Here is a 72089-nt window from a genome sequence, read left to right on the forward strand (position 1 = left end):
AGCCGTATTATTTAGAACAAAACAGATTTATCAGAGAAAACTTTTTGGAGGAGGTGACTATGGGGCAGAGACTGAAAAGAGGTACTGAGAAGACACTCAGAGGAAGAATAGTGGCGAGGGAGTAAGTAAGGGTACCCAGGCTGTGCTGTGCGCAGGGCCCAAGGATCTCGTTGGATGGGCGGAGCCAAGAACCGTCAGGATGACAGGAGATTGACTGGGAAGAGACGGGGTGGGGGGGGTGGGGAACATGTCTCCCAGAGCAGCCATCCCGGACCAGAGGACCGGATGTCAGGCTGTGTGTCTGTGGAATAGGAAGTGCAGGGGCTGCCAGTGCCCCTCTCTTCCTGGGAAAAATGCAAATAGTGCCAGTTACTCCCCTAGCCCTGGGCCCCAGCTAGACTGCTTTCTGGGAGACATCCACCCTGAAGGAGGGAGGGGCAAGGTGGGGTGGGTAGAAGGTGGTGTGGGATTTCCTAGGACTTTCTATTATGTGGTGGGGTGGGGGAGTATATAAGTATCAGGATCTTAAAGTGTGCAACTCTGATTTTATGAGTGTTATGTGTGTATCTTTGTATCTGAAAAAGATGTTTTTGCAAATCTGGGTAAATGGGAGTGTGTGTGTGTGTGTGTGTGTGTGTGTGTGTGTGTGTGTACAAGTCCCAGGGCCACTCCTTACTGTTTTTATTAACACCCCTTTTGGTCATTCTCAGGCTTTCACTTTCATGGCCTGAGGCTCCATCTAGCCCTCCTGCTGAGCAGGCATGGGATCTGGGACCTTGGAAGTGGCTGAGCCCAATTGCATTATCCTGCTCTATAATGTCACATATGGGCTGCAGAGAGAACCAGCCCCTGAGGAGAAGACTTGCTTTCATCTCTGACAGGTTGTGGATAACTCAGCCTGAGGAAAGGAGGGACAGAAGGATGGGCAGTGGTTTAGGGATTGCTTCACCAAAGCTCATCCAACAGGCATTTTAAAAAACTTCTTTTGTGCTGGGCACCGTACGGAGAGTTGTGACATCTGAAGTTTCCCTGGCTTTTTTTCTGAATTTTTTTCCCTTTTCAGAGAAGCTCAGCAGCTGGCACTGGAATGGCCAGGTTTGCAGCTTACCACCCTTCTTGCCTTCCTTCTCTTCACATCCCTCCTTTTTCCTACTGCAGCAGCTCCGGTTGAGTGACGCAAAACAGGAGGGACCCTCAGGTCTCTTCAAGCATGAAGGAAAGGGGATGGATGGGTCAGCCCCACAGCAAGCTGGGCCCACAAACACCAGCATCCCGAGACACCTCTCTAACTATCAGAGAAGGCCTTGGTTACTTTCTGGATGAAAAGTAGTCTGGGCAAGAAACTTGTGGCCCTTGGCTTCCAGGTAGCCCTTGGTTCTCTGCAGGTAGTAGCCTCAGAAATCAGGGATCCCAGACCCAGGCTGTTGTCTTGAACTTTCTCCATCTATTCCCTTTGGAAGAGGAGAGCTGTGGCCCAGGGCAATGCGAACTGTGGGTTCTCATCAGCAAAGCCAGACAGGACTGGGGGATGGTCAGTGCACAGGAGTGGTGCTGGCTGGAGAAGCTGGGCTGGGTACTCACGTCTGCCCACAGCCTTTGCATTTGCCCCTGTCACTGTCTTATACTTCCTCCGCGGAAGAAGTGTTACCACCTTTACTTGCTATTTTTGGGTCCCTGTGTACGTGCCCTTCTCTCCACCTGTCCACTCTCCCAGACTGGACATTTCCTGAGGGCAGAGGCCATATCTCCCCAGCACAGAGCCTCTAAGGGCTACCTCCCTTTTCCTTATATCCTGCTTTCATAATGGGGTTGCACCTAATTTTGATTTGTCAGAAAACTTGCTTTCTGCTGGGAGTCCTGGGCTGACAGGAAGGAGAGGGGTGAGTATAGAACAACATCATCAAACAGCTTCTTCCTCCAAAAACCTCCAAAGAAACCACCATAACATTTTATGAAGATCTATATGTCCTCTTATGATGTCTGGGAAACCTGAGGACAAAATCACCATTTTCTTCTATCAGAGTCAAGCATTTTTAACCAGACACACAAATCTGGGAGTAACAAAGTCAGGGTTCAAATGTCTACTACACCTTTTGTCTCCAATCCTCAGCTTGTCCCCCACCCCCACTCCTATTTGGTGGGATTTTAGCAAGTTGGAAAAATAGCATCAAAAAGAGATACTGAAACAGCTCATCAAATGCTCATTGGTAGTTTTATACAGTCAGTTTTCATGCTCACACCTGCTAATAAATAATTCAGTCTGGCTGTATAGAGACAGGTCAGACAAGGAGCTACACGCATATAGAAAAGTGTCACTGGTCTGACTGAAAGCAAGTTTCCAAACATTGTAAAGGGAGATGAAGGAATCGAATAAAAGGAAAAGTGGTGAGTGAGGCTGAGTGGCAGACAGGGTGCGGTGTGGAAAGGTCTACAAGAATGATAGGTGTGCTACAGCCAGAAGAGCGGAGCCTAAGGATGGACAGAGTACTTCCTGTTGACCCCAGGAGCCAGATAATAAAGCAAATTAGCCACTCAGAGCAGCAGCCTGACAGAGGATCAAATAATTGCAAACAAGAGGGTCTGGAAAGAAGAATGGGGACTCTCCAAGGTGGAAACCAAAAGATTTTGCTGAATAGGGCAAGGAAGGCTGGTAGAGAAGGGGATCCAGGTGTCCTTGGTCACCCAGCCTCTAGCTTCTGAGCAGAGTGCAGAGGGGAGAAGTAAATCAATGCTTAAGAGAACTGGGAGGCGAGGTGGGGAAGAGACAGAGGCAGGCAGGAGACCTCTGGAAGCCTGGAAAGAGCAAAGGGAGTGCGCAAGCCAGGTACTGCACCCTTGTCTTCTGGGCAACGAGCCAAGTCCTGTGCACACTCAAACTGGCAAGGGGAGTCTGCTTTTCACTTCTGGCCCAACCGAGGATGATGGTGGGTGGCTTCTAAGAAGAAGAAGATGCATTTACTGATTATTTCAAAATGTTAACTGCTCCTTCCTACCCCCTCAAGTAATCACCTCATCTCGTTGTCACTTGTCTCCCCCAAACATTAACTTCACTTTGTCTTTCACTGGAATTCAGAATTGGGGAGGGGGGCGGGCAACAGTTGCCTGCACAAAAAAGAACTTGTTACATGTTCAGAATTCCTCTGGGAGGCTGGGTGTTCTTGAGCTGAAGCTATTGTTTAATCACATTCAAGTTTCAGCTCATTGTTGTTGGTATTTTTAAAATCCATGGCAATACATAAAAGCTTCATCCAAATCAAAGCATACGTCTGCAGGTGCTAAGAATTCATGTGGGAGAATTCATTCATCCATTAGCAGAAAATGAAGAGCAGGAAAGGGTCAGAGAGGAGGCCAGGGCCTGAGAGCAGATGCCAGGACCCAGGACAGGCATAGGGAGAGTCCCTTGGCCTCTTATCAGATGCCTGCCAAGTGGGGCCCTTGAAAATGCAGCCAGAGAAAAGTGAGAATTGGAAGGGCTAGGCATGGTCACATCCTTCATCCCTTATCTCAGCCCCGTTCAGGGCAGACGAAACACTCCTATTAACACTCAAGGACATCCAAAGGGGTGAGATCATCTGAATTAAAAGCCTAAATGGGGATGAGAGAACTGCAAGGGATGTTGCCGCCTTCCTTTCCCAGCATAGGGTGAGACGTGTAGCTCTCTGATTTGAAGCTAGCTGAGTGAAGCAAGGCTCCTACAATCGGAAATTTTATGAATCTTATTGCTATCAGTGATGTTGTGAATGATTAATAAGGCATTTAAATTGGAGCTATCGTCTCGTGGAGACAAGGAGAGAAGAAAGGAAGGAAGATTAATATTTATTGAGTACTGACATATATCAGGCTTTCTGCCTGAAGCTTGCACACACATTATCTGTGTAGTTTAACCTGGACAGTTGCAGTCTAAGATTAACTCCTTGCTTCCCACAGCTTCTCCCTGTTTACTTTTCCTCTATCTGAGCCTTTGGAACTTAGGTCAGCATTCCCTATGAATGTCTGTCCCCAGGGGCTGTTTTGGGGTCTCTGCATCAAGGGACTAGGTTATCAGGACCTCTTGGCAGGCACTGACTCAAGACTCCAAGCCAGGAATGGAGCAGTTAGCTGGAGACTTGTGGAACAGGCTTGGAGGAAGTGGAGGGGGAGAAGGGGCGGAAAGGGGAGGGAGGAGAGGTCTCAATCAGCACAGCGACCCTTGCAGGCCCTCTGGGAAGGTTGCTGGGCTGGAGTTACAACCTGTGCCCATTTTTCCTCTTCCAGCTGGGACCCTGGAATTAAAATTCAGCTCACTCCTCACTCACTTCTCCTGTCGAGGCTTCAGTTCCTCAGGAGCTGTTTGGCTTAGGCCAGTTCTGACCATCTGTAAAGAGCTGTGGAATGTAAGCTCCACGAGGCTGGGACTGTGCCTGTTTTGTACAAAGTTGTGCCTGGAACAGTGCCTGGTACACAGTAGACACTCGAGAAACAGTTGTTGAATGAGTCTCCTTTTATCCTTTGGAGAGACATCCTTCCCCAGGAAGCCCAGGTCTCCCTGCCCTTGGACTTGCTCCCAGAAGTGGCAGCAGTGTGGGGAGCAGTTGGAGAAGTGCAGGTCTGGCTGTCCTCACACGGCTTCCTCGGGGTCCTGGCTTCCATCAGGCCCTGGGGCCTGTCCCTTCTTCCTATGAGCAAACTCCAAACATGGCCACTGGAGGCTTGGTCTCACAGAATGCATGGTCATAGGAGGCAGGGGTGTGCTGAGAAGGCCTCATGCTGTGTGAAGAGAAGAGGTACAGAGGTGAGACAAGGCTGAAAGGTCTCAAGAAAAGCCTGTGTATCTAGTGGGGGTTTTAAGTTATCACAAACACAGGTTTTGCTTCAACCCCACAGATTCTTTAGAGATGGCTGGGCTGGGGTGTAGGAAATTTCTGTTCCTGAGGCTTAGTTACCAGTTGAGGAGTGACTACTGTTCCCTCATCCTCCCTGCCTAGGTCATGATTGTGAAGCACCTTGAACATCTAGGAGTCTAAGGATCCTCAGGCAGGAAGAGTCCTCCAGTGTCATCTAGGCCATCCCTCTGCTGCAGGTCCCCTGAGTGCCTCTTGATTTGTCAAGCTGGGCAGGGAAGGATCAGTCTCCTCTAGGGTCACTCAGTCTCCCTGTTTCCTTGGCAAAAAAATTCCCCTCCCAGCCCCATGTCTCCCCTTTCCAGCCAGGTCATGACCTGAGAAGGTTACAAGTCCATTCCCTGTGGAGGGGCAAGCACACTCGTGGACTGCTGGTGGCCATGCACTCTACTTTATTCAGAGGGAGTGCAGAAGCCTGGCCCCAGTTTTGTCATGGCATGGCCTGTGGGTCCCAGTGCCAGCACTATGGCAGAGGCCAGAGACTGAGCCAGAGCTCTCCCATCTGCAGATGGCAGGCTAGATTCTCCCCCACAGATAGAGAGTGAACCTTCCTGTAGCTGGAAAGGAAACATGACTGCCATCCTACATAGTCTCCTGGAATTACTGCCTGAGAAGAAAGATGGGTGTGGATTTGCTTCTCCCTTCACACCACCAATTTCATACTAAAATTCAGGGAACTGATTCTGGGTCCTGCAATTTCATGTTCATTATTAGCCTTTTCCACCCTGTATCCCAGGTCACCCAGTTAATTCAGCTCAGAGGAACTCCAAGTTGGGAAGCTCTCCCTAGGATCTGGGGGGCTGGATGCTTTCACCACATCAACCATCTGGTCTCTGGAGCAACCCCCCAAGGGGGCTACAAGCTGCTCTCTGCCTGTCTGGATCTTTGGTTGGGTGCTAGGAGGACAATCATGTCACTTTCATTAGCTTTGGCTCATTGCTGCCCATTAACCTGTTCCTTCTGAAGGGGTCCCTTTCCTTCTTCCTTCTTGTACCTCTCTTCTTGGTGATTAGCAGGGTCTGGAAGGATGTCCTGCCAACAGACGGCCAAAAGGCAGAGCAGGCAACCGTGGTAATGGCAGTAGCAATGCCAGCAAAAGGACAAGCAATTAAAACAAAGTGATTCATCTTGGGAATGAGTGCAAATTGCTCTCCATTTACAGGAATTGGGGCTGGGCTCCAAACGGCCTCTGTGGGCTTGTGGAGCAGATGGGAGTCTGAGCCATTGACCTGTAAGTAATGAGCTTTGCTGAGTGCTCCCTGCTGACTCTGTGGAGAGGGGATCTAACTGGCAACATGGGTGGGCGAACCAGGGCGTGAGCAGGGGAGACCTGGGGCTGCTCAGCTCCCTTTGGACAGGGGGAAAGCGGGGGAGGTGCTCCTGCAGGCAGTGAGCCTGAAGACCCAGAGCAGTCCTGGGTACCCGTATTATTGCAGACCTCCAGAAACAGGCTGGGGCCACCTAGCCCTTTGCTGTGCCTTTGCTGTGCCACCAGGGATCCACAAGGCTGTTTAAAGAGCATTTGCTGGGTTTACCAGGCATTGGGGAGTCAGAGATGACTAAGGCATTGGTCTTTCCTCAAGGGACTTATAGTGTAGATATCAGTGCTCAGCAGGTCAATAGAGGAGAGCAAAGGATAAAAGCACTGTGAGGGAGACAAAAAGAGGGCATTGTGGAGAGGACAGTCCTACTTGGTAGGGATGGAAAGTCCTACTTGTAGCCAGGAAAGACACCCAGGTGACTCTTGAGCTGCGTCCTGAAGATGACTAAACATTCTCCAGATGGCTTGAGAATGGAGCAGCAGGGTGAAGTGGGGGAATTAATGTAACCAGAGAGAAAAGCCTAAGGAAAGGACATGTGAAAAAGCCAGTTTGAAAACAGCCTATCATGGCTGAGTTGGAGAGGGGAATGTAAGAAGAGATGGGGCTGGTGTGCAGGGGGCCTGGAAATGCCAGACTATGGGGCTAGGACTGACCCTAGAGGCAATGTGGAGCCGCTGAAAGCCTTAAAGCAGGGACATGATGACATCATGTTTAAATTTTCAGGCAACTTCCAGCCACTCTGGGTTTTTCAATCGTATCCCACCTAGGAAAGCCTACTACGGGTATAGTCTAAAAATGAATCTGAAATATGTATGTCAAACTGTTAGTATCTATTTCAAAAAGGTAGTGAGTACGTAGGTGTATGTCATTTTATTATATGGACTTTTCTTTGAGTTTTAAAATTTCAAAACGAACAATGCATTTTCTTGTATCCAGACGATAGAATACTGTGCAGTGCTGAAGAATGGAGGTAAAATATGTATTCTGTCATGACAAAATGCCTGTGAGATATTTTTAAGTTGTAAGTCAGGATGTATAGTACAATACTATTTTTGTAAAAACAACAAATAAATCAATAAAATGAATCTGGAAGGAAACCACCAAACTATGAACAATAGTCAAGTTATTTTTGGACATTGGGATTTGGATGCAGAGAGAGAGAGAAGGCAGAATTTCCATTTCCTACTTTATGTCTTTTAGAATTGTTTGAATCTTTACAATGAATCTGTACTATTATAAAACAAAAAAACCTCCTTTTTTGGCTAACTCTTTATTCTGATGCACTTTCAAGCCCTTAGACAAGTTGCAAGAATAGTAGAGGAACTCCCATAAACTCTTTACCCAGACTCACCACTGGTTTATGTCTTGCCCCACAGAACATAACATTTTAAAAAACAATCATTCTGTAATACAGAATTGTGCACCAGAAATTTATGTAACTTTACTAAACCCCAATAAAATTTAATAAAAAAAATCACATGCTGATGACAAGAGATACACATTAAAGAAAAAAAAGATCATTCATTACCTCCACTTTGCAAACCCCAAGAGCCACTTTTCAGTCTTTACCTTTCTGGATGTCTCTCCTGCTTCTGTCCTTTCCTTCTTTCTGGAATTATCTGTCTCTTGGCCTGTGGCCCTAAAGCTCCTCTGGTTCTCCTTTGACTTCCCTGACTTTCTTTTTGCATTCTCCTTCTTAAAGTCCTCTTTTTAGCACCCGAAAAACACTGGTTTCTCAGAGTTCCAGTCTGGGCCCACTCTTGGCTATGTATGTTTTCTTTTTAGGAGAGCTCATCTACTTTTATTTACTAAAACTATGATTTACGTGCTGATAAAGCCCAAATCGTAACTCCAACCACCATCTCCCCTTTCAGTTTCAGATGCTCATATTCAAATGCCTGTTAGACACACATGACCTCAAGTGGTCTAAAAACATTCTAAACTCCACTGTCTCAAAAACGCTGTCATGTCCCCTCCTTTCTGCTAACTGTTCCCCTCCTGTGTCTTCCATCTCAGGGAAAGGCACCACTACCTTTCACTTTGACAACTGCAATCAACACCTAATTGTTCTCCCATACTACAAGTCTTCCTCCAGATAATCCCCTTCTCACACTAGAGTCAAAGTGACAACCCTAAAATGCAAATCGTATGTTGTCATTCCCGGAGAAAACCTGTCAATGGCTCCGATCACCTGCAGGTCCAAGCTCCTTAGCCCCGCTCACTCCATCTCCCTGCCTGCCACATCAGCTGGCTGATGCCTCCTTGTCTCTGCTCAAGCTGTTTCTCTGGCAGGGACCTCCTTTCCCCTTTCTGTCTTTAGCTAACTCAGCCTTCAACACTGAGCTCAGTGGCTAGAGGTGCCCCTTGATTGTGTTCACACTGCATCCTTTTCTATGTACCTACACATCTACCAAACAATTTTTAAAATCTCGGTTTTTTCGTGTGTATCCCTCACTGCTCTGTAAACCCTAGGATAAGGTTTTGCATATCTTTACATACAATTATATATCTTTATACCCTTAGTGCCTTAGCACAGTGCCTAGCACAGAGTAGGCACTAATAAATATTTGCTCAACTGAGGTAGGCGTTCACTGTTGACTTACTCACCTCTCTCGGTCCTCTTCTCCGGGCTGCAGCGAGATGGTGGCATACCTCCTCTTTCCCTATCAGTATTTATGTTCCAGCCGTCGGCTGCAGCCCCTGTTTTACCTTCCCGCTCTCTGTCCCTGTCCCTGTCCCTGGCTTTGCTCCCATGTGCTCTTCTCCCGCTGCTTTCTTCCCTCAGTTTCTCTTTTGCTTCTTCCTTCATTTTAAGCAGCTCTTGCTACCTTTTCATATCTTTCTAGTTGCTGCTCTCCTACATTTCTCCCCTGTGGGGGTCACTCAGGGTAGTCCCAGCCCACTCCTAGCCCAGATGTCTGCAACAGGACTTTATGTAATTACCTTCACAATGGGGCCTGAAGACTGTAAAGCATTTTCATCTTAACCCACACAATTCTGGATTTACAGCTACTAAGACCTCATGGTTACAGTTGGATGCACACCCCACCAGGTCCCTCTCTGGAGTATGTTTTGGAATATAGACCTTCACAGTCCTTTAGGGAAGAGGGTCACTTGCGAACAGGCTTTCCCCTCTAATACCTGTAAGCATAAGAACCTAACTTCATTTCTTAGTTCTCCTCGGACCCATTGCCATAGTAAGGATCCCATTCATCACACACTCAGCCAGGCATTAACAAGTTATGAGGTGATCTCCTACCATGTTAGGCGACTTGAGGATGCACGTATTCATTCAGTCATTCACTCACAAACATACTGAGGTGCCATGAATGCCATCCACTGGGGTGGGGACAGGGGATGCAGACAAGAGGTCATGAATGATTGTACCCTCCTCTACGATCAAGGGAACTCATGGTCTGGAGAGGAAGACAAAAATTATAATTTTAATAAAATAAGAAGACCTTGGTAGAGGTAGATACTGGGTGATATGGGAACACAGGGGGAGCACCTGAGCATGCCTAGGGTGGAGGAAGGTTTTACAGGGGTGACATTTGACGAATGAATGGGACTTGAGGCAGTAGACAAGGGGGACAGTGAGGTGCACGTTTGTTATGTGTGTGATTGCCCAGTATCTGAGCACCCTTTCTACTCCACATGCTGAAGGGGCTGGGTTTTTTGTCTCTCTGCCACCGCCCACCCCTTCATCCAAAGCAAAGGTGGAGTAAGAGTGGGCCTTGGAACCTGAGCTCAGCCAATCTGATGTCTCCACTGGGACTTTGGAACTCAAGCGAGTGAAAGGAAGGGCAGGGACAGTTGTCAAATCATTTACAGCAATGGGTCTGGACTAGAGTCTCAGCAGCAAGTATCTAGTCAGGGGTAGAGGGGTGGGCAGAGAGAATAGAACCAGCAGCAGTGTCTTAACCAGAGGCCCTGTCAGTGCACTCTGTCATCTAGCCTCCCTTGCTTCCTGCCTGTGATGGGACTGCTGCTCCAGCCTGCCATCAACTCTTGAGCCACCAGAATTTTGCTTTCCAGAATATTTATCTGCTTAAGTCGGGAGAGCCAGTTTCTGTTGTTTGAAACCAAGTTCCTTGTCTGGTCTAGGCTGCGAAGAGCCTTGAGGAAGCTGGGAAGTACAGAGTACAGAGTTTGGGGAAAGGTAAATAGGGTGATGCGTTTAGAGTACAACAGGATGTAAAGTAAAGGAGTTAACAAGAGTGAGAAGAGGGACGGGGCCTTGTCAACCAGACTAAGGAATTTGCAGTTTTCCCCATAGGAGATGAGCAGCTGCTTAAGATAAGTCGGCGGGGGGGGGGGGGGGGCGGGGGGGGGGCGCGGGGGGGGGGGGGGGGGGGGTCGGGGGGGGTCACTCTGAGACTTGCACTTCAGGAAGATCATGGGAGATCAATGAGGGGATGGATTAGTGCTGGGCCACTGCTGCTACTGAGGGAGATTTAACAAAAGACACCTCCTCCAGGCAGCCTCTATCCTGTAGGATGTACTGCTTGATGAGTGGAAGGTGACTAGATTTCAGCCACAATTCTTTCAGTCTGTGGGGTACTCTGTGCGGAACACAGGCGGTTCTCAGGGACCTGAATCTTAGCGCACAGCACTATCCCCGATCCTAAGGAGCTTACAGTATTGCCTGACTCTGCTTTCTTCTCCTAACATCAACCTCCCTCCTTCTCTCCTTGTCAGAGAGACTGCCTGTCTCTGTCCCTGATCTTTGAGAAAACAAAGCCACTTTTGTAGCTCATTCTCAAAACACTACCCTTCACCTCAGGAAGAAACTGGCTTTCTGGACAAGGCCTCTACCCCCAGCTGATTGTGGTTCTGTAATTCCTACACCTAGAAGTCTTCCATTGGGTTTTTCCTTAAGTATCTGCTCTTCAATCTACTCAAGCCCTCCAGGAAAACAATGGCCAGGCCGCCTGGCTGATCAGTGGGAAGGTCGGCTGTAACCAGTGAGTGCCAGTGGATGGAAGGAAGGGTTGGTCCATTTGCCCACAACCCCAAGGCCCTCTCACACTGGCAGGGCCTGTTGCGTGCAGATGCTGTGCCATGGACGCTGGACTCTTCCTGCCAACAGAACCTCAGAGGTCATTTGGCCTAAGCTCCTACTCAAAGTAGGAGTTTCCTTTATAGAAGCCCTGTCAATAAGCATCCAGCCTCTGCCTGAATATCTCCAGTGATAGAGAACTCACCGCTCAGTGCAGCAGCTTGTGCTTTGGCTGGACAGCTCAAATCACTGGAAAACTTCTTTTATGGTGACTTTGCTTTTAGTTCTGGCGTTTTGGAGTTATAGAAAGCTATAACATGGTAACTTTACAACAAGCTGCCTTTCACCAGGCTTCTTGGCTGATGTCCCTGCCGGGCAGTATCTTGGTTCACTTTTGGAACATCTGGAGAAACTGAGGCCAGGGTTCCCTTTCACAGAGGGCGATGTATTTAGGTGACGTTCTCAAGGTCATGCATCACTCTGATCCCTGTTGTGGAACTGATGGGTCATTCCCACATATCCCTTTCTCTGCTTGGTGCCTCTTCCTGTTTCCTAGGACTCACCCCTTCAGATAGCCTCTGGACTTACCATACCTGTGGTGGGAAGGGGCTTTTGGAGGGGGTGGGCTGCTTGGGGCCTCAGAGGAGAGGAGGATGGAGCCATTTGGTGCGCGTGGTGCTATTGGGGGCAGGTAAGATGGATTTTTTTCCCTGTTTGTTTTTCATCTTTTCTCCTCCCATTAGGTTCCACTGGGCGATTAGACCTGTGGGTTTGTGTGGGTGGTACAAGCCTGTGTGTGTGTGTGTGTGTGTGTGTGTGTGCGCGCGCGCGCGTGCGCGCGCGCACGCACACAGCTGTGTGGGAGGGCATCAGTATAGGAGGCTTCCAGACGGAACAGCCACTCCTTGCCAACCAGCTCAGCTCTGACAGTGCTCTCATTGAATTGGCCTCAGAAAGTTTCCTGGATTTGACAGGAACAAAATAGAAGCTACAGATAGGCTGTGTGGTTTCCTTGGCAACCCTAAAATGCAGATGGGGGAGGGGACAGTGGTAACCAGAGAGAAAGGGGTGGTTGGCTCCATCCCCAGTTTTATCCCTGCACTTTCCCCTTCAACATAGCTTAGGATAAAAGGTTGAGTGGTCCCAGAGCTCTCCTGGCACAGGGAAGAAAGCATAAGCAGCTGTGAGGGAACAGAGGTGCCTGTCAGGTAAGGGAACAAGAACCGGGCTTCGGAATGGCCTTCTGTCGGAATCTGGTACCCGCTGGTTCTCCTTTCTTACAAAGGTGACTTACCTTCCTCTACCATCCGCTTCCCTCACTTTCTTATTCTGGCAGCTTTAAGGACCCTCTGCCCCCTCCCAAACTAACCCAAGGAAAACCAGAGCCCCTACTTCCTGGTTCTCTGCCCCAGAGGAAGAAGACTGGCTGGGAGGCAAAGAGTGGGTGTCTTTCCTGGCCCCCTCCCACTGAATTTAGGGATTGCTCCTTTCCTAGAAAGCAGGAGACTGAACCAAGTCGGAGGTGGAAAACTGAGACTGTTCATTAAGAAGAAAAGACGCTTTTTAGTAGTTAGTAAAACTGTCTCCCCTACCACAAGTTCCCCTCCCAAGTGAATGTGCTAACAGATCCTGCTCTCTGGCACTCCAGTAAGATGCTCACCAGCAATTCTCAACAGCCCTCGGGCCTTTCCTAAACTGTAGGCTTCTGGATCTAACCAGCCCTATCCTTGATCCCTGATCCCTTTACTTCAGAATCGTGGAGATTCTGAAGACATTTTCAAAATCAAGGAACCTGATGCTGCCGGAGTCCTGAAATTAAACTCTAACTGGGGCCGCCCAGGCTGCCCTTGGCACAGGCCAGACACCAGGGAGGAGCTCCTGCCGGACTCTTGGGGCAACCCTTCCTTGTGAAGATGTTAGATGTATTTAGGGAGCAGGTGGAAGGCAGGAGAAGACAGCCAATCGGCTGTAGAGTCCCTGGGCTCTGTGCTCACCGTCTCCCCTGATGAGTCAGTCTGGGGCTGATGTAGAGGAGGGGGCGCTGGGCTGGGACTAACTGAGGCCAGGATTCCAGCTAGGGCTGGAACCGACCAGCTGGGGGTGGGAGGAAGTCAGCCAAGCTCTGGTGGCCATGGTCCCAAATCAAACATTGGGACACAGTCTGAAAAACACTTGTGGGGTGGGCGGGGACAATGAAGCAGATTTGCAATGGAGCAGATGGCTGCCATGACCATGATCCCTTCCCTTCCTGAGTCTGGCCTTTCCCTTCCCGCTCCATGCCTGCCTGGCCCGTCCCTCCCAGGATGTGTTTTCCAAGATTTGCTTGGCTTTCTGTCTCCAGGTAATCAAAAGTTCCAGGGCATGGTTCTCCTGCTTCCTCCCTTTAGCTGCCTCTTCAGTCTCAGCTCCCTCTACAGCGCAGCCTCGAGGCCCAGGGCCCCCATCTCCTCATCCCTGCCCAAGCCTGGGGGAGGGAGGACAGCTGTCCACCTTTTTCTGGCTCCCCAGGGGGCAACAGAGCTAGGGGCCCACCCAGGAGTACAGACTGAGTCCTGAGATTGCCAATACCCCACAGCTCTGAGGATGGGCAAGGCAGCTTCTAGAATATGATAAGTTTAAGATGCTCCAGTAGGTGGCTAAGAACTGCTTATGAGGAGGGCAAAGTGTTTAAGACGAAGGAATAGAGTATTTAGGAGGAGGGAAAGCGAATCAGAAGGCTCAGGCTTGTTCCTAAGTGGTAGTGTAACTATGTAGGCTGCCATTAGAGGGGTCCCAGCACTGGGACCTTTGTCTGGAATTCTTCCCAAGCATCACATATGCACACACACCCAATTTAAAGGAAATGTTCTTCCCCAGGTTTTTTTAATGTGAGGAACTGGGGACAATGAATAAAAGAGTAACTTTTCCCCATGGGTACCATGTTTTGGGGGTTTTCTGGAGGTGGGGAATCCCTATTTTGAGCATTAAGATCTTGGTTTCTATAGGTTTTGACTTCCCTTAACCTTATACCTGCTGGCTCCCTGCTTTCTCAGGCCAGAGAGACCATTGGGTATTGGCAGACCTGGTTGAGAATGAGACTGGGTTCCTGGAGGTCAAAGAGGTGAGGGATCTATGTTGGACAGTTACTTTCTGGCCTCACTCTCATACTAAGCCTCTGAGAAATCTGTCTTGGGGAGGACTGAGTAAATGAAGCCGAAAGATGTGAGCACATGTGGTGGCACAGAGAGGAGGTGGGCAATCCCTAGGCTTGGCCTGGAGCCCACTCTGAGTGGTGCAGAGAGCAGTTCAAATTGGGGTTTGTATATGCCTGGGATGGGCATGAGAGAGTAGAAATTGGGGGAGAGTAATGAATCTCTAACTTCTGAAGATGATCTACTGAGAGACCCTGCAGACACGAGAGTTCAGGCCATTAAAGTGGATAATAGTCTGGGAACTTTGGGCGACTTGGGGTTTCCAGGGGGAACCGTTCTGCCCAACTCCCTTGTGTTAGTTTCCTGGGACTGACGACATAATTTCCAACAAACACATAGCTTAAAACAACAGAGATATGCTGTCTCACAGTTGTGGAGGCCAGAAATCTGAAATCAAGGTGTTGGCAGCATTGGTTCCTTCTAGAGGCTGTGAGGGAGAATCTGTCCCAGGTCTCCCTCCTAGTCTCTGGTGGCTGCTGGCAACCCTTGGTGTTCCTTGGCTTGTAGACACATCACTCCAAGCTCTGCTTCCATCTTCACGTGACATCCTCCCTATATGCCTTCTCTTCTTCTAAGAGTACCAGTCATTGGATGTGGGCCCACCCCTAAATCCAGGATGACCCCATCTGGCAATCCTTACTAATTACATCTGCAAAGATCTTATTTCCCAATAAAGTCACAGCCTGAGGCTCTGGGTGGACAGGAATTTTGTGTAGACACTCCTCAACACACTACATCCCCTAATTCCCCCCTTACACCAGAGCTCGAGAGAGGGTGAAAGCACTTTCACAAGTTTGTTCATCACCCTGATTGTGGGAGTGTCACAAGGTCAGGGTGATCCGAGGATACATCAGAACCTAACCCCCACATCCCCCACCTCCTTGTTATTCTGAGCTTCCTAGAAAATAGCAAATCAAAAACTATTAACCCTTATCCCCATCTTGGGCAGGGATGTTCCTCCTTTATCACAAAGAGAGGCAGATGTCCAGGATGTTTTCTTGGAAAATAAATTGCACTGTGAACTGCTTCTTGTTAGGCTAGACTCGTGCCTTTCTTAAGCTTCCCTTAATCCCCTTTGCAGCAGCTCAACCCTGTTTCCCCCTGCTCTGTCCTTGAGGTACATGTGGAATAGACTCCTCCGAATGTAGCGTTCCCCTTATCTCAGGCAGCAGTAATCATGGTGCCTTTCCCTGTTTCATTGGGGAAGGGTTTTGTCTGGAGAGGGTATGTCAGAGGCATTCAGATGAAACAATACACCTAAATGCACAGAGTTTGAATTTTCTCTGGGAGCCATCTCAGTTGACTATTTTGTACCCCTCCCACTGCCCCTCCGACCCTTGGTTTGGTGACAAGCTGAGCTGTGACTCTTTCCTGGCCTCAAAGCCCTTAGCCATCCCCACCCACCACTGCTCTGCATACTTGCTCTCTAGTGAAAGAGAACACTGGGAAGACAAGCTGCAAGTAGCATGGCCATCAGTCACCATGATAATCCAGAATCAGCAATGATTACTGTGATGAATTGCGTTGGAGTTCCCATCACAAGGGGAGCCATGCAGAAGGGCAAAGTCAGATTTCCATACCAGCCCCACTACGGTCATCTCCCTTGGGTATGTTAAGGAGAAAAGGTCCAGCACTAGAGTACTAGGTGTTTTTCCTTAGCATATGAGGGCGGCCAGTGGTCCAGGGGAAGGGGACCCTGTAATTCGAGGGTTGAGTAGCTCTCATCAGTTGTAATCGATAAGATTGCCAAGGTTACAGAGCTTGGGGTTCTGGTGGTAAGAGCATATCCTGCTCGGGCAGAGCCCAGTGGTGGGTGAAAACAGGGCAGACTAGAGCAGAGCCTGGGGAGAAGGAAATAAAGAGTGAGAGGCCAAGTGTTGCATCGTAGATCAGTATCTAAACTAGAATGAGGATCCAGATCATGGCTGCTGTGTGTCTCTTTTAGAGCCATCAATTTCACCAATAAACAAACTGCCATGGTTTTGTGCTTTATACGTTATCTAATTTAATCCTTATGACACCCTCTGTGAAGTGTAATTATGCATATTTTATTAATTGGGAAAGGAAGCTCAGAGAAGTTAAGTAATTTGTTAAGGTCACACAGTAAGTTCTTGGAGTCTGGATTTGGACTCAGGTTTGTCTCATCTTTAAGTTGTTAAGTACTTACAAGCACTTTGCAGTATAAGCTCCTTTTATCCTCATTTAAGAGCCAGGCTGAAAAAGTCTGGAGTTGTGAGGTGAAAGAAGGACAGACTGTACAGGTGGGGAGCAGGAACCACCGAGTTAGGGCAGTAGGCAGGTATGCTGATGAAGAGGAGGCTTCCAGTGGCTGGTCCTGTATGCCTGTGTGATGAGGCAGGGAGTCTGGTTGAGTCACTGGAATCAGAAATCGGCAGACTTTGGAAACGAGGTTGGTAAGGAAATATTCGGGAGTTTTTGACTGAGTCAGGGTCCTTCTCATTCATGGAGCTCTCTGCCCAACCTTCTCCCCAAACAGAAGGACCCCTTACTTCACTTAATTAATTTTATTTTTGCCCCTTGGATACACACAGCTAATTATTTTCCTTAAGTCATTGGCCTGTGTTTTATTCTGTCATTATTTTTACACCCACTCTCCTCTTAGTCCCTTCATTGTAGACACTCACTTTATTGCATTAAATATATATCCTTTCAGTCGACCTTCCATATGCTGATTGAGATCTATGTGTATTCTTTTTTTTATTTTTATTTTTATTTTTTAAATTTATTGGGGTGACAATTGTTAGTCAAATTACATAGATTTTAGGTGTGCAATTCTGTGTCACATCATCTATAAATCTATGTGTAATCTTGAAAAAAGATCTGTGATACAATTGTGTGTGCCTGTGTCCGTAATTTACATCATTGGTTTTATGCTCTAAATCCCATTCTATATCTTTGTTCACTCAGTGGTAGTTATTTAAGGCCTATGCATGTTGCATAGCATTCCATCATATGCATGTACCACATTTACTATCTCTTCAAGGTTGCCTCCAGCTCCCAGGTCCTGGAAACAGTACTGCAATGAGCATCTCATACATGTCTTCTTCTGGACCTGTGGGAGTGTTTCTCTGGAATAGGGATGCTAGACCATAGGGTGTATAGACTGGGGAGACTCCCTAACCTCTCCTGGCACTTACTCTCTATAACCTATGTTCATGATTATGTCCTCGTTTTTAATTGCTAGTTATATCTTCACTTGTACATGTCTTATCTCTCCTGCTAGATCTCACGCTCTTGAGGTCAGAGACCATGCTTTACTCATTTTCATATTCTTCACGGGTCTTAATATATATCTTATGCATCGTTGGTGCTTAATAAAACATTTCTTAATAGAATGAATTAACATCTCCTTTCCCACTGAGATGTTACCTTCTTGAGAGCAAGATTAACTGTGTTTCATTCATCTGAATCATGTTCAGAATTTGACCCTCTATAAACTATTTATCCTAGATATCACTGTAGGGCCTTCCGTGGATATGATGCATGACCTTGTCAGACATGGGAAGATAGCAAAGTTAAGAGTGAACTGGATTGGGAGTTAGCAAACTTGAGTGCCATAGGACTACTTTTCTGACCTCGGACTAGGTAAATTTCTCCTCTGCACCTCAGTTCCCCTCTATGTACAATGGGAGAGGCTTAGTGGCTTCTTACTCCTAGCCTGTATTCAAAAACATGCTGTGTAGCTTGATGATGTGTGTTATCTGTCGATCTCCCACTTGAGAAGCCTGCCAGAGGAGAAGATAGAGCAAGGGGAAGGAAGATGGGGCCAGGAACACAGCTGGGTGAGGTGCCGTTCCTCCCCTTTTGGCTCTCTCCTTTATCCCCATCACCCCATGCAATTTGGCTTTACACATGTCTACAGTATTCATCACTGAAGACATAAGGTCCCACAGAGGGATTAGGGCTTTCTTGGGAAAATCCAGGATATGAATCAATAGAGAAAGAGAAGACAATGGCTGAAGGAAGATTAAAGGCCTGCAGTAGTAGTTGGGGCCACAACTGGAATTCAAGGGATGCCTCACTCATGGTCAACTAGTTGAAGGACAGAAGAAATGGGACAAACTTGTAGCCTATTGTCACCTCCGAAATATGGGCACCAGGACTGATCCAGGGGATCCTGCCATGGTCTTCCTGGAGATACCTGTTCAAGGAGGGGTTAAGGTTGTTGTGGAGGAAAACCATATGGATTCAGGCTACACTAGGAATGTTCAAATGGGACACCAGGGGTGAGTGCAGGATTGGATGTGTTCCCAATCAGGCTGCAAGAAAATCACTACTGGGAGATGTTTGGAAAATAAAACCTACCTTAGCAGAAAAGGTCAGTAGTTCTGGGAAACTGGGAGATGGGGGCTGGGGGAGAGTACCCCAATGCTGAGGTAACCTATATAGGTTCAACTGAGAGACGCTGGGGTCTCAGGTGATCGGGGTTGAAGGTAGACCTTCTCAGGGCTCCAGGAGACCAAGCAGGAAGCCCCCATTCTCCTTAATGCTTCGGCCGTATTCTATTGGCCAACACAATCCAGCTCAAATGCAAGGGGAGTAGCAGTAGATCCCATTTCTCATGGGCAGAGTATTAAAGAATTCTTGGTCACGTTTATTCTTTCACATGTGCGATAATAAGGTTCTCCTGCTCAGCCCTTCCCTTCCCATTCCCTGATTGCCTGCTCCTAACCTGAGTCTTCTGATTCCTTGTATCTGCCCCCTCCCTCTGGTCTCTGTCTCTGAGCTCTCTGTCGCAGTACAATCATTACCATCCTCCAGGGCCCATCCCTTTTCCATGCTCCCTCCACCTCGACCCCTCTATTAGCCCCTTTTACAGGGCCTTTTGGAACCTCTTCTATGTGGATTTCATCTTGGATAATACCTCTTCTTTCTCTCTCCACGTGGAATGAAACTTTTCCTTTGACAGAACCACATCTTTACTGGCACTTTCCAGTGGCAGCTTCCTCTTTGCTTCCTGTCACGACTCCCAGACTCTGCACGAAATAGACATAATTGAAGTTAAATTATTTCATTAGTCTCTCATACTAAGTGGAGGCTGAGGATAGAGATATAATTAATTAGTTAGTAAATATTTATTGACGGGAATGCCCAGTGCAGTGGGGACCCAACTGCACAACAGATAGTCAGTGGGGGGTGTGTGACCAGCAGATGTGAACTAATTAGTAGGTTGCACCAGACAGCACACTGCTTGAGGTCAGGGACCAAGTCTTATTTATTTGCGTCATTTGAGCTCAGAACCGTGCCCAACAAATGTTAAGTGCATGAGTGCATAAATGAATGAATGGTAGCCCATTTATCACAGGTATAACACTACTTCTAGAAAGCCAACTTCTCTTAGATTAAGTGGAGTTTACATGAGGTACAAAGTCTCTGGACAGCACTTGGGATTAAGAATTAAGATTCTTCTTTAAAAATCTATCTGGCCGTTGTTTATCCTGGCTTTTCCCCATCCTGGTTGAAGGCTCAAAATCCTAGGACTTTCTAAAAGACCTCAGCACCTGACTCACAGTCCTCTACCACACCAGGCATACACTGCTCTCACTCTTGGTAATTCAATCTCTACCTGTAGTTGTTTCCTTTCTAGGCCCCTGATCTAACATTCCTTGACCTTAGCCTGCTTTTTTTGTGTGCTCTTGTTAGCTCAGCTTTCCAGCCTTACCTATCAAGATGACTTTTTACACCCTATACTATCAAACTAGGTACCTCTCTTCTCCAACACAGTTGTTCAAATTGAGTGAGCACCATCCCTATGAACCCACATCCCACATACACTTCACAGTTCAGCTCAAATGCTACCCTCTTCGTAAGACTTGTGCTGATTCACCCATCCAGATGTGACTTCTTCTTGCCTGAACATCGTAGAGAATCTCAGGTGTCCTTCTCTTATGGTACTTGTCATAATCTGCTGTCTTGGTCCAATCAGGCTGCTATAACAAAAAAATCCCATAGACCGGGTGGTTTAAACAACAAATATTTATTTCTCACAGGTCTGGAGGCTGGGGAGTCCAAAATCAAGGTACCAGCAGATTTGGTGTTTGGCGAGGGCTTACTTCCTGGTTTCTGGATGGTGCTTTCTAGTTATAACTTCACAGGGCAGAAGGGGGCAAGGGGACATTTAGGAGACTCTTTTATCAGGGCACTAATCCATTCATGAGAGCCCCACCCTCAAGACCTAGTCACCTTCCAAAGACCCCTCTTCTTAGTATCATCATATTGGGGGTTAGGATTTTAACATGAATTTTAGGGGGACACAATATTCAGTCCCTAACATCTGCCTTCTAGACATGATATGTGTGTGTTTGCTCACCTTCTCTACTTTGACATCAGTGCTCATGGAGAGGAGGCTCTCCCTCACTCCTCTGCATGTCACATACCTCACCATACCAGCACCTAGCACAGAACAGTTGACATATGTTATTTTGTCTTCACAAAATAACACCCCATCTTTTAAAGACTCCTTCTTCTACTTCTACATGATCCAAGCAGAGCTGGTAACCACGGTGCCCCACAAAGCCAGACTGCAGATGTAGGCTAGCCAATGAAAACCCTCCATCCCGGCCTCCAAGGTGGTACACGTCCCAAGCAGAACCAAACAGAGTCTGCCTTGAGAGTCACTATATGTACACATAAAGACCAGAAGCTGGGGGGCTGATGTAAATTGGGGTTCTGGAGCTACATAGAGGAAGCTATCTACAACAGGAGAAAATGAGGCCTACCTCAAAAGAAGCAGAGGTAGAAACAGTCATAGCTGGCATGTTGGGTGCTGACTTTGTGCCAGACCCTATTCCAAGCACACTGTGGATGATATCATTTACAACTCATGAGAACCTACAAGGCAGATGCTATTACATCCACTTTACAGTTGAGGGAACAAGGGCACTGAGAAGTTAAGCAACTTGTTTAAAGTTACCAGCTAGTTCAGTGGTAGAGCCAGGATTTGAACCCTGCCTGTGGGACCGCAGAGCTATCATGTTATGCTCCCTTAGATATGAATCAAGATGAACACAGATGAGAGAGATGGCTTTATTCATTTATGAGCAGAAGCAAAAGAGATCTGATGGCATCATTTGAGCTCCTGGATTTAGCTGTGCTGGAGCCAGCTGACTCATGTGCTTTTTAGTTAAATAAGCCAGTGCATTCCACTTTTTGCTTAAAATAGTTTGTGTTATCAGTTACTTGCACCCTTCTGGGTTCATTGAGGGGCGATGTGTCTTGGAGATAGAACACTCCTTCTGGGTTTGCATCCTGACACTACCCTTCACTTGCCACCTAAACTTGGACAAATTACTTGCCTTTTCAGGGCCTTGGAGGTAAATAACCTGGCCTCTCCAACTGAGCGGACTGTGACTGAAGATGAGATTACATGTAAATGCATTTAACACTCTGCTAACACAATTTAAGTACTCAGTAATTGTTGGAACTCATCTCTTCCCCTTTCCCTTATGAGGAGTAGCTGTTCAATAAGCATTTATTGAATTGAATTAAATTCTCCAGAGGCTGCAGGATGTTTCCTGAGCTTGAAAGCAGCTGGAGTTGTGGAGTCTCCAATCAGGGGAAGTTCCTCAGCCCAAGGAGTTGCCTAACAGCTCTATTTGGACATTAAAAGGAAGATTCTGCCCTACTCCCATCTCTCTGGCTTCCAGATCTTTCCTACCCAGACAACAATGTGTGTCTGCAGTAACCTCAGAGGTGGGCCATGTCTCTTTTCCCACCTCCTTATACTTTCCCTCCATATCCACCTGCTAACCAGGTCCTACGTACTGATTAACCTAGATCTTTCTCAGATCTGCTCTCTCCTCCTAATCCCCACTGACCATGCCCTGGCTTAGGGCTTCACCACCTTTCTGATGTTTGCCTCAACCTCCTCATTGGCCTCCCTCCCTCCAGCTTGCCAGCCCCATGATGCAGCCAGGAACACCCATGTTCAAGGTGAACAAACCATCTTCACCTTAAAACGGCCATTGTCTACAGGGTAAGGGCAAACTTTTAGCAGACACACAGGCTCTCCTAAGCCTGGCCCCCACCTGGATCTCTAGGCCTATCTTCTCCTGCCTTCTATGTCGTATGCCTCTATGCCATCCTCACACTGTCTACTATGCCAGAATACCCTGTACCGCCCCCTCCTGCAGCCCCCTCCCTCTGCTCTTACTCATCCTTTAAGAAGACTCTGATTAATTTTTTGTTGTCGTTTTTTTCTCCTGCAACATTTCCTGAGCTCCTAACCACTCCCACAGCATCTGTACATAATTCTGTCTTCTCATGTATCAATTTATAGTGATTGATCACTGTCTGCATCTGTTTTGAGAAATTTGAGGCCAAGGGCGAGGTCTTATTCATGTTTGTAACCTTTGCACCCAGCGTGGTATCTGGCATCCAGTGAGTTCTCACCTGCAGACACCATGGATGTAGATGCAGAAAAGGAGCCATTATACTTCCTGCAGACTACTCCTGATTTGAATTTGTTCCCTGTTTGATTTCCTTGATCCCTAATTGGAGCCTGCGCTTCTCTTAATGGCAACTGCTACAGCTCTAGGGTTTAATTGTTGGGGGGAGGGAGACAGTTTCTCACCTTCTACAGTGGGGAAGGGGCACAAGCTATCTTCACTAGTGGTAGAAAAGGATCCTGTGTGGTTGTAGGATTGTTTGGGTAACGGTGTAATTCTCCATACAGCTTTGCACGCAGGTACAGAGTAGGGAAATTTTGGCTACCTTAAAATAGGCCCCATCTCAGTTTTTAAAAGGATAAAGTTACTTCATTATAGCTAAATATAGGCAAAGAGTCTGTCCTGATGCATAACTTAAGCAAATACATGCAAATTGCTTATAGACAGGGGACCTGGTGAGGCCATCACTGCAGTTACATCTCAGCCCCCAGGGCTTTTTCCTCCTTCTGCTGCTGACCTTGAGGCATTACATAATCTCTCAGAATCTGAGGATTCTCCTTGACCTAGTGAGCTAGTGATTCCAGTCAGCCTACCTCACTGCTTCGCGGGGTTGGTGAGAGGATGGGATGGAATGAACGAGAGGGCTGTGCTGGTGAAGGTGCAGCCTGAGCAGCGGGAGGAGACCTGGGAGGAGCGATGGGCAGGGCCCTTCATGGGAGGCCATGCCAGACAGGCCTCTAGCTGCTCTACGCGATTTCTGGGGTTGCATTCCTTTGTAATTCTCATTTTTTCCCCTCTCAAATCTGTTTTCCATTAAAAAAGAAATGTGTTCTCCTCTTTCCCTTTCTCCCTGAGCCATGCCTGGCGCAGCTCTCAGAACAAAGCTGCATCTGCTCTTGCTTAAGACACCCACTAATTCAAACCAAAGAAGCCAGTGGCAGACTGCACGTAGGGCCACCCCTTTTTTTGTCTCCCCTAGCTTGCCCTCACTCCTTCCTTTCTCCCCGGATGGAAAATTTGGCCTCAGCCTGCCCTTGTGACTGGAAAAAGCAGGGTCAGTTCATCAAAGCAGAACAGCTTTCTGCTTTCGGAGGATTATTAAGAAGGTGTGGCTTGGGAAGTGTGTGACCCAGCCTTGGCCAGCTCTAGCCAGAAAGGTGAGGGTGTGCTTCAGCAGGCAGGAAGGCCTGCCAGGAGCAGGGAGAACTGTATTAGGAGGTGGTGAGAGATAGGGGGAGGGGAGTGGCTGTGGAAGGGAAATGTATGGTGGTGAAATGGTCGCTGTCTCAGTTGGGCCAGGCCAGGAGGGAAGACCAAAGGGAAGTGACTTGTTCTATGTCAACTGTCGGTCCAATTGTCTCTTGGAAGATACTGGGCCAAGCCCACTACTCCCTCCTCCCTTCTCTACTGCTCTCTGGGTCCAGAGAGGAAGGAAGCTGTGCAGCTATGAGGAGGAGAGCCCTGCCTCTGTGGGGGCCAGCTGCTGGGGAGTTCAGTTTTGGTGTCTGAGTAACTGCAGGAGGCTGTCTCTTTCCAATGGACAGTTTCAATACCACCATAGGAACATCTGGGGTGCCATTTTGAATTCCTGGGTTATCCAGTACTATGGTAGGGCTGGGGGTATGGCCTGGAAGTGAACACATGGGTTGGGAATAGAAAAGAGGCTGGACAGAAGTCAGCTGAATTGAGGGACCACAGAGGCACCCTGTAGTTGGGGATGGGGGCAAGGAAGGAGGCACATGTCAAAGCTCAAAGAGCATGGTGGGAGGGGTTTATAACATCCCAGTGATCTTGTCCCTGGTTACCTGCCCCAAACTCCCCCACATTTCTGTGCTATGTTTAGAGGTCTGAGAGTTTTGGGGGCTATCTCTAGGAAATTCTTGCTCCGTGTGCAGGGAAACAGCAGAAACAACAACACAACCCGGCATGATCATGGTCCCTAAACACATATCCATCCCTTCTTCCTTTAGTAATAAAACTCAGAATTCTGTGAGGCAGCTGGCTCCTCAGCTTAAGACTACATCCCCCAGCTTTCCTTGCTACGGTCTTGGGATGAAGTTTAGCCAATGGGATGTGAGTGGAAGGGAATGTGTGTCACCTCTGCGTAGTACCATAAAGGGAAAGGCCTATGCTTCTCTTCCCTTTTCCCCCTTCTCCCTGACCAGAATATTGAAATGACGGCAAGAACTGGAGCAGTCATATTAGATCTCAAGATGGAAGCCACCTATTGAGGATGGCAGAGTGATAAGACAGGATGAGTCTGGGTTTCCTGAGTGATGAAACTGCCAAATTAAGCCTTGCGCTGCTTATACTAAGACTGTAACTGAGAGAGAAATATACCCCTCTCTTGGTTAAGCCACTATTATTATAATCTTTGTTACAGCAATTGAGCTTTATCTTAACTATACAAATAACACAACTGAGATCTTACTATGTGTCTGTCACCGTTTTGAGTGTTTTGTATGTACCATTTAATTTGATCTCCACCACAAGCCTATGAGTTGGTGAGCCACATGTGATCCTGACTCTAAACACTCCAGATCCATCTCCTCTCAACTTGTTCTCCTCAACCCAGGCAAGGTTAGGTTGCTGGGGACAAGTCCAGGTACCTATGCTCAACACCCTCAATGTATGTGCCACATACCAGACAATGCATAATGCACACATAAAGGACCCACTTGGACTGACATAGCTCCACCCACCCCAATTTCACAGGGAAGTAAGCAGGAGTGGGAGTGGCAGTCACTTCTGGATGGCTGCAGTAGCAGGTTGTTTGCAATGATCTGCATACCGGGTCTACCTGTGCCCTTCCTTCCCACTCAGGAAAGGCTACTGTGATGCAAGAAAGTCAAAGTGACATTACTGAGAATGTGGTCTTGAATTTGCTCTAATTAATTTTTTAAAAGGTGAATTCCTCCAAAGTGTTTTGACCATTAACAGTAACAAATCTTTTTTCACCCTCACACCTGGCTGTGGTGGGCCTGGCTGTCATGACACCCCTGTGGAGAACCACCAGCCTGAGGGACTGCTTAGTTATTGGTTAAGCTGGCTGCTGGCCACATTTCCCTGCATGGTCCGTAGCACCACAGGGCAAGGACGATGAAGTGCCAGCTCTTCTGTGTGGACAGAACACAGATGTCATTGGAATGGACATTCTTCTGGTTTGCCTCCCAAGCATCCCTTCTGCCTTTTTCTGCTCTTGGCATCTTGCTTTCCCTTAGGGAAGTGCCCATTGCTCATTCCATGTGATCAATGTCTGTCTTCTCCACAGATTAGGCACGGGACCCAAACCCGACTAAAGCATCTCTCATGGGAACCCAATGTTGTGTCTCAGGCAACAAGATGGATGGCAGTTAGGACTGACTTGTCTTGATCCATGAGTTCCTACCACTCAGAATATTGACCAGGGTTTACGTAATTAATTAGAGTAAACTCAAGGTTATCCTTAAATGCTGTCTCTCTTGCACTTCAATACACATTCTTGAAGAGGTGAGAGAATGACACTAGAGTGAACAGGTAGGTAACTCTATGTAAGCTGCATGATGGTGTGTGGCCCCAGGTCCTGTCCTTCCCAGGAGCGTTGTCTAAATCCCCCTTTCATTCTGTGAGCTTCCCCACAGTCAGAGCAGCCACACTGCAAAATTCAGGGGGTACCATTCATATGCTGTCTCTGGAGTTGTGCAAAGAGGTGGCCTTGCCTACAAGCCCTCCAATACATTCCCTGTTGTTGCTTAAGTTAACCCACGTCCATGTCTGAGGGTTACAACCCAAGAACCTAAACTACAAAAGCCATCCCCCAACCCCTAAATAGCATTGCTCTTAAACTACCCAGCAACCAGTCCTGCCTCCCCTTTCCTTGACGTGACCCAGGAATAGGTTGTCAGATTTGTAAATACAAATATAAATAAATAAATAAATAAATAAATAAATAAATAAATAAATAAATAAAAATCAATCAATCAATAGAAATTAAAATACAGGTCACCAAGTTAAATTCAAATAAACATAGATGAATTATTTTTTTAGTGTAAATATATCCCATGCAATATTTGGGCACCCTGTATTGTATCTGACAACCCAACCCAGGGAAGAAAAATGATGTTAGATCTTTTGGGGTTGATCTAAAGTCACTCACCTTCCTTTACCTTATTCTGCAGCCCCTTACTTACCCTGACATACGAATGGTTCTTTAGAAGTAGGCATATTATTTACAAGATAATTGGCTTAGGGGTAGGCAGCTGGTTCATTTTGTAATGAACCAAAGTGGCTCCCCAGGATTCTCAAACAGGAAGAAAGAATCAAGTGCTCTCGGGTGTTGGAGTTTCGAAAACACTAAACTCAGGGACTGATGGCAGATTTCATACACATGGATAGGACTGGTCCCTGGAGAGAATGTGTTGGATGGCAGAAGCAGAGGGAGAGAGGGAGACAGTTCTGACAGTGTTGAAATTCCTGGTTCTGGTTGTTCCTGAGGCCTCCCTGATTTTGCCATGTTTTGATTTTTGATCTTTCTTAGATTCTATGATTAAGTCTTTTTTTGCCAAAGAGCTGAAACTAAATTAATACAAGTTGCAATCCTTATTTCATTGTATTAGAGTAAGGTGGTAAATTTCTGTCTTTCCAAGATGTGAGGAAGAACCATGTCTTACTCATATTGGCCTCCCCAGCATCTAACCCAGCACCTGGCATAGAGTAGGAAAACAATCACGTTTCAAATAAATTGATGAATGACTCCATGGGCTCAGAGATCAGCAGTTTAGTGCACATTCGCTAGATCTCAATTATTTATTTATTTATTTAAGATTTTATTGGGGAAGGGGAACAGGACTTTATTGGGGAGCAGTGTGTACTTCCAGGACTTGTTTCCAAGTCAAGTTGTTGTCCTTTCAGTCTTAGTTGTGGAGGGTGTCGTTCAGCTTCAAGTTGTTGTCCTTTCAGTCTTAGCTGTGGCGGGCGCAGCTCAGCTCCAGGTCCAGTTGCCGTTTCTAGTTGCAGGGAGCGCAGCCCACCATCCCTTGCGGGAATCGAACCGGCAACCTTGTGGTTGAGAGGATGCGCTCCAACCAACTGAGCCATTCGGGAGCTCAGCGGCAGCTCAGCTCAGGTGCCGTGTTCAACCTCAGTTGCAGGGGGCGCTGCCCACTCTCCCGTGCGGGACTCGAGCTGTTGAACTGGCAACCTTGTGGTTGAGAGCCCACTGGCCCATGTGGGAATCGAACCGGCAACCTTCGGAGTTAGGAGCATGGAGCTCTAACCGCCTGAGCCACCAGACTGGCCCAGATCTCATTTATTGACAGTAAGACACTGATACCAGGAACCTTTCTCAGCAGCTCACTGAAAAGTCCTAAAACTTAGAGCATCCACCACGCAGAGCTGGTCTATATGGGGGGTGGGCAAGATTATGTGCTGTTGTCCAGGGAGGAGAGTAGTGAGCATTTTTGATAAGGATCATGGCTACTGAAACAAACAGGCTTTAAAAGCTAGCCTTTTTGCATTCTGCATTTGTTTCTATTATTTTCTAGACAAATGAGAACAGAACAAGAGCAAGTCCTACAGAGACCCTGGAAAGGTAGTCCTGGCTCTCCTGGTCCATGCCCCAGATGGCAGGGAAGGCATGCCAGATGGTGCCATCAGGAACGGTCATGTGGAACTCAGCGCTCAGGCATACACACTGTTACCGCATGTCCTGCCTGGGCTCTAGCCCTTCAAGCCCCATTACCCTGGTTTAGTACCCTCAAAAGTCTGGAATTTAGTTGCCAGGGTTCTAAGGTCTTAGGTTACGCCAGAGGCAGGGGCACCTGAGAGCAAACCCCTCGCCTCTTCCTACAAGACTTTCAGGAAAGAGGAGTCAGCTTTCAGCTCTAGTGCCAAGCTGTCTGGAAGGAGGGATCAGTGAGTGCCTTGCCTTCCCTAGAGAGCCGTGGCCCAAACTATGCAAGTAGACAGTTCTTTCTCTTTGCCAGTGGAAAAATGATCTTTTGTCCCCCTCTGCACTCGAGGAATTCTGTCACCCCTAAATTATTTGTGTCAACTGTTTAGATTTTGTAATGGCAGCTCAGAGACCCTAAACTTTCTGGAAGCAGGAGGCAGGTTTGAGGCAGCTATGTTTGGTTTAATAAGCAAATAGAACAGAAAAGGTCTATATGCAAGTAGGACTGGGAGAGGGACAGACAAGTTGCCAGTTCCCATCCTTTCTGAAGCCCAGTTGTGTTTCCTGTTGTTCGTTTTATGAAAGCCCCCCCCCCATCCTTTTTGCTAAGTTTGAGTGAATTTTATTTCTTTCAATCAAATGACTATTTACTACAGTGCTTCCAAAATTTTTTCACTGCAGATGGGAACAGTGATATCTGCATGACACAACCTTGGACTGTGGTACAAGCACATTCATGGCACCACATCTGTGGGACTTGGATTTGTTAAGACATAAAATAATATAAGGAAGAGGGTTTGTAATCAGTGGACTGACAGTGAACTATGGAATGGGCTATGGAGCTGAGGTGGGATATGGATTCATGCTGAGATGGGATGGGAGTGTGAACACCCTCCCTTTCCAGGACAGGTGACCAGTAGCCTCTGGTACTGTCACCCTCAGGCTCTTAGAACTTTGACATGGTCTGGCTCACTAAGGTCAAACCTCTGGGGGACTGCACAACTGCAAAACTCTGGACTAACGGATTATGCTCGCTCTTTCTTACAGCCTTGCTTAGAGCAGGGCAAGAAAGGGACAAACTCCAGTCTATATTTTCCAGGGCAATTGTGTAATACCTTTGTGGGAGGCCCTTTCTGCTCTGCCAGTGTCAGGAGCTCTGATTCGGCTAGGGGCCGTGTCAAGAGATTATTAGTTCCCCTTGCCAAACTGTAACAGGTGAATTCTCTGCCCTGCCCATTCTGAGGCTCATGTTAAATGCTTTGATTAGAAAAGAGAGGAATCCTCATCATTGGAAGTTGGCATAACTCAGATGTAGGGAACCTGGACCCCTCTAGAGAGCTTCTCAGTGTGCCCTGGAAAGAAATATCGTGATGCACTGGACCTTAAAAGGCATTCTTGGGGCAGCTGGATGGCTCAGTTGGTTAAAGCGCGAGCTCTCAATGACAAGGTTGCCAGTTCAATTCCCACATGGGATGGTGGGCTGCGACCCCTGCAACGAAAGGTTGAAAATGGCGACTGGACTTGGAGCTGAGCTGCGCCCTCCACAACTAGATTGTAGGACAACTACTTGGAGTTGATGGGCCCTGGAGAAACACACTGTCCCCTAATATTCCCCAATAAAATTTATATATATAAAAAAACATTCTTTGACTGAGACAAGTGTATAATGAGATCTGGGTGTCAAACTTGAGAGCAAACACTGAGTTTGAAACACAAACCATTTTTTCCTCCTGAAGTAGAATAAATAAGCAACAAAAGGGAGAGTTAGATGTAGCCCAAGTTTTTGCTGAGAAATAGAGTCCCTGCAGATGTAGTTACCCCAGACCAACTGCAATGCTGTTTCTAACCCACCTAGCAGGCCAACCATTTAAGAAGCAGACTGACCCAACACATTTTGGTCACTGGTGTAATCACCAATAGAATTCCTTAAAACAGACAGACAACCCCAGGTTTTGATGGAAAAACACACTTTTGTGCTTATTGCAAATGAACATGGCAGAGAGACTCTGCCAACAGCTGCAGCACCCTGAAAGTGGAATGCTAGATAGCCTGGAAGCAAAGCATCAATATTTTTGTTTACAATGCAAAATACAATGCCAGACATTAAAGCTTATGTGAGGGGAAAATGTGCAAGAAGAACCAAGAAATAGTTAAAGAGAAAAATAATGACAGAAGATCTCAAAACACACCACAAAGCCTTCGTATGGTATTAGCATACAAATAAATAAATGCAATAGAATAAATAGTTCAGAAATTCTATATAAGTGGGAATTTATAAATGATCATGGTGGCATTTCAAATCATTGGGGATGAGGTATTGATATTATTAAATATTAATTTGAAAATAAAATTAGATTTACACCTCACACCGTATACAAAAATAAGATTCCCTGTGAATTAAGGATCTAAATTTAAGGAGGAAAAAAACCCCAAATTATAAAAGTAGTACAAGAAAATAACATGGTAATAGGGAAAGTTTTTTTTTTAAGTAAGCCATAAATACCAGAAGCCATAAAAGAAAAGATGATTGGATTTGACAGTATAGAAACGTTGAAACTTTTTTTTGAAGAAAGACATCATAAGCAAAATCAAAAGACAAGAAGCAGACCAGAAGAAACTATGTGCCACATGTGGAACAGAGAATACTTACTATCCATTATACATAAAAGGTTCTGCAAATTAATGAGACAAGCAACCCAATTATTTAAAAGAGTAATTTATAAAATAATACAAAACTTAGAAACTCATCTAGGCAGCAAACTAAAATCAGACTGATTTACTGTTTTTTACCCATCACATTGGCTAAAGTTGAAAGGCAAAATAGTATTAATTAATGCTTTTTGCAAATGGGTAATCACATATATCATTGGTGGGAGTGGAAATCTAAATTTAGACCAAGTTTTTAGAAGGTCATGTGTAGTCTTTATTATATTATAATTCAATTTCTAGGAATTCATCCTATAGAATACTTATCCATGTATAATCATAAATAATAGATGGGTACAAGGATATTTCCTTAGCAGTTTATAAGAGTAAAACCAAAACAGAACCGGGCCATTCCTTACTACATAGTCTTTCTTTGAATAGGGTACAATTGATTAAGTTTACCCTCAACAAATTACAATTTTATCTTTCTGAAATTACACCCAATTTATTTTGATTGAAATCTAGGGCATTTCCAAACTCTTCAGTCACACTTTCCAGACAACATCTCAGTTCATTCCCATATTCACTGTATGAGTTTTACTGTTTTAACTCTCAGAGGGCAATCTTATTTTCTAGCACCCATATGTGAGCAATGATAAAACTGAAAAAATGTGTTATGAATTCAATATATTATTAACTTTCCTTTCTCACTTTTGAGACAAGAGGGCTGTTGCTCTAACGGACTCATTATCACAGTGCTGAAGCCAAGGAATCCTGGCTGAAAGGTATAGAGGTAGGGGATGCAGAGGAGATTGGAACCATAATGTAATAAGTTGCTAGTAAATGTCCGGAACCATAAAATGCAGTGAGTCTCAACTATGGGTGATTTTACTCTGCAGGAGAAATTTGGCCATGTCTGGGGACATTTTTGGTTGTCACAACTAGGAGGCTGTTACTGGCATTTAGTAAGAAGAGGCCGGGGATAACATCCTATAATGTCCAGGACAGCCCCTGACAAGAGGATTATCCAGCCCATAGTGTCAATAGGCCTGAGAGAGCCCTGACCCAGGGAGACTGGGAAGTGTGTGTGATTTTGGCTGCGCTAGGAGAGAAGAGACTCCTCCACCCCCAGCCACCACCTTTTCTGGCCTGCGGGAAGAGGGCGACGCGCGGCTGGGCTGGGAGAGTGAAGACCCCTCCATCCCCAGCCCCCACCCTTCCTGGCTTGCCTAGGGCGGGGTGGGTGCAGCTGCAGAGACACACCCGGAGATCAGCAGTGAGGCAGGCACAGCTCTGGGCTTTCAGCAGATCAGAAATCTCCCGCCTGTACTCACACACACACACTGAAGAAGTGCCTTAAGTCTCAAGAGTACTGGACATGGATCTGGTGGTGCCACTCTCAGTGTGCATATGTGCAGGCAAGGGCAGAAACTGCACTGACATTGTAAAAACTATCATCCAGACCCCTCAGGCCAACGCATTTAAGTCTGCAGTCCCAAAGTCTCTCTGGGCACCAGGTGACTGGCTCTGCCTGCGCAATAAGCAGGGGGCTCTTTGGTACAGCAGAGAACAACCTGGACATTGCTTGGTGGGCTTAGACCGAGACTGTCGCTGCTTTTTGTATTGCTTTGTTTTGTTTTGTTTTGCTTTGTCTTTATATCTTTGATATCTTTGCCTCTGTCGAGTGGGGGTTATCAGGTGGTTTTGCATGTGAACGTATTTGATATTTTTCTTTGTTGTTGTTGTTGCTGTTGTGCTTGGTGATTTGCTTTGTTCTGAAACTGCCCTGCCGGGGCCCAGCTTGTGAGGCACGGTCAGCAGATCAGAAATCTCCCACCTGCACCCATACACACACACTGAAGAAGTGCCCTAGGACTCTGGAGTTCTGGACAAGGGGCTGGTGGTGCTACTCTCAGTGTGCATATGTGCAGGCAAGGGCAGAAACTGCACTGACTTTGTAAAAACTATCATCCAGACCCCTCAGGCCCACGCATTTAAGTCTGCAGTCCCAAAGTCTCTCTGGGCACCAGGTGACTGGCTCTGCCTGCGCAATAAGCAGAGGGCTCTTTGGTACAGCAGAGGACAACCTGGTCATTGCTTGGTGGGCTCAGGCCGAGACGGTCGCTGCTTTTTGTTTTGCTTTGTTTTGCTTTGCTTTGTTTCATTTTGCTTTGTCTTTATATCTTTGATATCTTTGCCTGTGTCGAGCGGGGGTTATCGGCTGTTTTTTTTTGCATGTGAATGTACTCGATTTTTTTCTTTGCTGTTGTCGTTGCTGTTGTGCTTGGTGATTTGCTTTGTTCTGAAACTGCCCTGCTGGGGCCCAGCTTGAGAGGCACGGGACTCAGCATATCCAGGGGCCAACTCCAGACCAAATCGGAGTGCAGCCGGGTTTGACCTGCAGGTCACACACCTAGAGGGGGTTCTTTGCAGGCACTGGAGCCCATAGAGGCCAAATCACATTAGGGTGGTCAACCCTCACGCAGCAGAGCGCCCTGCAGGGGGCAGAGCCAAGTCTCACAACGGGTCAGCCCAGGAGTTAACCCCACCTACTCACTAGCAAAAAGCAATTAAAGATCTTCTTGAACGGGACAGTGTACACAACACAAGACTCACCTTTGGAGCACACGCAGAGGAGGACGACGTGGTGCGAGTCAAATATAAAGGACACATACTACATAAGATAACCTAGCAAGAACTAAGAACTCTAGGGGATCTACCTAATATATCAAAATAAACACAGTCAGCCAGAATGGGGAAACAAAGATACACGTCCCAAATAAAAGAAAAGAAGAAGCCTCCACAACTGGAACCAAACGAAGCAGACGTAACCAACCTCTCAGAGACAGAGTTCAGAACACTGGTGATAAGAATGTTTAAGGAGCTTAGAGAAGACATAAAGAAGGATGTAGAAATCATAACGAAAAACCAGTTAGAACTAAAGAACACAATTACCGAAATTAAGAACTCACTTGAAGGAATTACCAGCAGGCTAGATGAAGCAGAGGATCGAATCAGCGACTTAGAAGACAAGGTAGCAGAGATCACCCAAACGGAACAACAGAAAGAAAAAAGAATAAAAAACAATGAGGATGGCCTAAGAGACCTCTGGGATAACATCAAGCGCAACAACATGTGCATCATAGGAATACCAGAAGGTGAAGAGAGTAAGCAAGGGATTGAAAACATATTTGAAGTAATAATGTCTGAAAACTTCCCCAACCTGATGAAGGAAACCAACCTACAAGTCCAGGAAGTGCAGAGAGTTCCAACCAGGATTAACCCAAACAGGTTTACACCAAGACACATTATAGTTAAAATGGCAAAGCTTAAAGACAAAGAGAGAATCCTAAAAGCAGCAAGAGAAAGACAGCAGGTTACATACAAGGGAACTCCCATAAGACTATCAAATGATTTTTCTACAGAAACATTGAAGGCCAGGAGAGAGTGGCAGGAGATACTCAAAGTGATGGAAAACAAAGGCCTACAACCCAGATTGCTTTATCCAGCAAGGCTATCATTTAAAGTTGATGGAGAGATAGATAAAGAGCTTTCCAGAAAAAAATAAGCTAAAGGAATTTATTACCACCAAGCCAGCATTGCAAGAAATACTAAAAGGACTTCTGTAAATAGAAGAAAGATCAAAACAACCTAACTACAAATTTAAAAATGGCAATATCTATGTACCTATCAATAATCACTTTAAATGTAAATGGATTAAATGCTCCAATCAAGAGACATAGGGTGGCTGACTGGATAAGAAAGCAAGACCCTTGTATATTCTGTATACAAGAGACTCACCTCAGAACAAAAGACACACACAGGCTGAAAGTGAAGGGTTGGAGTAAGATATTTCATGCAAATGGAAACGAGAAAAAAGCTGGAGTTGCAATACTTATATCTGACAAAATAGACTTTAAAATGAAGAACATACTAAAAGATAAAGATGGGCACTATATAATAATAAAGGGATCGATCTGACAAGAGGACATAACCCTAGTAAACATCTATGCACCCAACATAGGAGCACCTAAATATATAAAACAGGTACTGACTGACATAAAGACAGAGATCAACAGTAACACTATTATAGTCGGGGACTTCAACACACCTGTGACAACAAGGGACAGGTCTTCCAGGCAGAAAATCAATATGGAAACAACAGCCTTAAATGATACATTGGACCACTTGGATTTAATCGATATTTTCAGAGCATTTCACCCCAATGCTGCAAAATACACCTTTTTCTCAAGCGCACATGGAACATTTTCCAAGATAGATCATATGTTAGGCCACAAAACAAGTCTTGATAAATTTAAGAAAATTGAAATCATACCAATTGTCTTCTCTGATCACAATGCTATGAAATTAGAAATGAACTACAGGAAAAAAACTGGAAGACACACCAATTCATGGAGGCTGAATAACTTATTACTAAATAATGAATGGGTCAAGCAGGAGATCAAGGAAGAAATCAAAAGATATCTCGAGACAAACGAAAATGAAAACACGACGACCCAAAATCTATGGGATGCCGCAAAAGCAGTCCTAAGAGGGAAATTCATAGCTTTGCAGGCCTACCTAAAGAAACAAGAAACATCACTAATCAACAGTTTATCTTCACATTTAAGGGATTTGGAAAAAGAACAGCAAAATAAGCCCAAAGGGAACACAAGGAAGGAGATAATAAAGATCAGAGCAGAAATAAATGAAATAGAAACCAGAAAAACAATACAAAAGATCAATGAATCCAAGAGTTGGTTCTTAGAGAAGATAAACAAAATCGACAAACCTTTAGCCAGACTCATTAAAAAGAAGAGAGAGAGGACCCAAATTAATAAAATCAGAAACGAAAGAGGAGAAGTGACAACGGACACTGCAGAAATACAAAGAGTTTTAAGAAGTTACTATGAGCAACTATATGCCAACAAATTTGACAATTTGGAAGAAATGGACAATTTTCTAGAGGCGTACAACCTTCCAAGGCTAACTCAAGAAGAAACAGAAAACCTGAATAGACTGATTACCACCACGGAAATTGAATCAGTAATCAACAGTCTCCCAACAAACAAAAGCCCTGGACCAGATGGCTTTACAGGTGAATTTTACAAAGCGTTCAAAAAAGAATTATCACCTATTCTCCTCAAGCTCTTCCAAAAAATCCAGAAGGAGGGAAGACTCCCAAACACTTTTTACGAAGCCACTATCACCCTGATCCCAAAATCAGACAAAGACACCACAAAAAAAGAAAACTACAGGCCGATATCTCTAATGAACATAGATGCAAAAATCCTCAACAAAATATTAGCGAACAGAATTCAGCAATACATTAAAAAGATCATTCACCATGATCAAGTGTGATTCATTCCTGGTATGCAAGGGTGGTTCAACATCCGCAAATCTATTAATGTGATACACCACATTAACAAAATGAAAAATAAAAATCACATGATCATATCAATAGATGCAGAAAAAGCATTTGATAAAATCCAACAGCCATTTATGATAAAAACCCTTAAGAAAGTGGGAATAGAGGGATCATATCTCAACATAATAAAGGCCATATATGACAAACCCACAGCTAACATCATACTCAATGGGGAAAAGCTAAAACCATTCCCCCTAAGATCAGGAACAAGGCAAGGTTGCCCACTATCTCCACTTCTATTCAACATAGTGCTGGAAGTTCTTGCCACAGCAATCAGACAAGAAAAAGAAATAAAAGGCATCCAAATTGGTAAGGAGGAAGTAAAGTTATCATTGTATGCAGATGATATGATACCATATATAGAGAACCCTAAAGACTCCACCAAGAAGCTATTAGAGCTGATAGATGAATTTAGTAAAGTAGCAGGATACAAAATTAATATTCAGAAATCAGTTGCATTTGTATATACCAATAATAAAACATCAGAAGGAGAAATTAAAAAAAACAATCCCATTTACAATCGCTCCAAAGACTATAAAATACCTGGGAATAAATTTAACCAAAGAAGTAAAAGATGTATACTCAGAAAATTATAAGACACTGAAGAAAGGAATGAAGGAAGATATAAATAGATGGAAACACATATCATGTTCATGGATAGGAAGAATTAATATAGTTAAAATGTGCATACTGCCTAAGGCAATATACATATTCAATGCAATTCCTATCAAACTGCCAATGTCGTTTTTCACAGAAATAGGACATATAATCCTAAAATTTATATGGGACCATAAAAGACCCCGAATAGCAAAGGCAATCTTGAGAAATAAGAACAAAGTGGGAGGTATAACAATACCTGACTTCAAATTATACTACAAGGCTACAGTAATCAAAACAGCATGGTACTGGCATAAAAACAGACACATAGATCAATGGAACAGAATAGAGAGTCCAGAAATAAATCCACGCCTATATGGCCATTTAATCTACGACAATGGAAGCAAGAATGTACGATGGAGTAATGACAGTCTATTCAATAAATGGTGCTGGGAAACCTGGACAGACACATGCAAAAAAATGAAGCTGGACCACCTCCTTACACCATATACAAAAATAAATTCAAAATGGCTTAAAGACTTAAATGTAAGATCTGAAACCATGAAATACCTAGAAGAAACATAGGAAGAAACTTCTCAGACATTACCCGGAGTAAGATTTTTACTGATATATACCCTCGCTCGAGGGAAGTAAGAGAAAAAATAAACATGTGGGATTATATCAAACTAAAAAGTTTTTTCACAGCAAAGGAAACCATCAATAAAACAAGAAGGGATCCTACTGAATGGGAAAAGATATTTGCCAATGATATATCTGATAAGGGATTAATATCACAAATCTATGAAAAACTCACTCAACTCAATTCCAAAAAAACAAACGATCCAATTAAAAAATGGGCAGAGGACTTGAAGAGACATTTTTCTAAAAAGGACATACAGATGGCAAACAGACATATGAAGAAATGCTCAACCTCACTAACCATCAGAGAAATGCAAATAAAAACCACAATGAGATACCACCTCACCCCAGTCAAAATGGCTATCATCAATAAATCAACAAACAACAAGTGCTGGCGCGGATGTGGAGAAAAGGGAACGCTTGTGCACTGTTGGTGGGATTGCAGATTGGTGCAGCCAATATGGAAAACAGTATGGAGGTATCTCAAAAATCTGAAAATGGAACTACCCTATGATCCAGTAATTCCACTCCTAGGTATCTATCCGGAGAAACCCAAAACTTTAATTCAAAAATCTTTATGCACTCCTATGTTTATTGCAGCACTATACACAATAGCTAAGACATGGAAACAACCAAAATGCCCATCGGTAGATGACTGGATTAAGAAACTGTGGTACATTTATACAATGGAGTATTACGCAGCCATAAAGAAGAAAGAAATCTTACCATTTGCAACAACATGGATGGACCTAGAGAACATTATGTTAAGCGAAATAAGTCAGACAGAGAAAGATAAGTACCATATGATCTCACTTACTTGCGGATTCTAAAGAAAAAAATAAGTGAATGAACTAATCAGAAACAGTTTTGGAGACAAAGAGGAAAAACTGAGGGTTGCTAGATGGGCGGGAGGGGTGGGGGGTGGGGGGGAGGGTGAGAGGATTGGAGGGCAGTCGGTGACCACAGGATGGCCACGGGTTTGAAAATTAATCTGAGGAACGTAATTTGGTGGTTACCAGAGGGTAAGGGGGTTGGGGGGTGGGGGATGAGGGTGAGGGGGATCAAATGTATGGTGATGGAAGGGGAGCTGACTCTGGGTGGTGAACACACAGTGTGATTTATGGATGATGTGATACAGAATTGCACACCTGAAATCTATGTAATTTTACTAACAATTGTCACCCCAATAAATTAAAAAAAAATTAATAGAATTAAAAGAAAAAATGATGAATTAAAAAAAAAATAGGCCTGAGATTGACTATTGATAGAAAGTGATATAAAGCATCTTACATGAGAAGAATCCAAGATGGCAGAGTAGATAGATACTGTGCTTGCCTCCTCCCATGACCACATTGGAATTATAACTAAATTATAGAACAATCAACCTGGAGAACCATCTGAAATCTAACTGAACAGAAGTTTTATAACTAAGGATATAAAGACGGAGCCATGTCAAGACTAGTAGGAGGCGCAGAGACACTGTATTGGCCAGCCCCACACCTGCATGTGGCAGTTGAGAATCCAGAGGGATATCTCAGCAGCAGAGCTTCCCCCTGGAGGTATGAGGGACCCCACTCCCACACCAGGCTACCTAGCCTAGAATACTGTTGCTGGGAAGAGAACCCCCCCACACACAACATCTGGCTTTGAAAAACAGTGGGGATTTTGACTGTCCAGGTGAGACAGGACAGCTGCAGATGGGATGGCTGCAGAAGACCCAGAGGCCTTCTTAACGGTTCCATGCACAGATTCACTTACTTGCAGGCACTCACTCTGGGCTCTGGCAAAGGGACTGCAGCTTGGGAGGCCTCAGAGACATGCAGAGAGAGACTGAGTTGTGTGACTTCAGGAAGATGACGGAGGGACAGTCACCATTTTCCCTGTATAGAGTTCTTCTCCTGTGCAGCTGGCAGATGGGCGGCATCTTTCCTGTGTTGAACCCTCCTGCACATGGCCAAATCTAAATCTGCATTGGCCTGGTGAACTCTACTTGCTCCACCCTTGTGACTCCCTGGGACCCTACCCCACCAAAATTACGCAATGACAAGCAACCAGCCCTGGCCGTGTTGCACTCTTTCTTGGAAAACTCTCCAGGGTCTGTGGGCTCCAGGCAATTGGCAGCTGATCTCAATGTCCCCTGAGACTTTTGCTGAGTAGCTCCAGTCTCAGCACTGGCACCAAACCAGAATCTACATTAATCTGGTGAACACCATTCATCCCTGGTGACTCCCTGAGACCCACCTCACCCAACATGCATACTGCCCGAGGCTCTAATCACTGGCTGAGCCTTACAGAAGCTGATAGGCATAAGCAGATCTTGGGGTGTCCTGGGCTTTCTGTGAACCTACTCCAGGCCTGGTACTGGTGGCAGCTGACCTCAGTTTGCAGTGTGCCCACTGCCATGCGCCTCCAGGTCCAGCACAGGGAACGACTAACTACAGATCACTTTGTAGCTCCCACCAGGGAGTCCCCAGCTGATCACAGGCAGTGGCTGGCATGGGCCTGCACCAGAACCCCTCCTATGAGGTCCCAGAAACAACATTCCTGGAGGTCAGCTTCAGACCACAGCAGAGCACCACCTAGTTAGCCCCACAAGCAACACATCCAAAGGGCAGTCTCAGCAGGGACCAGAGCCCAATGGGAAGAATCCTGCTTTGCAGGGTAAGCCCCTCACACAACAACCTGATAGCTATGGACTTGGCCAAACCTTATACCCAGTCAGACCAGAAGTCAACCCCACCCACTGCCATGCCAAGAGCAATCAAGGTTCAACTATAACAGGAGAAAACTCCAGAAAAAGAACTAAACAAAATGAAGAAAAGCAACCTACCAGATACAGAGTTCAAAACAATAGTTATAAGGATGCTCAAGAAACTTAGTGAGAACTTCAACAGAGATTGCAAGCATAAAAAAGGACATAAAAACCACAAAAAAGAACAAGTCAGAAGTGAAGAATACAGTAACTGAAATAAGCAATGCATTAGAAGAAATCATCATCAGACCAGATGAAGCAGAGGATCGAATCAGTGATTTGGAAGACAGGATAGCAGAAAATACCTGGAGAGCAGAAAATCAGAAAAGACAAAAAAAGGGATAGTTTATAAAGACCTCTGGGACAATATCAACCATAACATTTGCATCATAGGGTTACCAGAAGGAGAAGAGAGAAAAAGATTGAGACTATTTAAAGAAATAATGACTGAAAATTTTTCTAACCTGGTGAAGGAAATAGACATACAAATTCAGGAAGCACAGACAGTCCCCAAAAAGATGAGCTCAAACAGGCCCACACCAAGACACATTATAATTAAAATAGCAAAGGTTGGGGGCCGGCCTGGTGGCTCAGGCAGTTGGAGCTCCGTGCTCCTAACTCTGAAGGCTGCCAGTTCGATTCCCACGTGGGCCTGTGGGCTCTCAATCACAAGGTTGCCAGTTCAACTCCTCAAGTCCCGCAAGGGATGGTGGGCAGCGCCCCTTGCAACTAAGATTGAACACGGCACCTTGAGCTGAGCTGCCTCCCGGATGGCTCAGTTGGTTGGAGCGCATCCTCTCAACCACAAGGTTGCCAGTTCAACTCCTGCAAGGCTGCGCCCCCTGCAACTAGCAACGGCAACTGGACCTGGAGCTGAGCTGCACCCCCCACAACTAAGACTGAAAGGACAACAACTCGACTTGGAAAAAAGTACACACTGTTCCCCAATAAAGTCCTGTTCCCCTTCCCCAATAAAATCTTTAAAAACACACACAATAAAATCTTTAAAAAAAAAATAGCAAAGGGTGAAGACAATGAGACAATCCTAAAAGCAGCAAGAAAAAGACAACTAGTTACTTACAAGAAAGCTTTCATAAGATTGTCAGGTGATTTCTCAACAGAAACCTGCATGCCAGAAGAGATTGGCACAAAATATTCAAAGCGATGAAAAGCAAGGACCTACAAAAGACTACTCTACACAGCAAGACTATCATTTAAAATTGAAGAAGAGATAAATAGCCTCCCAGACAAGAAAAAGCTAAAGGAGTTCCTCACCACTAAACCAGCATTACAAAAATATGTTAAAGGAACTTCTTTAAGAAGAAGAAGGGGGTGGGAGAAGAACATAAAAATGAATAAATAAATGGCAATAACTATGTATTTACAAGGTCTGACAATTAAGTTTGCGAACTTGTTGCAATGATGTTGCTAACCTTTTTTGCTATCAGAGGGATTATTCATTATGAATTTGTACCAACTGGCAAACAGTTAATCAAGTTTACTATTTGGAAGTGCTGAAAAGGCTGCATAAAAAAGTTAGATGACCAGAACTTTTGGCTAACAATTCGTGGCTCTTGCACCAGCTCATGCGCCACTGTCTCTGAGGGAGTTTCTAGCCAGTAAACAAATAACTGTATTGAAATGCCCTCCCTACTCACCTTATCTGACACCCAATGACTTCTTTCTTTACCTGAAGATAAAGGAAATATTAAAAGAAGACATTTTGATGACATTCAGGACATCAAGTGTCATACGACAACAGCTCTGATGGCCATTCCAGAAAAAGAGTTCCAAAATTTCTTTGAAGGGTGGACTCAGCACTGGTGTTGGTGCATAGCTTCCCAAGAGGAGTACTTTGCAGGTGACCATAGAAATATTCAGCAATGAGGTATGTAGCACTTTTTCTACGATGAATTCTCAAATTTAATTGTCTGAACACGCATTAGTATCACTTTTATTTTTTACTTTTAGGTGTAGGAAACAACATAGTGATTAAATGTTTATATACCTCACAAAATGATAACCCCAATAAATATATTACCCATCTGACACTGTACATAGTTATTACAATATTATTGATCATATTCCCTATGTTGTACTTTATGTCCCCAGGACTATTTTTTAAAAAATATAGCTAACATTCAATATTATTTTATGTTAGTTTCAGGTGTACAGCATAGTGGTTAAACATTTATATTAATTTATGAAGTGATCTTTCCAAATAGTCTAGTACCCATGTGACATTATACATAGTTTTTACAATGCTATTGACTCTATTTTCCATACTGTATATTACATCCCCATGACTCTTTTGTAACTACCTATTTGTACTTCTTAATCCCTTTACCTTTCTCACCCATTTTCCCAACCTGTCTCCCATCTAGTAACCATCAGTTTGTTCTCTGTATCTTTGAGTCTGTTTCTGTTTCATTTGTTCATTTGTTTTGTTCTTTAGATTCCACATATAAGTGAGATCGTATGGTATTTGTCTTTCTCAGTCTGACTTATTTCACTTAGCATAATATCCTTTACGTCCATCCCTATTGTCACAAATGGTAACTTTCATTATTTTTTATGACAGAGTAATATTCCATTGTATAAAAATACCACAATTTCTTTATCCAATTTTCTATTGATGCTTCCATATCTTGCTTCCATATCTTGGCTTCAGTTGCTTCCATATCTTGGCTATTGTAAGTAGTGCTGCAATGAACATAGAGATGCACATCTTTTCAAATTAGTGTTTTGGATTTCTTACCAATAATCACTTTAAGTGTAAATGGATTAAATATTCCAATCAAAAGACATAGAGTAACTGAATGGATAAGAAAACAAGACCAATACATATGCTGTCTGCAAGAGACCCATTTTATATTGAAAGACATACAGACTGAAAATAAAGGGATGGAGAAAGAATTTCACATAAATGGAAATGAAGAAAAAGCTGGGATAGCAATTCTTATATCAGACAAATAGACTTTAAAACAAAGACTATAATAAGAGACAAAGAAGGACATTACATAATGATAAAGGGATCAATCCAACAAGAGGACATAACCCTAGTAAATATCTATGCACCCAATATAGGAACAACTAAATATATAAACCAAATACTGATTGACATAAAGGGAGAGATTGACAGTAACACAATCATAGTAGGGGACTTTAACACCTCATTGACACCAATGGACAGATATTCCAAACAGAAAATAAACAAGGAAATAGAGGCCTTAAGTGACACATGAGACCAGATGGATTTAATCGATGTTTTTAGAGCATTTAACCCCCAAAGCAGCAGAATATACATTCTTTTCAAGTGCACATATAACATTTTCTAAGATAGGCCACATGGTAAGCCATGAAACAAGTCTTAATAAGTGTAAGAAGACTGAAATCACAAGTGTCTTCTAGATACTTAGAAAATAGAAATCAGTTACAAGAAAAAAACTGAAAAACATATAAACATATGGTGGTTAAATAACATGATAATAAATAATGAATAGATCAACAATGAGATGAAAGAAGAAATCTAAAGATACCTTAAGACAAACAAAAATGAAAACACAATGATATGGTGTCTTCTTCTATGGGACATGGTGAAAGCAGTCTTAAGAGGGAAATTAATAGCAATACAGGCCTATCTCAAGAAACAAGAAAAATCTCAAATAAACAATCTAACCTTACACTTAAGGGAACTAGAAAAAGAACAGCAAACAAAGGCCAAAGTGAGTCGAAGGGAAGAAATTCAATGTTTCCCCGAAAATAAGACCTAGCCGGACAATCAGCTTTAATGCATCTTTTGGAGCAAAAATTAATATAAGACCTGATATTATATTATATTATATTATATTATATTATATTATATTATATTATATTATATTATATTATATTATATTATATTATATTATATTATATTATATTGTATTATATTATAGTATAGACCCGGTCTTATATTATAGTAAAATAAGACCGGGTCTTATGTTAATTTTTGCTCCAAAAGACACATTAGAGTTGATTGTCTGGCTAGGTCTTATTTTTGGGGAAACACGGCAATAAAGATCAGAGTGAAGGAGACGTCACCAAAATGGCGGAGTGAGGTGAGCCTCTGTAGAGCTCCCCTGGAATTTACAACTAATCGAACAACTATAACTCCACAAAGGACTCCCTGCACAGCACACAGGCAGGACGAAGAGGCCCACTACTGAATTCACCTAAAGGTGGGAGAATCGTGCGAGCAGGGGAGGAGGGAAGGGAGAAGTGCACAGACGGAGCCCCATGGGCGTAGAACACAGACCTAGCTCAGTGTTCCGAGCTCGTTGCATACCGGAACTATCGCAGCTGCGGAGAGGGAAGAACTCGGACTGCTAGGGCTCCGCTTATGGCCCACAGGGCTGAGGCAGCAGCATATAACACGGCTGAACCCAACACTCACGGCAGAGACCTCGGAGAAAAGACTCAGGGAAGAAGGCTGAAAACGGTGGTTTAAGCCCTCACTGCCAAGCAGAGAACGGAAGCCTTAGGCACTGAGACTAGCGACCCCCTCCCTACCCTCCCAGAGCTCGCCACGCCCACTGCTGCCGGGTGCTGGAAGTGGAACAGTAGCAGTGTCAGATCAAAAGAACAGAATATTTGCTGTTCTGAGAACTGTGGACCGCAGACACAGATTCATAGCCCAACTAGTTCCAGCAAAGGGGAGGGAACTGTGGAAGCAGGACCAGCTGTGGTGGTGGTGGCCGCCATTGCTCTGGGCCACCTCTCACAACTCACCCCACCCCTGGCCCCATCTATCTGGGCGGATCCCTGCAGAAGGAAACAGAACTGCTGAAACATATGGGCTCTGAATCTGGTGCAGGAAGAGCTTTGGAACTTCAAAAGCTCTCCGCATACCCACACGGACACTGCGCCCTGTGACCCAAACGAACTATTAACAGAGGAGAAGCCCGTCTCCCAGGGAATCCCCCCATTGTGTGAGAGGCTGGAATAGTGCAGAGAAAACATACCACTACCGTGTGAGAGAAAAAAAAGACTGCAGTCGGAGAGAAAATAAAACATTCTACCAACAAGTACTGGAAAACAAAAGAAAGACCTCTTCCTATCAACCTGTGACAGAAGCCACTCCTGTAGATGTCTAGGAAGAGACATAATAAATCAGTAATTGCCATGAATAACCAAGGCAACAAGACAGCTCAGAAAGAAAGTGAAAAGTCTCCAGAAAAGGAACTTAAAGATATGGAAATATGTGACTTAAACGACAGAGAATTCAAGATTGCAGTTCTGAAAAAACTCAACGAGATGCAAGAAAACACAGAAAGGCAGTTTGATGAACTCAGAAACACAATCAAAGAACAACATGAGCATTTTACAAAAGAGATTGAAATTTTGAAAAAGAACCAAATAGAATTTCTGGAGATTAAGAACTCAATAGAAGAAATGAAGAATGAAATAGCCAGCTTAGGTAATAGAGTTGACCAGATGGAGTAAAGAATCAGTGACATCGAAGATGGAAACCTGGAAATGACACGGATGGAAAAAGAAAGAGACTTGAGACTTAAAAGAAATGAAAGAACTCTACAAGAACTTTTTGACTCCATCAGAAAGAGCAATATAAGAATAATGGGCATACCAGAAGGAGAAGAAAGACAGAAGGGAACAGAGAATATATTCAAACAAATTGTGGATGAGAACTTCCCAAACTTGTGGACAGAACTGGATCCTCGAATCCAAGAAGCAAATAGAACACCTAATTACCTCAATCCCAACAGGCCTTCTCCAAGGCACATTGTACTGAAGCTGTCTAAAATCAACGACAAAGAAAGAATCCTCAAGGCAGCCAGGGAAAAGAAGACGGTAACCTACAAAGGAAAGCCCATTAGATTATCATCAGATTTTTCAGCAGAAACTCTACAAGCCAGGAGCGAGTGGAACCAAATATTCTAACTATTGAAAGAGAGAAATTATGAGCCAAGAATAATGTATCCAGCAAAGATATCTTTTAGATATGAAGGAGGAATAAAGACCTTTCCAGACATACAGAAGCTGAGGGAATTTTCTAATACACAACCTGCACTACAAGAAATACTAAAGGAGGCTATTCGACCACCAACAGGGACAATTTGTGGCAACCAAAACATAAAAAGGGGGAGAGTAAAGACCTGAACCGGAATATGGGAATGGAGAAAGTAAGCATGCTAAAGAAAATGGAATACTCTAAATATCAAACTTTCTTTTACTTAAACTTCAGGGTAACCACTCAAGAAAAATCCAGAACTGAAATATATACTGTAATAAAAGAAGAAACAGAGGGAAACATCATAGAATACCACCGCACAGAAATAATAGACAACAACAAAAAGGCAAAGAAACAATGGAGACACAGCCTTACCAGAAAGCTAAAGATAGAATGACAGGAAATCCTCACGTATCAATAATCACCCTAAATGTAAATGGACTGAACTCACCAATAAAAAGGCACAGAGTAGCAGATTGGATCAAAAAACTAAACCCAACCATATGCTGTCTCCAAGAGACACATCTCAGCTACAAGGACAAGCACAGACTCAAAGTGAAAGGGTGGAAATTGACACTCCAAGCAAATGGTACACAGAGAAAATCAGGTGTAGCCATAATGATATCAGATGAAACAGACTTCAGGGTGAAAAAGATAACAAGAGACAAAGATGGACATTTCATAATGGTAAAGGGGACTATACAAGAAGAAGACATAACAGTCATCAATATTTATGCCCCCAATTGGGGAGCACCGAAATATACCAAGCAACTACTAACAGAACTAAAGGGAGAAATTGACCAAAACACAATTATACTAGGGGACTTAAACACATCGTTGACAGGTATGGATAGATCATCCAAACAGAAAATAAATAATGAAATAGCAGCCCTAAATGACACATTATATGAAATGGACATAATTGACATATATAGAGCACTTCATCCTATAACATCAGACTATACAGTTTTTTCTAGTGTACATGGAACATTCTCAAGGATAGACCATATATTGGGACGTAAAATCAGCCTCAGCAAATTTAAGAAGATTCAAATCATACCAAGCATATTCTCTGATCACGAGGCTTTGAAATTGGATATCAACTGCAAAAAGCAAGCAGGAAAAAACACAAATACATGGAGATTAAACAACATACTGTTAAAGAACGATCGGGTCAAAAAAGAAATTAGAGAAGAGATCAAAAGATACATAGAAATAAATGACAATGAAAATACATCCTACCAAATTTTTTGAGATGCAGCGAAAGCAGTTTTAAGAGGGAAATTTATATCATTACAGGCCTATCTCAAGAAACAAGAAAAATCCCAAATAAATAACCTTATGTTACACCTTAAAGAATTAGAAAAAGAGGAACAAATGAAACCCAAGGTCAGCAGAAGAAAGGAAATAACAAAAATCAGAGCAGAACTAAATGAAATAGAGAACAAAAAGACAATAGAAAAAATTAATGTGACAAAGAGCTGGTTCTTTGAAAATTTTAACAAAATTGACAAATCCTTGGCTAGACTCACTAAGACAAAAAGAGAGAAGACACAAATTAACAAAATCAGAAATGAAAAAGGGGACGTTATCACGGACACCACAGAAATACAAAGGATCATCCAAGAATACTATGAAGGACTGTATGCCACCAAATTCAATAACCTAGAAGAAATGGACAAGTTCTTAGAAACAGATAGCCTTCTAAGGCTGAACCATGAAGAACTAGAAAATCTAAACAGACCGATCACCAATAACAAAATTGAATCAAAAGCAAAAGTCTGGGACCAGATGGCTTCATTAGTGAATTGTACCAAACCTTCAAAGAGGACCTAATACCAATCCTGCTCAAACTCTTCCAAAAAATTGAAGAAGAGACAGTACTCCCTAACTCATTTTATGAGGCCAACATTACCCTGATACCAAATCCTGGTAAGGACAACACAAAAAATGAAAACTACGGACCAATATCTCTGATGAATACAGATGCAAAAATCCTAGACAAAATTCTAGCAAATCGAATACAACAATGCATTAAAAAGATCATTCATCACGACCAAGTGGGGTTCATCTCCGAGGCACAAGGATGGTTCAACACCCGCAAATCCATCAATGTGATACATCACATAAACAAAATAAAGGACAAAAATCATATGATTATATCAATTGATGCAGGAAAAGCATTTGACAAGATACAACATCCATTTATGATTAAAACACTTAATAAAATAGGTATGGAAGGAAAATACCTTAACATAATAAAGGCCATATATGACAAGCCCTCAGCTAATCTCATAATTAATGGTGAAAAACTGAAGCCCTTTGCTGTACGTTCAGGAACACGACAGGGCTGTCCCCTATCACCTCTGCTTTTCAACATAGTGTTGGAAGTCCTTGCCAGAGTGACCAGGCAAGAGAAAGAAATAAAAGGCATCCAAATTGGAAAGAAAGAAGTAAAAGCGTCATTATTTGCAGATGACATGATGCTATATATAGAAAACCCCAAAGATTCCACCAAAAAAATATTAAAACTGATAAATGAATTTAGTAAAATAGCAGGATACAAAATTAATATTCAGAAATCAATTGTCTTTTTTTAAAATTTATTGGGGTGACAATTGTTAGTAAAATTACATAGATTTCAGGTGTATAATTCTGTATTACATCATCTATAAATCCCATTGTGTGTTCACCACCTGGAGTCAGTTCTCCTTCCATCATCATATATTTGATTCCCTTTACCCTCATCTCCCACCCCCACCCCCTTTACCCTCTGGTAACCACTAAACTATTGTTTATGAGTCTATGAGTTCTTGTTTCTCATTTGTTTGTCTTGTTCTTTTGTTGTTTTTCGTTTATATACCACATATCAGTGAAATCGTATGGTTCTCTGCTTTTTCTGTCTGACTTATTTCGCTTTAGCATTATACACTCAAGATCCATCCATGTTGTCACAAATGTTCCTATATCATCTTTTCTTACCGCCAAATAATATTCCATTGTGTATATATACCACAACTTCTTTATCCATTCATCTATCGAAGGACATTTTGGTTGTTTCCATGTCTTGGTCACCATAAACAAAGCTGCAATGAACATTGGAGCACACGTGTCTTTATCTGTAGATGTTTTCAGATTTTTTGGGTAGATACCCAGGAGAGGAATTGCTGGGTCATATGGTAATTCTATTCGTGATTTTTTGAGGAACCTCCACACTGCCTTCCATAACGGCTGCACCAGTCTGCATTCCCACCAACAGTGTATGAGGGTTCCTTTTTCTCCACAGCCTCTCCAACACTTGTTACTATTTGTCTTGTTGATGATAGCCATTCTGACTGGGGTGAGGTGATATCTCATTGTGGTTTTTATGTGCGATTCTCTGATGATTAGTGATGTTGAGCATTTTTTCATGTATCTATTTGCCATTTATACGTCCTCTTTGGAGAAACGTCTCTTCAGGTCCTCTGCCCATTTTTCAATTGGGTTGTTTGTTTTTCTGTTGTTGAGTTTCATGAATTCCTTGTATATTTTGGATATTAGCCCCTTATCGGAGGCACTGTTTGCAAAAATCTTCTCCCATTCAGTTGGTTGCCTCTTTATTTTATCGATGGTTTCTTTTGCTCTGTAGAAGCTTTTAAGTTTCATATAGTCCCATTCGTTTATTTTAGCTTTTATTTCCATTGCCTTAGGAGTCAAATTCATAAAATGCTCTTTGAACCCAAGGTCCATAAGTTTAGTAACTATGTTTTCTTCTATGCAATTTATTGTGTCAGGTCTTATGCTTAAGTCTTCGATCCATTTTGAATTAATTTTGGTACATGGTGACAGATAGCAGTCCAGTTTCATTCTTTTGCACGTGGCTTTCCAATTCTCCCAGCACCATTTATTGAAGAGGCTGTCTTTCCTCCATTGTATGTTTTTAGCTTGTTTGTCAAAAATTATCTGTCCATATTTATGTGGTTTTATTTCTGGGTTCTCAATTCTATTCCATTGATCTATGTGTCTGTTTTTCTGCCAATACCATGCTGTTTTGATTATTATAGCCCTGTAGTACAAGCTAAAGTCAGGGAGTGTGATACCTCCAGTATTGTTCTTTTTTCTTAAAATTGCTTTGGCTATTCGGGGTCTTTTGTGGTTCTAAACAAATCTGATGATTTTTTGTTCTATTTCTTTAAAAAATGCCATTGGGATTTTGAGGGGATTGCATTAAATCTGTATATTGCTTTGGGTAACATGGCCGTTTTTAACTATGTTGATTCTTCCAATCCATGAGCATGGAATGTCTTTCCATTTCTTTGTGGTCTTCTTCAATTTCTTTCAAAAATGTCTTATAGTTTTCAGCATATAGGTCCTTCACATCCTTGGTTAAGTTTATTCCTAGGTATTTTATTCTTTTTGCTGCAATTGCAAAAGGAATTGTTTTTTGTATTTCTTTTTCTGAGATTTCATTGTTAGTATATACGAATGCAATGGACTTTTGTATGTTGATTTTGTAGCCGGCAACTTGACTGCATTCGTCGATTGTTTCTAATAGCTTTTTGGTGGAGTCTTTAGGGTTTTCTATATATAGCATCATGTCATCTGCAAAGAGTGACAATTTAAGTTCTTCATTCCCAATATGGATGCCTTTTATTTCTTTCTCTTGCCTGATCACTCTGGCAAGGACTTCCAACACTATGTTGAAAAGCAGAGGTGATAGGGGACAGCCCTGTCGTGTTCCTGAACGTACAGCAAAGGGCTTCAGTTTTCACCATTAATTATGAGATTAGCTGAGGGCTTGTCATATATGGCCTTTATTATGTTAAGGTATTTTCCTTCCATACCTATTTTATTAAGTGTTTTTATCATAAATGGATGTTGTATCTTGTCAAATGCTTTTCCTGCATCAATTGATATAATCATATGATTTTTGTCCTTTATTTTGTTTATGTGATGTATCACATTGATGGCTTTGTGGATGTTGAACCATCCTTGTGCACCGGGGAGGAACCCCACTTGGTCGTGGTGAATGATCTTTTTAATGCATTGTTGTATTCGATTTGCTAGAATTTTGTCTAGAATTTTTGCATCTGTATTCATCAGAGATATTGGTCCGTAGTTTTCATTGTTTGTGTTGTCCTTACCAGGATTTGGTATCAGGGTAATGTTGGCCTCATAAAATGAGTTAGGGAGTACTGTCTCTTCTTCGATTTTTTGGAAGAGTTTGAGCAGGATTGGTATTAGATCCTCTTTGAAAGTTTGGTAGAATTCACTAGTGAAGCCATCTAGTCCCGGACTTTTGTTTTTGGGAAGGTTTTGGATGACTGATTCAATTTCGTTATTGGTGATCGGTCTGTTTAGATTTTCTAGTTCTTCATGATTCAGCCTTGGAAGGTAAGAACTTGTCCATTTCTTCTAGGTTATTGAATTTGGTGGCATACAGTCCTTCATAGTATTCTTCGATGATCCTTTGTATTTCTGTGGTGTCCGTGATAACTTCCCCTTTTTCGTTTCTGATTTTGTTAATTTGTGTCTTCTCTCTTTTTATCTTAGTGAGTCTAGCCAAGGGTTTGTCAATTTTCTTAATCTTTTCAAAGAACCAGCTCTTTGTCACATTATTTCTATTGTCTTTTTGTTCTCTATTTCATTTAGTTCTGCTCCGATTTTTGTTATTTCCTTTCTTCTGCTGACCTTGGGTTTCACTTGTTCCTCTTTTTCTAGTTCTTTAAGGTGTAACATGAGGTTATTTATTTGGGATTTTTCTTGTTTTTTGAGATAGGCCTGTAATGATATAAATTTCCGTCTCAAAACTGCTTTCGCTGCATCCCAAAAATTTTGGTAGGATGTATTTTCATTGTCATTTGTTTCTATGTATCTTTTGATCTCTCCTCTAATTTCTTCTTTGACCCAGTCGTTCTTTAAAAGTATGTTGTTTAGGGGGCCGGCCCGGTGGCTCAGGCGGTTAGAGCTCCATGCTCCTAACTCCGAAGGCCGCCGGTTCGATTCCCACGTGGGCCAGTGGGCTCTCAACCACAAGGTTGCCGGTTCGACTCCCGCAAGGGATGGTGGGCTGTGCCCCCTGCAACTAGCAACGGCAACTGGACCTGGAGCTGAGCTGCGCCCGACACAACTAAGACTGAAAGGACAACAACTTGAAGCTGAACGGCACCCTCCACAACTAAGATTGAAAGGACAACAACTTTCAATCAGGCCTGGAAGTACACACTGTTCCCCAATAAAGTCCTGTTTAAAAAAAAAAAAGTATGTTGTTTAATCTCCATGTATTTGTGTTTTTTCCTGCTTGCTTTTTGCAGTTGATATCCAATTTCAAAGCCTCGTGATCAGAGAATATGCTTGGTATGATTTGAATCTTCTTAAATTTGCTGAGGCTGATTTTACGTCCCAATATATGGTCTATCCTTGAGAATGTTCCATGTACACTAGAAAAAACTGTATAGTCTGATGTTTTAGGATGAAGTGCTCTATATATGTCAATTATGTCCATTTCATATAATGTGTCATTTAGGGCTGCTATTTCATTATTTATTTTCTGTTTGGATGATCTATCCATACCTGTCAACGATGTGTTTAAGTCCCCTAGTATAATTGTGTTTTGGTCAATTTCTCCCTTTAGTTCTGTTAGTAGTTGCTTGGTATATTTCGGTGCTCCCCAATTGGGGGCATAAATATTGATGACTGTTATGTCTTCTTCTTGTATAGTCCCCTTTACCATTATGAAATGTCCATCTTTGTCTCTTGTTATCTTTTTCACCCTGAAGTCTGTTTCATCTGATATCATTATGGCTACACCTGATTTTCTCTGTGCACCATTTGCTTGGAGTGTCAAATTCCACCCTTTCACTTTAAGGATATGCTTGTCCTTGTAGCTGAGATGTGTCTCTTGGAGACAGCATATGGTTGGGTTTAGTTTTTTGATCCAATCTGCTACTCTGTGCCTTTTTATTGGTGAGTTCAGTCCATTTACATTTAGGGTGATTATTGATACGTGAGGATTTCCTGTCATTCTATCTTTAGCTTTCTGGTAAGGCTGTGTCTCCATTGTTTCTTTGCCTTTTTGTTGTTGTCTATTATTTCTGTGCGGTGGTATTCTATGATGTTTCCCTCTGTTTCTTCTTTTATTACAGTATATATTTCAGTTCTGGATTTTTCTTGAGTGGTTACCCTGAAGTTTAAGTAAAAGAAAGTTTGATATTTAGAGTATTCCATTTTCTTTAGCATGCTTACTTTCTCCATTCCCATATTCCGGTTCAGGTCTTTACTCTCCCCCTTTTTATGTTTTGGTTGCCACAAATTGTCCCTGTTGGTGGTCGAATAGCCTCCTTTAGTATTTCTTGTAGTGCAGGTTGTGTATTAGAAAATTCCCTCAGCTTCTGTATGTCTGGAAAGGTCTTTATTCCTCCTTCATATCTAAAAGATATCTTTGCTGGATACATTATTCTTGGCTCATAATTTCTCTCTTTCAATAGTTAGAATATTTGGTTCCACTCGCTCCTGGCTTGTAGAGTTTCTGCTGAAAAATCTGATGATAATCTAATGGGCTTTCCTTTGTAGGTTACCGTCTTCTTTTCCCTGGCTGCCTTGAGGATTCTTTCTTTGTCGTTGATTTTAGACAGCTTCAGTACAATGTGCCTTGGAGAAGGCCTGTTGGGATTGAGGTAATTAGGTGTTCTATTTGCTTCTTGGATTCGAGGATCCAGTTCTGTCCACAAGTTTGGGAAGTTCTCATCCACAATTTGTTTGAATATATTCTCTGTTCCCTTCTGTCTTTCTTCTCCTTCTGGTATGCCCATTATTCTTATATTGCTCTTTCTGATGGAGTCAAAAAGTTCTTGTAGAGTTCTTTCATTTCTTTTAAGTCTCAAGTCTCTTTCTTTTTCCATCCGTGTCATTTCCAGGTTTCCATCTTCGATGTCACTGATTCTTTACTCCATCTGGTCAACTCTATTACCTAAGCTGGCTATTTCATTCTTCATTTCTTCTATTGAGTTCTTAATCTCCAGAAATTCTATTTGGTTCTTTTTCAAAATTTCAATCTCTTTTGTAAAATGCTCATGTTGTTCTTTGATTGTGTTTCTGAGTTCATCAAACTGCCTTTCTGTGTTTTCTTGCATCTCGTTGAGTTTTTTCAGAACTGCAATCTTGAATTCTCTGTCGTTTAAGTCACATATTTCCATATCTTTAAGTTCCTTTTCTGGAGACTTTTCACTTTCTTTCTGAGCTGTCTTGTTGCCTTGGTTATTCATGGCAATTACTGATTTATTGTTTCTCTTCCTAGACATCTACAGGAGTGGCTTCTGTAACAGGTTGATAGGAAGAGGTCTTTCTTTTGTTTTCCAGTACTTGTTGGTAGAATGTTTTATTTTCTCTCCGACTGCAGTCTTTTTTTTCTCTCACACGGTAGTGGTATGTTTTCTCTGCACTATTCCAGCCTCTCACACAATGGGGGGATTCCCTGGGAGACGGGCTTCTCCTCTGTTAATAGTTCACTTGGGTCACAGGGCGCAGTGTCCGTATGGGTATGCGGAGAGCTTTTGAAGTTCCAAAGCTCTTCCTGCACCAGATTCAGAGCCCGTGTGTTTCAGCAGTTCTGTTTCCTCCTGCAGGGATCCGCCCAGATAGGTGGGGCCGGGGCGGGGTGAGTTGTGAGAGGTGGCCCAGAGCAATGGCGGCCACCACCACCACAGCCGGTCCTGCTTCCACAGCTCCCTCCCCTCTGCCGGAACTAGTTGGGCTGCGAATCTGTGTCTGCGGTCCACAGTTCTCAGAACAGCAAATATTCTGTTCTTTTGATCTGACACTGCTACTGTTCTGCTTCTAGCACCGGGCAGGTGGGGGTGGGAGAGCTCTGGGAGGGTAGGGAGGAGGCGGCTAGTCTCAGTGCCTAAGGCTTCCGTTCTCTGCTGGGCAGTGAGGGCTTAAACCACCGTTTTCAGCCTTCTTCCCTCAGTCTTTGCTCCAAGATCTCTGCTGTGAGTGTTGGGTTCAGCCGTGTTATATGCTGCCCCCTCAGCCCTGTGGGCCATAAGCGGAGCCCTAGCCGTCCGAGTTCTTCCCTCTCCAGCAGCTGCGGTAGCTCCGGGATGCAGCGAGCTCGGAGCACTGAGCTAGGTCTGCGTCCTGTGCCCGCCCGCGTGTCTCCGTCTCCGCACTTCTCCCTTCCCGCCTCCCCCGCTCGCGCGATTTGCCCACCTTTCAGTGGTCTCTTCCTCTTGCCTGTCTGCTGTTCAGGGAGTCCTTTGTGGAGTTATTGTTGTTCGATTAGCTGTAAATTCCAGGGGAGCTTTACAGAGGCTCACCTCATGCCGCCATTTTGATGACATCACACTCCAGTTGCCTTTTTATACATCAATAAGGAACTGTCAGAAAGAAAAAATAAGAAAGCAATTCCATTTACAATTGTATCAAGAAAAATAAAATACCTAGTAATGAATTTAACCAAAGAGGTGAAAAACCTGTACTTGAGAAACTATAAAACACTGAAGAAAAAAATTGAAGAAGATATAAATAAATGGAAGCATATACCATGCTCATGAATAAGAAGAATTAACATCGTTAAAAGTCTGTATTACCAAAAGCAATGTATAGATTCAATGCAATTCCTATCAAAATACCAATGGCATTTTTACAGAACTAGAACAAATAATTCTAAAATTTATATAGAACCACAAAAAATCCTGAATAGCCAAAGCAATCTTGAGAAAAAAGAACAAAGTTGGAGGTGTCACATCACCTGATATCAAACTATACTATACAAGGCTATGGTAATCAGAACAGCATGGTAGTGGCATAAAAACAGACACATAGATCAGTGGAACCAGAATAGAGAGCCCAGAAATGAACCCACGCCTGTATGGTCATTTTATCTATGACAAAGGAGGCAAGAACATACAGTGGGGTAAGACAGTCTACTCAATAAATGGTGGTGGGAAAACTGAACAGATATCTGTAAAAAATGAAGCTGAACCACCTTCTTATACCATACAAGAATAAACTCAAAATGGATTAAAGACCCTAAACCATAAAACTCTTAGAAGAAAACACAGGCAGTAAATTCTCTGGTATTGCTCTTAGTAACATTTTTTTCTGATCTATCTCCTCAGACAATGGAAATAATACAAAAAATAAACAAATGGGACTACATCAAACTAAAAAATTTTTACACAGCAAAGGAAACCGTCAATGAAACAAAAAGACAGCCTGCTGAATGGGAGAAGATATTCACCAATGATGCATCTGATAAAGGGTTAATATCCAAAATTTATAAAGAACTTATACGACTCAATACCAGAAAAACAAACAATCCAATTAAAAAATGGGCAGAGGACCTGAATAAATATTTCTCCAAAGAGGACACACAAATGGCCAATAGACATATGAAAAGATGTCACTAATCAGCAGAGAAATGCAAATTAAAACCACAATGAGATATAGCCTTACACCTGTCAGGATGGCTATCATCAATAAGTTAGCAAATGACAAGTGCTGTTGAGAATGCAGAGGAAAGGGAACCTTTGTTCACTGTTGGTGGGATTGCAAATTTGTGCAGGCACTATGGAAAATGGTTTGGAGGTTCCTCAAAAAAATTAAAAATAGAACTATCTTATGACCCAGTAATTCCACTTCTGGGTATTTATCCAAAGAAATCCAAAACACTAATTTTGAAAAGACATATGCACCCCTATGTTTATTATAGCGCTATTTTACAATAGCCAAGATATGGAAGCAACTCAAGTGTCCATTGATAGATGACTGGATAAAGGAGATGTGATACATATATACCATGGAATATTACTCTGCCATAAAAAAGAATTAAATCTTACCATTTGTGACACCATGGATGGACCTAGGATATTATGCTAAGTGAAATAAGTCAGACTGAGAAAGACGAATACCATATGATCTCACTTATATGTAGAATCTAAAGAACAAAATAAATGAACAAACAAAACAGAAAGAGACTCATAGATACAGAGAACAAACTGATGGTTCCCAGAGAGGAGGTGGGTTGGGAAGTTGGGTGAAAAAGGTGAAGGAATTAAGAAATACAAATTGGTAGTTATAAAATAGTCATGAGGATGTAAAGTACAGCATAGAGAATAAAGTCAATAATGTTGCAACACTATGTGTAGTGCCAGGTTGGTACTAGACTAATTGGGGGGAATCACTGAACAAATTATATAAATGTTTAATAACTATGCTGTATACCTGAAACTAATATAAAATAATATTGAATATCAACTGTAACTGAAAAAAAATTTTTAAAGCATCTTACTTGGATTATCTCATTAATATTCCCAACAATCTATGAAGCTGGAACAGTGGCAAGTCTCTTAGTATACTTGCAATAAATCAACTCACTAACCCAGTTAACTGATGTTCTTCATTTCCTTTGTAAAACGAGATGAGTGCTGCCCATGGCACACAACCTGCTCAAGGCTGGCCACCGTCTAGAACACTTGTGCACTTTTGCTCCATCAACAGAGCTGTGTTTACCAAATTCCTTTTGTTACTGGACCTTAATTTGCTTCTTATTATAATTATGTAATTTAGTCACATATTACATAAATAAGAGTTTCTCAATCTTGGCACTGACAAAAATCAATGAAATATGAATGCAAAGACAAAGGGCATTGTTTCTGTGATAGCTGACATGGCAGAGACTGCCTAGCCCTCACAAAGCCTTCTCATCTAACTGGTACACAGCTGGACTATGTTTCCTAGACCCCTTTTCATAGGATGGGGCCATATTTCTACTTCTTGTCAATGGAATGTGAGCAGAAGTGATATGCATCACTTCCAGACTAGAATACCAAGGAGTGTGTGCACCTCACTCTTTCCCATGCTTCTCACTTGATTCAGCCCAAAAAAGTAACTTTGGAAACCATATATTGAAATTGCAGAGCCAGAAATGAAGAAACCTGCATCCCTGAATCATATTTGGAGGAGAGCCACTCACTAATAGGAACAACTGTTTTGGCCCTTATGTAAATAAGAAGTAAACTTCTATTGTTCTTGAGTCATTATACATTTTGGGGTTTGATCATTAGAGCCAATAGTGTTTCCTTAACTAATACAACTGGGTTGAGGACTTTGGAAATGTAAAAGTGAGTCCCTCAAAATTTGTCATTAAATAAGGTGTGGGGGAGATAATGGTAAAATATTGGGAATGAAGTCATGAACATTTGAAAGAAATTTATAGTCATATTTCTATTTGAGAGATTTTAAACTCTTGCTCCATTTTGAAGAAATCATTGATAAGCATTGCTAGTATGGTTCATGCAAGAAAACCATCTTCAATCAGCAAACAAAAAGGCTTGGACTTACTTACATCAACAGATTGACTTATACATGCACTTGAAACTAAATGCTTAAAGTAACTGTGTATGGTTTTCATGATTTCTTGCTGTAGTGCAGGGGATCCTGCCGACTTCACCATGTGTCATGCAGGGTGTCCTGCGGGGTCTCTGGTCCCGCTCCCCACATAAGAACGCAGGACATGGTGAGGCCAAAAAGGAACACCCACGGAACCATAGGTAGGGGAGTCACACCACTATACTCTCACTGGCAGCTGGGTTGGAGACACAGGAACCAGGAGCAACACAATTCTCAACCCTCAGTGTGCCGCTTGCAGACTCAGCCACCATCTTCTTGCTAGCTCCCCCCCTTTTTTTTTTTTTGCTACTAGTGTAGCCACGGCAGTTATATTCATGGCTAATGGCTCACTGGTTACAGCTGACGGCCAACTAGCCACAGCTGATGGCCATTTGATCACAGTCGATGGACATTTACTACCTGAGCCAGCACCTTTCTATGTGAGGCTCAGAGCCTGGAAACTGCTCTTTGGGGCTCTGTCCCCACACTTGCTTTCACTGACTTTTTAATATAACCTACTTAACACTAGTCCCAATCCCATTGAGTGAGAGGGTATTCTAGTATTCTAGTATTCTACCATTTTACAGATGAGGAAATGGGAGTGCAAGGAGGAAAGGTGACTGCTCAAATCACATGACTAGCAAATAGGAGAGCCAGAATCCACCTCCAGACTCCCAAACTCTCCATTGTTACTCCATGTGGTGGCTTTCCTTCCTTTTGGGAGCTCTGAGATTTCTGAACCAGACACAGGCCATGATCTCTACATCTGATGGAGAAGCCACTTCTGGCCTTCAGAGGTTTATACAACAAGTAGCAAATGCTGCCATGGAAGTTGTTCATTTGGCAAATGCTTTAGTTTATAGGGGTACTTAACTGCATTAAAAATGGAGCCAAGAATCACAGGCTCTGGCTCCGTGTCAGGCCTGCTCAGAGCCTTCAGCATAGGCTCCCTGTCAATGCAACTGTACCCCCATCCCTGTAGCGTTATGGCCACCAATCCTTGGGAAATGCTCCGAGTCTCAGGCTCCCTGTCACTGACACAGAACTTTCTTCACAGTTTACAAACAGATTTCTGACATGTTACCTTGGTTGGGCCTCTCAACCACCCTATAAGGTAAGTGGGGCAGATTTAACTTCATTTTACAGAAAATTGAGCCTGAGCAGGTTTAAATAATTTCCCGAAGTCCCACATGTACTACATGGCAAGGGATAGAGCTGACCTATTGTCACGCGGGGTGTCCGGCGGGGTCTCTGGTCCCGCTCCCCACACAAGAACGCAGGACATGGCTAGGCCAAAAAGGAAAACCCACGGAGCCATAGGTAGGGAAGTCATACCACTATGGTCTCACTGGAGGCTGGGTTTACACAACGTGCGACCTGCTGTCTGCTTTGCTGCCAACCGACCGACTCTCCTCCACCCTCCTTCAGTCTCCTCCTCTCTCCTCCTCTCTCCTCCTCTCTCCTCAACTTCCCTCCGTAGCCGCAGCAGTTATATTAGTGGCCAATGGCTCAATGGCTACAGCTGACGGCCAACCAGCCACAGCTGATGGCCATTTACTACCTGAGCCAGCACCTTTCCACATGAGGCCGAGAGCCTGGAAACTGCTTTCTGGGGCTCTGTCCCCACACCTATAAACCCATTCTTAGTTCCATGTTTCTTCTGCCACACTACATGAACTTATTATGTCACCACACAAAATCCCTTCACCCCAAAACTCTGTGTCTCTTTAGTGGAGGCAATTTGGTACCTTGGTGAGAGCATGCCTTTGGAGGAGGCTAGACCTGGGTTGAAGCAGGGATTTGACTCTACTAGCCTGAGGTGCAGTTTTCTCATCTTTTACAAGGGAATGAATAGTCATATCAACTCATATAGGAGTGGTGATGACTGTGTGTGCGTTTCGTGAAAGTCACAATTACAGTGCCTGGCTCACAGTGGGGTGGGCGTTCAATTCCTGTCCATGCCCTACTCTTATGCTCTCTGCAGCTGTACTGTATTTGTCTATGCTAGAGTGTTGATGTCTTGCATTCCACCCTCACAACTGGTGACATGTGGGGCATTCTATGCTTGGCAGGAAGTTTTCCCAAAGCAGGAACCATGTGCTGTGCATGAAAAATGCTATGAAGTGTCTCCTGCCCTTGACCAGGAGCCAAGAGAACTGGATTCATCTTGTGTCACTTTCTTCCTCCAATCCTCAATTTTACCATTTGTGAAATGGGGGGAGGGGTGACTAGATGATCTCTAAGGTCCTTTTGAGGTTTCTAGATCTCTCACACAGAGTGGAAGCTCCCTGAAAATGGGCCTGTGCCTGCTTCTTCCCCTGGATCCTCCCTACCCCAGCCCAGTGCCTGGGAGAGGGCTCTGCACATTCACAGAAGATTAAATGAGCCAACATGGTGCTACCATCTTGGGAGAGACATAAGCAAGAGAAAACAGTCTTATCCCCAGGGGTCCTACTCTCCAGATTCATTGAGGAAACGTCACAAGCACCCATGAAAGCACTGAGGATCCTTCATTCAGGCCCTGGGCATCTCTTCCCTGGAGGAATGCAACCTAACTGACCTCTTTCATTCTGGTATCTGCCCTTGCTAATTCATCCCCACATGGCTGCCAGATAAACAAAAAGCCAAATCCAACCAGATCACTTAACTGCTTTGAATCCTTTAATGCTTCCTCTCTCCTTCTAGTGAAAATCTGAACTTATTAGCATAGTATGCCCTTCATTCTCTGGTCCCTGCCTGCCTAGCAGGGATCCAATTGTCATCACTCCTCATTGGTACCCTTCATGCCAGTCATTTGGAACCAGCTGTCCCATGGCCGTCCCTAGCCCCTACCCCAACATCTCAAAAGCCTCTGCAACTGCAGTGATTCTCTTGACCAGCTTTGGTACAATCTGATCACATTTACTTATCTCAACATTTCAGCCTAAGGTGCGCTTATCAGCAAGGATTCCAAAATCTTCCTCTTAAGGCCTCTCATCCCCCACAACTCAACTGCACACAATTGCCGAGCAACCTGGGGCTTACTCTGTCCAAAGAGATTAGTGTGTAAGGAAAGGCAAGTATGGGAAAGACCAGAGCCATGCAAAAGAAATCTGGACAGCTTTCCTGGAGAAAGAGAATTTTCATCAGGATTTAGAAGTGTATGAGAACTTTGTCAGGTAGATTGTGTTGGCGACGGGGCTGGGAGGACCCCAGAAGTGTAACACCAATAGCTAAGAGGTGGGAAAAAGCAGCATCCCTGGCTCAGAGTGCAGTGACTTAAAGTCGATAAATTCTAGCCCGGTAAGGCTTTCAGGAAATGGTTGCGCTCATTCAACGTTGATATTGTTCCAAATTGGTACAGTTCTTGAGAGCCATAAACATGTTCATGTCTTTGACAAGTAATCCTGCTCATGAAAATTTATGCTTAAGGAACTAATTCAACAGAACACCAAAAGCTCTTTGAACAATAGTGTTCATAGAGCTATTCTTTACAGTAGAGAACATTTGGAAGCAATCAAGAGTGCAACAACAGGAGATGGTTAAATAAAATATGAAATATCCATATAATGAAGTGTCAGGAAGACATTAAAAATGATACTTAAAGTTTTTATTAATCAAAAACAATTCAGCAAATATTGATGGAGAGCACTGTATTAATCTGCCAGGGCTGCCATAACGAAGTACCACAGACTGGGTGGCTTAAAAAACAGAAATTTATTTTTCCACAGTTCTGGAAGCTAGAAGTCGGAGATCAAGGTGTTGGCAAGATTGGTTTCTTCTGAGGCTTCTTCCTTTGGCTGTCTTCTCTCCATGTCTTCATGTTACAGAACAGAAAGAGTCCGTCCACCCAGCCCTAGCTGAGCCAAAAGCTAAACACCAAGAATTGCAGTGGAGAAAGATTGGCTATTTTATTGTGAATGGCACCACCCAAGAGAACGGGAAGCTAATGCTAAAAAGCCCGAACTACCCAATCCAAGGTTTGGGGTGAGGTCTGAAGGGTATGTGGAGGTACACGTATGTTGAAGTGCTGGTGGGGCAAGTTTTAATTGTAGGGCCTTGGAGCTTGGCCATTTATGGTAAGGGTTGTCAGCACAGGATCTTCCTCTACAAAGGACCCTTTGCTTCTGAAAAGGTTACAGTGTTCAAGTTATGTACCGGTCCTTTGGTTCTGTGAGGGTGGGGGGCAAGACTTTGGGTCTAAGTGCAGCTGGAGGTCAAAGTTCTCTCCTTTGCATATGCTTCAGCTGCATGACTTGTGGTTTTGGTCTGTTGTCTCTGAAAAAACAACTCAGTATGTCATTAAACAGGATAGGACCATTTTGAGCTGGTTCATGTGGTCTTTCCTCTGTGTCTGTGACCTAATACTTTTTCTTTTTTTTTTAGACACTGGGTTTTTGTTTTTGTTTTTTCCTCCCCTTCGTTCGCCTTCTCCCGCCCCCACCCCCACTCCAGTTCAAGCTGTTGTTTCTCAGTCTAGTTGTGTAGGACACAGCTCCCTGGCCCATGCTGGTATTATGAGCCTTGCCGTCCCTCTGGCTGAGGCAGTTGGTCACCAGTCGTTGGTTGGCTGCTCACAGCAGCTCATGGCAGTTCTCATCGGCTGCCAGCTGTTCATGCTGGCTGCCAGCCACTCACGCTGGCTGCTGGCCACTCACGGCCGCTCACAGCAGCCCACAACATCTCATGATGGCTGCTGGCCACTCACGCTGGCCGCCGGCCGCTCATGGTGGCACACAGTAGCTCGCAGCAGCACATGGCAGCTGGCGGCAGCTCCTGATCACTGCTGGCTCATGTAGGAATCGAACAGGCGACCTTGGCATTAGGAGCATGGTGCTCCAACCACCTGAGCCACCGGGCCAGTCCAATTTTTTTTTTTTCTTAGAAGGACACCAGTCATGTTGGATTAGGGCCCACCCTCATGACTTCATTTTAACTTAATTACCTCTTTAAAGATCCTATCTGCAAATGCAGTCATATTCTGCGCTGTGGTCGTTTAGGACTTCACATATGAATTGGGGCAGGGACATGATGCAGCCCATAATAGGGCTTATTCTTTGTCTGGAACTATGCTGTGGGTTTGGGGGACTGATATGAAAAAGATTCAGCCAGTCACTGGTTTCCAAACATCTATGGACAAGGAAAAGACTGACTCTTGATGGAAGGATTGAACTCTAACAGGACAAGAGGATGGGGTGAGCAGTTTATGCAGGGAGCCATTAAGGCACAGGCTGGAGGTGGCCTGCAGATCACATTTGGCCTCTGTGAAGTGGTTCTTAGATATTGTACACACAGGACTTGATGGCTAAAATTATAAAGTGTCTTTATTATGTTTCTCACTCCCCTTTAAAATTTATTCAGCTAGGAAATGTCCTTCTCGGCTCCTGCTCAGAAACTCACATAGCCTTATGACTCTGATCACTCTTAGGTAGTAAGTCTTTTGAATCATGTTAAATTGTCAAACTCTGTCCCAACTTAGAAGTTAATGTAATAAGTAAAGCTTCCAACTTAAGTTACAACCTCTTGTCTGTCTGGGCCTTCTACAGGTGGGCTATCTGGGAGAGGGCCTGGGTGATGTTAACCTTTCCTCTCTATTCACCAATACTCTCTCTGCCTCTTTTTCTGGCCCCTCCTGGATTGGAGTTGAGGGAAGGAGAAAAAAGATACATTGTTCCAATACATATATTGTCTCCAGGGCTAGAATATGATTCACAGGCTCTTGGCTGGGAAGTGGAAAGTCTTACTTGGCTGTGGAGGGTAGAATGGCCTAAAAGTGGCTTTTCACCAGGGTTTGACCCACCAGCCAAGAACAGGGAGAATAGGGAGACACCACCAAAGATCCCGCAGCTGCTAAAGAGGTGAACAGCCTGGCCTGTGGTTTCTTAAGTGGCCGTCTTAACTTCAGTCTGCTCCAATATTAATTATCTGTGACTGCAGCTAGCTCGTATGAGAACCAGTCAGAGCAAGAAGCAAAGTCAATTTCAGCTGAAGCTGCAATAGAAATTGAGCTTCTGGATCCACATTTGACTTTACATTCTCCATGGAAGTGGTAGGAGTGGTCAGAGGTGGTGAACCTCACGACAGAGAAACCTCATCTGAGTTTTCACAGTAGACATGCACGAGGCCTGGATCTGCAGAACCCCAGAGATGTGGCATTACTTGCTCAAATGGGGCAGCATCGTGTTGAGAACACAGGCTTTAGGGCCCCACACCTAAATTCTGATCCTATCTCTGTTAATTAGCTCTGTGGCATTGAACAAGTCACCTAGCCTTTCAGTTTTATTTTATCTAGCAGATAATAAGTTCTTACTCACAGTCTGTCATTAGAATTACAACCTATAATATACACAAAAGCATCTACTCAGTACCTGGTACATGAAACTTCCTAAATTAGTGTTATTTTTTCCTCCTTCACTGATTAATGTTGAAATGCACTCTTCTCTCAGGTCTGAATGAAAGACCACAATCATCTGTGATGTGCCTGGGCTGCTTCCGCAGGATGCTGAGAGTTTCCAGGACCTGAAGTTAACCGAGGTAACACCAGGGGGAAGGTTAGATAGTTAGGGTCCTCAAGGTGGTGACGATGCTCCAAGAATCTCTTTGCTTTCTTTCTGAAACCTCTAGCTACTCCCGGTGCCCTGGGCCCGCCCAGCTCTGGGTCACAGAAGGCCCAACTTCTAGGCAAATGGAGTCTTAATAGCCATTGGTCAAGACCTTGCAGCTGTGGCCCTAGTGACCTCATTGGAAAGGGTTCATTGCCCGTCCTCCTCCGTTGGTCACAAGCCAAGTGGCTGGTTTCTGTTGGGCTTGTGGCTGTTTCTCATGTGGGCCTAGTTAAGTGGGGACACATTCTCCACTCTTCCTGTTTCTCCGAGAAAGGATAACAATCTAGGGTAGCACTCCTGGTCTCTTAGCCCAGCCCTCTCTCACTCCACCTGAGGAGCAAGGCAGTGACTTACCAGATTAGTGAGTTAGAAGCAGGAACTCAGTATAAGTGGTGAGACCCTCCTGGATTCTGTCTTGTGATCTGCACTCTGAACTGCTCTGTCTACTCTGTAGTGGGCTTAGGAGAACACGATCTGGCTCTTTAGAACAGGCTTGCTGTTTGGGGGTGGAAGTGGCTTAAAGTATAATTTTCAAAAAGTTAAAAACACTATTTCCATACAAATATGGAATGAATATGTCAAAGATCTGTTTAACTCATTAACAAGGAAAGGCTAAAGCTGGTCCTTAAGTGCATTTGGTGAAGAGATTTATAGTTAGTCAGGAAAGGAAAGCTGAAGTAAGTTTATTGTTAGGTGCAAAACTGGCTAATCTCCTACACTGGAATAAACCTATAGCCTTTGTAGTTATCTTCTCTATCAAACAGATATCACTTTCATCTTCAATTAACATGTAATGTTAATGAAACTACATAGTCAATAAAAGTCAAGCAAAGACTCATTTCTCCTAGAGAATTAAACCCGTCTTGGTGGGTCTGTTAGATCATAGTTCAGTATAACATTGAGAGAACAAGTACTCATCTGTTTGCAGTATTTCAAGTTTTTTATAATTTTGAGTAATTCTTAACAAGGAATAAATTCAGTACTGGGAGAGGGGATATTAGCAAGCACATCTGAACATTTTGTTAAAATAGTTATTTCCTATCTCCACTTTGTAATTACTGGGTCTATCTCTCATTAGTTTGTTTTTATTTGAGTAGAGAAAAGAGGGGTGTTATTTATTGAGCCTCCAAAACCCCAGGGGGCATCCTCTCCCTTTGGCAGAGCCTGCCTTTGTCCTGGGAGTTGCTCCAGGCTAACTCTGGTCTGGTGATGGCCCAGATCTCCTTGCACCCTCCCCCTGCCAGGCAAGGAGGCACAATCAATTCAACTCTCAGACTATGAAACACAGGAGGAAACAGACTTATTTATATTCTGCTATAAATTTGCTGAGACGTCAGTTTAATAAACAAAATAAATATCTCTTTTCAGCATTTTCTCCCATTATGAATAGGTATGAACTCTTAGAACTTTGGGAAGAGGCAGGTTTCTGGTGACAGTTCCTGAATTTAGAGCCCCCTAGGCAGAGAATGGCAGAGAGCTTACCTACCTTAATCTTCAGCCCCCCACTTTCCCACCCCCGTCCTGGGCCTCTTAAGATGTTGAAGAGGAAATGAGATTGGGTGAATAGCCATCTTATATAATCAATCAATAAACACTTAGTGAATGCCTACTCTTTGACCACCACAGAGACAGGACCAAGATGTATAGTCTCAACCCTTCACAAGTTCATAGCCCCCTAGGGGGGAAACCTAGAGACAAGCAAATTACGAATGCAATGTGATAAACACAGCAATAGAATCATGTATGTGGGATAAGGATTTATTTATAAAGCTGCTTGGGGTAGGAAAAAAATACAAACTGTGCAACATACTTAGGTTCAAATTTCAGCTTTATCACTTAGTTGAATGTTTTCGACAACTTATTTATAAAATGGGGTCAATGCCTTCCTTACTGCTTTTGTATCAGAAATAATGTATTTAAAGCACTAAATATAGTAAGCAGCACCTAGTTGGCACTCAAGAAATCATAGGTATTAATGAGAGGCATTGATTTTTTTTTTTTTTGACTTAGCTACCATAAATAGCTCACAATAGACTTGCCCTTTGTAATATATAAGGTACTTTCAAATCCATTATCTCAACATTGGGAAGGAGGTATTTTTTATCCCATTTCACCAGTGAGGAACCTGGGGTTTAGAAAGGTAAAGAACCTTGGCCAAGACCACAATAGCTCTTGTAGCAATCCTGGGAGAGAATACTTTTTGGTTTGGACAGAGTTAATGAGCCAGTGTCCCCCAGAGGGGCAGGAACTATTCTGCCTTAACTACTTTTTCAGGCCCAAGGGCTGAGGTGAGGGATCCCAAGGAGGAAGGAATCAGTATGGCCTTTGCTAACATGTAGGAAGGTGGGAAGGAATGGGATCACGTAGACCACTTGGGGTATTATAATCAGAGGATGGAAGCAAGTGGGGCCCCCATCGTTTTTTGTTTTTTTTTTTTTTTTTTTTTTTTTACGATATCAGTAAAGAGCTCTAGACAGGAAAGGCCAAGACTGTGTAGATGCCCACAGACTTTGGAAACTTTGTCACTTCTCCTTACTTGATAATTTTATCTCCCATCCATTCCTCTGAAAGATGAGTAGTAAAATCCCAATAAGGAAAAATCACCTATCTGCATATTTTGGGGGCAGCAAGGAAACAGGAACTGGGGAGACAGCATCTGACTTCAGGGAAGGTGTGGGTGGTGGCAGCTTTTCAGGGGAAAAGGAAGCAGACTGAGTCTCTGGCACATTCCAGAGGCTGGGAAGAAGAAGTGAGAAGAACACAGGAACCAGTGGGATCAAAAGTCATCCTTAGGCTTCCCAGTGGAACAACCAGCAGGACATGCCTATGTGGAGCTAGACTAGAAACTAGGTCTTCAAAATCCAGACTCTTGTCACCACACCACACACTCCTTACAAATCTATACCCCCAAATCCCGACATGACAGAAGGGCTCAGAGGCAGAAGACCCCTGGAAGCTTTCAGAGAAGTTCCGAAAGGGTAGAATAGTTGGACATTGGCTGGATCTGCTGCTGGGCTGAAACAGGAAAAAAGCTGGAGAAGATGGCCTAGAGGTTGTCCCGCTCAAAGAATCAGCTTTTCTGTGGCCTGTGCAGCAACACTCTCAGGCAGCAAGACCTTGGAACAAACAGCAGTATGGGGAGTGGCCGGGGTCCTCCTATGCTGCTCATTTACACAACTTCTTGGCCTTAGTGTCTTCAACTGTAAAATAATTCCAATTCTAATTATTTTCATAGTATTCTGAACAAGAACCAACTAGGGTAATAGATATAAAAGAACACTGAAAATAGTAACAAGTTCTGAAAGGCTAGAAGAAAATTTTGTGTATTTTTGATGATGATTTTTATCACGTTTTGACCTTCTAGCGTGGCTTATGCCGTTTACTGCTGACTTGGAGGTTTCTAATTCCAGCTGTTCGACTATATGTCCTCACCTAGACTACATGATAGCGGAGAGAACCAGAAATCTTACTTCTTCATTTCTCTTCCATTCCTGTCCCCTTCCCCCCACCCCACACAAGCAGCTCAGCAGGGCAGCTGTGCCATGGCATCTGATTGATTGACAACTTGGCAGCACAGACGTGGTGATATAAAACTTTTCTTCAAGCACATAATCACTGCACCCTTGTCTGTTTGGGCACCTGGGAGTGGGAGTGGGGCAGCAGGTTAGCAGCCAATTTCCATGCCAACCAATATTAGTGACGCATGCTTTATTTGCAGTCACATGGATTTAACTTAAACTTTGGAAAGATTGATTAAGCTAGCTAGAAGGCCTGAGGAATAAAAAGGAAGAGACTGTGTGAAGTTTTGAGAATTCTCTTCTAAGATATTTTGGTCTTTTTATGAAGTATTTTAGAGTAGATTACAGATATGATTTTTCATCGCTAGGTACTTCAGTTAGCAACTCTAAAAATTAGGGCATTTTTTTTTTCTTTTGATTCACTTTTTTTTTAAATTATTAGCTTCAGGTGTACAAAACAACATTGTGATTAGCCATTTATATATCTCACAAAGTGATAATCCCAATAAGTCTATTACCCATCTGACACTTTACAATATTATTGACTATATTCCCTATGTTATGCTGTATATCCCTGTGACTGTTTTAAATTATAGTTGACATTCAATATTATTTTATATTAGTTTCAGGTATACAGCATAGTGGTTAGGCATTTATATAATTTATGAAGTGATACCCTCAATAAGTCCTGTATCCATCTGGACACTATACATGGTTTTTACAATATTATTGACTATATTACCCATACTGCACTTTACATCCCCATGACTCTTTTTTAACTACCAATATGTACTTCTTAATCACTTCACCTTTCTCACTCAGTCCCCCAACCGACCTGCCATCTAGTAACCATCAGTTTGTTCTCTGTATCTATAAGTCTGTTTCTGTTTTGTTTGTTCATTTATTTTGTCCTTTAGATTCCACATATAAGTGAGATCATAAGATATTTCTTTCTCAGTCTGACTTATTTCACTTAGCATAATATCCTCTAGGTCCATCCATGTTGTTGCAAATGGTAAGATTACATTCTTTTTATATGGCTGAGTAATACTCCATTTTATAAATGTACCACAATTTCTTTATCCAATTGTTTATTGATGGGCACTTCAGTTGTTTCTATATCTTGGCTATTGCAAACAGTACAGCAATAAACATAGGGGTGCATATATCTTTTTGAATTAGTGTTTTGGATTTCTTTGAATAAATACCATGAAGTGGAATTGCTGGGTATAAGGTAGTACTATTTTTAATTTTTTGAGGAACCTCCAGAGTGTTTTCCATAGTGGCTGCACCAATTTGCAATCCCACCAACAGTGTACAGGGGTTTCCTTTTCTTCACATCTTCTACAACACTTATTGTTTGTTGATGATAGCCATTCTGACAGGTGGGAGGTGATATCACATTGTAATTTGCATTTCTCTGATGATTAGTGATGTTGAGCATCTTTTCATATGTCTATTGGGCATCTGCATGTCCTCTTTGGAGAAATGTCTCTTCAGGTCCTCTGCTCGTTTTTTGATGGCATTGTTTGTTTTTTTGGTGTTGTGTTAAAATTAGGGCATTTTTGATAAAGATGGCGGTGATGGTGGTGGTGGTGGTGGTGGTATGTGTGTGTAAGTGCAAACAACTCTTTTCAGGAGGAATTAGATAACGCTCCACTCAGAGGCAGGGAAACACACTATATGTGTACATGTTCTCTTCATATTCCTCCTAGCTTTTGGAGGCTGCCATCTCCCACTCAACCTGGTGTCCCTAAGCCATCAGAGAAGGGAGGTGCTGGAGCTAGAGAAGGGAGCAGATGGGGAAGGTAGACTCAAGAGGAAAGCCCCTGTTTCTCTGTCTCCTGTCATGCGTGGCCTTTCCCTTAGGCATTCAGTATCCATCACCAGCAACTCTACAACAAGCTCTCACTGAGAACCTGAACAAAACTGAGTGCTGAGCATGGGACCCAAATTACAAATCAATGAAATCCAAATTAAATATTGATTCCTCCCCTTTTCTTTCAGGAAAGCTTCTTTAGAGTAATTGGCTTGCTGGTTTTGTTCCTTACTTTTTAATTTTTCATCCTGATCTTTAAACACTCTAGAGCTGAAAGACTAATCTTGCAAGGCAGAGCTCAGTCCTCCATTCCCATCCTACCCTCCTCCTGACCTTCCTCCCTCCCACTCCGGTAACTTTCCTCTCTAAAGAAGGAATGCCAGGAAGTGGGAGATATGGCTCATAGAAGGATGACTGGTGCCGTCAGCCCACAAGGCTGTGGCTGGGCAAAGGGCAGCTGTCCCCACACTCGCCCTCAGGGGCTCCGGGCATGGAGGTTTAGTCCCGGAAGGGAGGGTGTGGCACCATCTCAGGCCAAATAAGAGATGCAAACTAAGCCTCACAGGGGCTTCACTTCATTTGGATTTGCAGGGCTTCTCTCTTCACACTCTTTCACAAACTCTTACTTGATCTATTCCTCCTGAAACCAAAGACTGGGGATAGGTGGACCTGCAAGGACTAGAGAAATATATTTAGGAGGTCCTAAGCCTTAAAACATATTATGGTGCTTTCTCAACTGCCCTCGCAATCCCATGTAACAGAAAATTAAACAAGATAAATTCAGAGCAAAGAGCTCCAAAAAATTCTGATTTTTCCATACTGATGATTGGAATGCGAAGAAGGAAGTCACTTCAATTTTTTTTGCTATGCCTGTTTTGCTGGAGTTCCTGTAAGTGCTGCCGTGCTGGGTGTGGTAGGAAGGCAGGCCTATTTCTGAGGAGAGACTGGAATCCTTGTGCCCCTTGCCCAGTAGCCTGTGGTCCTGGGGGCTTCCTGGCCTCCCTGGAGAACCTGTCAGTCCCACGCTCTAGGCATGGAGCACCCCCCCCTCCCCCACCCTGCTTTCTTTTCTCCTTTGTGCCAGCAACTTCCTGGGCCTCCAGCACTTCCAGTAAGCCACTGGATCTGGCTGAAGAAAAAGAAAACATCCAGGTTTCTAATCCCAGAGGACCAGTCTGGAGCAGACGCTGTTCCAGGATGAGCTTGTTAGCAGAGAAATTTAATTACTGCCCTCCCACCGGGCTGAAGTTTCTGTTTCCATAGTGCCTCCCTCCAGA

Source organism: Rhinolophus ferrumequinum, chromosome 22 (assembly GCF_004115265.2).
Source record: "Rhinolophus ferrumequinum isolate MPI-CBG mRhiFer1 chromosome 22, mRhiFer1_v1.p, whole genome shotgun sequence".
In the NCBI taxonomy this organism is placed as follows: domain Eukaryota; kingdom Metazoa; phylum Chordata; class Mammalia; order Chiroptera; family Rhinolophidae; genus Rhinolophus; species Rhinolophus ferrumequinum.